At 38.7% G+C, this 72,089-nt stretch overlaps 1 protein-coding gene across 1 annotated transcript; it reads right to left on the reverse strand.

The window, feature by feature from the left end:
* Positions 1-23,831: 23,831 nt before the first annotated feature.
* Positions 23,832-31,451, reverse strand: LOC111883950 (methyl-CpG-binding domain-containing protein 9). The gene is made up of 9 exons (XM_023880269.3): positions 31,083-31,451; positions 27,683-29,066; positions 27,090-27,608; positions 26,689-26,991; positions 26,302-26,601; positions 26,114-26,212; positions 25,613-26,041; positions 24,755-25,528; positions 23,832-24,658 (listed from the first exon to the last, which is right to left on the reverse strand). The coding sequence occupies exons 1-9, from the start codon at positions 31,244-31,246 to the stop codon at positions 24,014-24,016; spliced, it is 4,617 nt and encodes a 1,538-aa protein (XP_023736037.1). The 5' UTR covers positions 31,247-31,451; the 3' UTR covers positions 23,832-24,013.
* Positions 31,452-72,089: the final 40,638 nt, after the last annotated feature.

The raw sequence follows: 72,089 nt of genomic DNA on the forward strand, positions 1-72,089 counted from the left end.
AATGACCTCTTTTGGGAGCAGTGACAGCCACAACCATTCCAATGCTTCAAACCAAATGAACTACAAGCACCTTTGGTTATTTTTGGGATACGTATAGTATTTATTATTTTAAAACTATATATATAATATTAATCCCTATTTGGGGCCCCAAGATTTGGCGAGGCCCGGGGCGGTCGTCCAGCTTGCCCACCCTCTAGGGCCGGCCCTGAATAAAACACACAGAGCACCTTACACAAAGGTTGTGTATTACTTGATTAATGAAAAAAGACAAAAACTAGATGCCTAAGAAGGCTTACACGGAAAAGAAAATGACAGGAAAACAAAAAAGAAACTGCTCCACTTGCATGTCCTCCCACTACCGAAAATGACCATGTAAAAAGACTTTTCTATGAAAGTAAATAAAGTAAACTTAACATATATTAAAAGATAGACACATGCACAACATAGTCATCAGTCATGCACACTTTGGTATTGGATTTTAATACTCTCTCTTAACACCTACTTCAATCATCCCCATCTGAGTGCATAACTCTACAATTTTCTTGCTTGGTAGTCCTTTAGTGAAAGAGTCTACAACTTGTTATGAGGTATGTACATATTGAAGGTCAATCTCTCATTCCAAGACCTTTTCATGAATAAAATGGTAATGGACTTCCACATGTTTGGTCAAGGCATGAAAAGTTGGGTTTTTTGCCAACTGGATAGACAAAAGATTGCCAAAGAAGAGTGGGATGCTGTAATCTACGTTTTAATTAAGACTTTTCAAGAGCTGAACTAGCCATACATATTCTTGAGCTGTCATGACAGCTGCTCAATATCCTACCTCGGTTGTGGATATGGAGACAATTAGCTGTCTTTTACTACACTACAATATTGCACTTGAACCTAACATAAACACATATATGGTTGTTGATCGACGAGTGTTTATATCCCCTGCGTAATCAACATCGCAATACACAATCAATTTGTACTTTGACTCCCTCTTAAATTCAAGTACATAGTTAACAATAGTCTCCACATACCTTAGTACTCTACGTATAGCAACCAAATGAGATCTTCTTGGACTTTGCATGAATCGGCTCAGCACACCCATAACAAACGCCAAATCAGGTCGGGTTAATGTTAGATAAATGAGGCTGCTAACTATTTTCTTGTACATAGTTGGGTCTTCTAGTTCTTTACTACCATTAACCAATAACTTCACATTCATGTCAACCGGCGTCACTGATGGCTTACAGTTGAGCATTCCAAATATGTTCAACAGATCAATAGAGTATTTGTGTTGGTATAGAATGCTATCTCCATTCTCATACTTCACTTCCTGAAGATTTCTGAATTTAATTTTCTTATTTGTTTCCTTATTTAGGCTGAAGGGATATTATCGCTTTATTAGTTCTGTTATAGGGTTGAGCCGGCCCTAGCCTTTTTAGTATAAATATTTCTTTCCTGTTCTTTGAGAATTAGATCAATGATGAATAAAAATAATGCAACATTTTTTTTCAATCTTTCTGGTCCGCTACTAGATCTACAGTAAGGTTGCATGAATCAATATGGTATCAGAGCTGAGCTCAATCCAGGCCTAATCGAGTGTCGTTCTTCAAAAATAGGTTGGTTAGATTAACCTTAAACCAACGATCTCTCTTATCATCTGATTCTTGGGTTGGTTATTCCAAACCAATTTCTTCTTTCTTCTTTTTTTTTCTTTGCAACCTACTGGTCTGAGGATTCTTTCATGCCTCTGTCACCATGAATAATACTTCAATCAAATTCGGAAATATACCCACTGCCCTCGTCAGTGAAGATGTCAATTCCGGCTCATCATTAGCAAACTCGTCCCAAATTCCACCAACTTTGAATCCTGATTACATGTAACACCCCAAAAACACGAGCCAACAATTTCATTTTAAAAACAAGTACACGGCAAAACATTAGGAATAAAAGGTTCAACAATGATATCATTTCACAAAAGATACTGCATGTCTAGAAACATTTTTATGAAACATTAACATGTCAGAGTACAATTTCCCAGGAGGATCTCATGATGCGGAAAGCAAAGCATGTGTGTGACGTACCACTACCGCGCCGGCTCCTTCCCCTTCGAAGAAGAGGTACCTGAAACCAAAACTGAAAACTGTAAGCACGAAGCTTAGTGAGTTCCCCCACTGTACCACATACCATGTAACCACATAACATACATATATTGTCAGGCATATCTGGGTGCCCAACCTACCCCTTCGGTCCTCTCGACCGGATGTTGCCTAACATACCTGGGTGCTGGCCTCCCTTTCGGTCCTCACGACCGGGTACTGCCTAGCATATCTGGGTGCTGGCCTCCCCTTCGGTCCTCTCGACCGGATACTGGGAACTATTTCTCCCCTCTACTACTACTACCACATAACAGGTATCACAATATCAGAATCTATCTAGCAGGGCTCGGTATGACTACCCCTTCGGCCCTATCGACCGGATATCTCGGGGACTATCTCCCCCTAGTGTCACTAGCACATAGCATCATATCATACTAGCACATAAACATAACACAGGTAGTAGTAATCCCTAGATGAATATCACGGAGACAATCATCTACATACAACTCCTACTGGTGGGCTGACATTGTGGCCGTAGACCCACCGCTACTGGAAGGTAACTCACCTCGAAAGTAACTGCGGAAGTCTGCTTGCTAAGCACCTGACTGCTGAATCAGAAATCCTCCGACTATAAATCATAAACATAGGTTAGCCTCTCATTCACACCCTTAGGTCAGATGACTGACCCTCCCTTCGACCCAGGTCAACTCCTTAGTCGAGGTCAACTTCCAGTTGACTAAACTCGCCGAGTCATGGCACCGACTCGTCGAGCCCTTCTCCGCTAACCCGGTTCCACTCTACAAGCCCCCTTCTTCCCAATCACTGAATCGTCCTTAACTTACTACTCGGGACGATGGGACCGGCTCGCGATCCGACTCGCCGAGTCCATGAACAACTCGCCGAGTCTATGCGAGCAAACTTCCCACTCGCTTCCAGATCCTTATCCGAACATCCTTCATGAGGATCTGGGGTTTCTGGGACTATCGGAACACGTTAGATTGCTAATCCTACGTGCAAACACGAAGGGTTGGACTTCTGACACTTAAACCCTTCGTACACAATAACAGTTCATACAACTCGCCGAGTTTGAAGAACAACTCGTCGAGTACCAGGCAATCTTCATAGGACTCGCCGAGTTGTTCATCCAACTCGCCGAGTCTAAGGCCAAATTCATAGAACTCGCCGAGTTCCACCTTGGGACTCGCCGAGTCCCTTGACCCATTTCCCATATGAGCCAAATCTGAGACATGCAACTCTTCAAAACCACAGATCTATGATCCTAGGGCATGCTTAACACGTAAAGTTGCAAAGTTTACGTGCATGCATGGCCCTATAAGTTCAAAATGCAATTCCAAGCTCTTTAAGAGGTCATGCACTCCATGAGGGTCCTCAATCACTTCAACCACAACAACTTTATGCTTCTAACACGTCCATAAAGTCTAGATCTGAAGTCCTTTCGGATTATTAAGCACAAACACATGGAGTTTGGTGTTTTAGGGCTTGAAAACCACCAAGGTCTTCGTCTTTCGATCTAAGATCGCAACTGGTCTTTCGATATAATTCAGGTTGCTATCAACCTGAATATCCCCCATGGGTACAACTGCCGACTCATCCACCAAACACTTTCTCAACTGAGAAACATGAAAAGTGTTGTGGATCTGGCTAAGCTCTGCTGGAAGATCCAACCTATAGGCAGCCCGACCCACCCGGGCCAAAACCCTAAAAGGACCAATGAACCTGGGGCCCAACTTGCCCCTCTTCCAGAACCTAATGACACCCTTCCAGGGTGATACCTTCAGGAGCACCATGTCACCCACCTGAAACTCCAAGTCTGAACGCCTTCTGTCGGCATAACTCTTCTGCCGACTCTGCGCAGTCTGTAGCCTGCTACGAACCTGCTGGATCAACTCTGTCGTCTTGAGCACCACTTCGGTGCTCCTAATAACGCGCTGACCGACCTCGCCCCAACAAATCGGGGTCCTGCACTTTCTCCCGTAGAGAATCTCGAAAGGAGGCGGTCAATACTCGCATGGTAGTTGTTGTTATACGAAAACTCAGCCAAGGGAAGATAGGTATCCCAACTGCCACCGAAGTCTAGCACGCACGCTCGCAACATATCCTCCAGAGTCTGGATGGTCCGCTCGCTCTGACCATCTGTCTGCGGGTGAAAGGCGGTGCTAAAATGCAAACGAGTGCCCAACTCGTCATGAAATCTCTTCCAAAATCTGGAAGTAAAACGCACATCCCTGTCCAAGATAACCGATACTGGCACCCCGTGCCGCGCCACGATTTCCCTGATATAAATGTCGGCCAGTTTCTCGGCCGATATGCTTTCCTGAATCGGAATAAAATGGGCGCTCTTGGTCAATCGCTCCACGATGACCCAAATCGAATCTACTCCACATGCAGTCCTGGGAAGCTTTGTGATAAAATCCATCGTGATATCTTCCCATTTCCACAACGGGATGTCCAACGACTGCATCTTGCCATGCGGTCTCTGATGTTCGGCCTTGACCTTCCTGCAGGTCAAGCATCGCTCAACGTACCAAGCCACATATCGCTTCATGCAGGGCCACCAATAATCTAGACGAAGATCCCTATACATCTTCGTCGCCCCTGGACGAATAGAGAATCGGGATTTGTGCGCCTCCTCCATCAAGATCTGGCGCACGCCCCCGTGATACGGCACCCACACCCTACGGTGTAATGTCAATAGTCCTCGACTATCATAATCGAAGGAGGAAACCTGACCCACTACACGATCGCTCTTCCGATGTTCCTCCTTAATAGCCTCCCGAATCTGCACTAACAGTGGAGTTACCACTGTCATCCTCAGACAGATATCCCTGAGTGGCGCTGCCTTGCGGCTAAGCGCGTCGGCCACCACATTGGCCTTCCCCGGATGGTAAAGGATCTCGCAATCATAATCCTTCACCACGTCTAACCATCGACGCTGCCTCATGTTCAGATTCGGCTTATCCATAAGGTACCTCAAACTCTTATGGTCCGTGTATATTGTACACCAGACTCCATAGAGGTAATGTCGCCAAATCTTGAGGGCGAAAACAACTGCCCCTAACTCCAAATCATGTGTCGGGTAGTTCGCCTCATGAGGCTTGAGCTGCCTCGAAGCGTAGGCAATGACATGCCCCCTCTGCATCAGTACCGCGCCCAACCCTGAAATGGACGCGTCGCAGTAAACCACAAAATCCTCTACGCCCTCTGGCAGGGCTAAGATTGGCGCCTCGCACAATCTCTGTCTCAGCGTCTCAAATGCAGCCTGCTGCTCGGGTCCCCACCGAAAGACTATGGCCTTCTTCGTCAGCCGTGTCAGGGGTACGACTATCTTGGAGAAATCCTGAATGAATCTCCGATAATAGCCTGCTAATCCCAGGAAGCTCCGAATCTCGGATGGAGACTTTGGAACCTCCCATCTCATCACGGCCTCGACCTTGGCCGGGTCGACCAGAATCCCGTTCTGGTTGACAAGGTGTCCGAGAAATCGCACCTCGCGCAACCAAAACTCACACTTGGAGAACTTGGCGTACAAGCTCTCTCTCCTCAGAGTCTCCAAAACCTCTCTCAGATGCTCCTCATGCTCTTCCTATGTCTTGGAATAAACCAAGATGTCATCGATGAAGACTATCACAGAACGATCCAACATTGGTCTGCATACGCGGTTCATGAGGTCCATGAACGCGGCAGGAGCATTGGTGAGCCCAAACGACATCACCACGAACTCATAATGGCCATAGCGCGTCCGAAACGCGGTCTTCTGCGCATCCTCCTCTCTGACCCTCATCTGATGATAACCTGAGCGCAAGTCAATCTTGGAGAACTAAGATGCTCCCTGAAGCTGGTCAAAGAGGTCATCAATTCTCGGGAGTGGGTAACGGTTCTTCACCGTTACCTTGTTCAGCTCCCGATAATCTATACACATCCGATGCGACCCGTCCTTCTTCTTCACAAACAGAATCGGGGCTCCCCAGGGTGAACTGCTCGGTCTAATGAATCCCTTGTCTAGCAGCTCCTGCAGCTACGTAGACAACTCCTGCATCTCAGGAGGAGCCAACCGATACGGTGCCTTGGCTATCGGAGCCGCACCGGGAACGAGGTCAATCCTGAACTCCACCTGTCACTCCGGAGGTATCCCAGGAAGCTCCTCTGGGAAAACATCTACGAAATCTCGCACCACCGGAACCTCGCTCACTGTCGCCTTACCCGCTTCCCAGGTATCCATCACGTACGCGACATATCCTGCGCATCCCTGCTGAAGGTAGCATCTAGCCCTCGTTGCTGAACATACTGCGGGTCCACACTGCGGCCTCTCGCCATGAATCACTAACTCTCCCCCACTTGGGGCCCTGACTCGCACTAGCTGCTGTGCACAATCTATCACTGCCCCATTAGGGCTCAACCAATCCATGCCTATAATCACTTTGTTCCCACGCAACGGAATGGGAACCAGATCCACCAAATAGCGCTCCTCGAATAACCTCAGAACACAATCTCTGAACACTGATGACGCTCACACTGATCGATCGTCGGCAATCTCCACCTCCAAAGGGCAATCAAACATGCCCGAAGACTCAGTGAACTTCTTGCTAAGCGCAAGGGAAACAAACGATCGGGTAGCACCCGAGTCGAACAACACCTAGACTGGGATACCGTTCACATGGAATGATCCTAGCACATAAATATACATATACCGAGCACATATCAATATCATAACATCATATAAATAAATGAGAGGGAAAGAATCATACCCGTCACCACATCGGGTGCTGCGCGTGCCTCCTCGGCGGTCAGCTGAAATGCCCGACTCCTCAGCACTGGAGCCTCTGCCTTGCCTTTCCGGCCATCTGTGATCCGCAGGGTCGCTGGAGTTGGCACCTTCACTGGCGCTGCAAATGTCAACTGGGGGCAATTGGCCTTCTTGTGGCCCCTCTGGTTGCAGTGGAAACACAGCAACTCAGACGTCTGAATAACTGCTGCCGGAGCAGTGCAATCCCTGATATAGTGCCCAAACTTGCCGCACTTATAGCAGCCTGATGATCCCAACCTACACGCCCCCTCGTGCTTCTTGCCGCATTTCCTACAGCGGCCCCATCCCTGTTGGCCTTTCGGCCCCAAATCTGATCCCTTGGGCTTCTTCCCCGAAGCCCCTCCCGACTGTCCCTCTTCTGCCTTCCGTTTCTGGATGTGCTCCAAATCTATCTCCCTCTCCCTCGCCCTGGCAATCATGGAGTCCAAAGTGGGGCAAGCTGAAAAACTAACGTGCTCCCGTATATCAGCTCGGAGCATGTCATGATAGCGGGTCCTCCTCTTGTCCTCATCACCCACATATTGGGGCACCAACAATGCTCTCTCCCGGAACTTGGCGGTGATCTCCGCCACAGTCTCTGTCGTCTGCCTCATGTCCAAAAATTCCCTGGCCAGCTGCTGAAGCTCGACAGCCGGCGCAAACTTTACCATGAATCTGGTCACAAAGTCCGACCAGGTCATAGCCTCGATCGCTGAGGCTCCTAACGAGTCACCCACTGACTCCCACCAGTCTCGAGCCCGGTCTCGTAAACACCCTGCTGCATACCTCACCTTCGACCCCTCGGGGTAGAAGCTAATCAACTGTGCAGACTCGATGTCTGCAATCCATCGTCTGGCGGCAATGGGGTCTTTCGCCCCATGAAAATCCGGTGCATCACTGCCCTGAAAGTCCTTAAAGGACAGTGTGCGAGATCCCGACTGGCCAGATACCATGTCGCTCCTGAATGCCCTGAGGCGATCCTCCATCAGCTCAACTATCCCTTCCTTGATTGACCCGAAGATGATGGGGGTCGACTCAAGGATACCCCTGGTGATCTCTGACGCGATGAACTCGCATAGTCCCTCATCTACCGGCTCGGAACCTGATCTCGAACCTGACCCCTCTCCTAAACCGCCATCTATCGGCCTCGATCGAAGTACCACCATTCTACAATACATAAATAACAATTATTAGTGATACTGCTACTTCTTGAGGGATCACAACTACTACAAGTTCCCCGGTCTTATCTCAGCCTTCCTTAGTTCGGGTACGGATCCTCTGCTTTCAGTAGTACGGGCCCATACTACCTTCCACATCTATCCGTACCTTCTTCAAGGACTGCCTTGACTCCACCGGACCCCTTTCACTATTGCTGATCACCACTATACTCATCCTAGGCTTGCCCTAGGGAAATCTCTGACTGTACTCTACCCAGTCCTCAGCTGCTACAGGCCTCCTTGTAATGCCAATTAGCCATTACCTGAATACCATCACATGTGATGAGGCTCAGATAATCCTTCGATTAACAGACTCGTCCCTACCACGGTTGGACTCAAACAAGAGCTGCGCAATAGGATCAAATCCAGCACTCTAAGATTATTCAACTCTGATCACATGTGACATGACGTATTCACCTAATGGCTAACTCCCATTATTCAGAGTCCCACAAAGCACGAAGCAAGCAGCATTCAGACAAGGGTAACAATCTCAATCAACTCTATCTGCTTACATGAACTGTACTAGCATACAATGCTAAGTTCATACTATCAGGCATAACCTAATCAGGCTATCCTACTTGCTGTCTACTCAATACTAGCATGCAATTCTCATACAACTGAAACATATAAAGCAAGCACATAAGGCATCACTCCTAGATCCTTAGTCCTATTCTAGCATGCTGTTCTACAAAAGCCGATAAACATAACATAAACTTGTATGGGTACTTTGGGGAATACTTACTTGAGCTCGGCCGGTCGCGCACATCACACACTTCGTTCTTTCTCAAAACTCTTTTCTCAATTTTTAGAAAACATTTTCTTTTTGGAAAACATTTTAATCCCTCGATTTGAGTTCAGACACCCCCGAAGGTGTGTCCGAATCCCTCAAACCAGGGCTCTGATACCAACTTGTAACATCCCAAAAATACGAGCCAAAAATTTCATTTTAAAAACAAGTACACGGCAAAACATTAGGAATAAAAGGTTCAACGATGATATCATTTCACAAAAGATACTGCATGTCTAGAAACATTTTTATGAAACATTAACATGTCAGAGTACAATTTCCCAGGAGGATCTCATGATGCGGAAAGCAAAGCATGTGTGTGACGTACCGCTACCGCGCCGGCTCCTTCCCCTTCGAAGAAGAGGTACCTGAAACCAAAACTGAAAACTGTTAGCACGAATCTTAGTGAGTTCCCCCCCTGTACCACATACCATATAACCACATAACATACATATATTGTCAGGCATATCTGGGTGCCCAACCTACCCCTTCGGTCCTCTCGACCGGATGTTGCCTAACATACCTGGGTGCTGGCCTCCCCTTCGGTCCTCTCGACCGGGTACTGCCTAGCATATCTGGGTGCTGGCCTCCCCTTCGGTCCTCTCGACCGGATACTGGGAACTATTTCTCCCCTCTACTACTACCACATAACAGGTATCACAATATCAGAATCTATCTAGCAGGGCTGGGTATGACTACCCCTTCGGCCCTATCGACCGGATATCTTGGGGACTATCTCCCCCTACTGTCACTAGCACATAGCATCATATCATACTAGCACATAAACATAACACAGGTAGTAGTAATCCCTAGATGAATATCACAGAGACAATCATCTACATACAACTCCTACTGGTGGGTCGGCATTGTGGCCGTAGACCCACCGCTACTGGAAGGTAACTCACCTCGAAAGTAACTGCGGAAGTCTGCTTGCTAAGCGCCTGACTGCTGAATCAGAAATCCTCCGACTATAAATCATAAACATAGGTTAGCCTCTCATTCACACCCTTATGTCAGATGACTGACCCTCCCTTCGACCCAGGTCAACTCCTTAGTCGAGGTCAACTTCCAGTTGACTAAACTCGCCGAGTCATGGCACCGACTCGTCGAGCCCTTCTCCGCTAACCCGGTTCCACTCTACAAGCCCCCTTCTTCCCACTCACTGAATCGTCCTTAACTCACTACTCGGGACGATGGGACCGGCTCGCGATCCGACTCGCCGAGTCCATGAACAACTCGCCGAGTCCATGCGAGCAGACTTCCCACTCGCTTCCAGATCCTTATCCGAACATCCTTCATGAGGATCTGGGGTTTCTGGGACTATCGGAACACGTTAGATTGCTAATCCTACGTGCAAACACGAAGGGTTGGACTTCTGACACTTAAACTCTTCGTACACAATAACAGTTCATACAACTCGCCGAGTTTGAAGAACAACTCGTCGAGTACCAGGAAATCTTCGTAGGACTCGCCGAGTTGTTCATCCAACTCGCCGAGTCTAAGGCCAAATTCATAGAACTCGCCAAGTTCCACCTTGGGACTCGCCGAGTCCCATGACCCATTTCCCATATGAGCCAAATCTGAGACATGCAACTCTTCAAAACCACAGATCTATGATCCTAGGGCATGCTTAACACATAAAGTTGCAAAGTTTATGTGCATGCATGGCCCTATAAGCTCAAAATGCAATTCCCGAGTAGCTCTTCCAAAAAGAACCTTTAATCAAAACAAATACGCACCAGGAACTGGGCGTTACATTACATTTCCTTGCCCACGGCATATAAACTGAATGGTCATAACTACAATATTTGGTCTCACTCGGTTTCAATTTTCATTGGAGGAAAAGGCAAAGAAGACTACTTGTCCATAGATCTAGTCCAACCTGATGATAAAAGTCCAGAACATAAAAAATGGAAGGCAGAGAACAATATGGTTATGTCATGGATCTTGAACTCTATGACTCCTGAAATAGGAGAACAGTTTATGTTTTACAAGACAGCATCAGAAATTTGGGAAGCGGCTCGTGACACATTCTCAAATCAAGATAACACTTCAGCTCTATTTGAAATCAAGGGCATTCTCCATGATCTCCGTCAAGGAGAGTCAACTGTGACGGGTTATTTCACTGCATTGAACCGGTATTGGCAGCAACTCAATGTCCTTGATGCTGTTACTTGGAGCTTCCCGGAAGATGGGAAACAATACAAGCGGTTGGTTGAGACCGAAAGGATTTTTAAGTTCCTTCTTGGGCTCAACCAGGAACTTGATGAATTCCGAGGAAGGATTCTTGGTACTAAACCTATGCCCAACTTCAGGGAAGTGTTCTCAGAAGTCCGACGTGAAGAAAGTCGATGAAGAGTAATGCTTGGAAATATTGGCAACATCGCAAATGAGGGATCTGCTCTTGCAACTCGTGCCCCATCTAGTATGAAATTTCAAGTGAGCCCTAGAACATCTCAGATGAAGAATAATCGGCCTTGGTCTGATCATTGCAAAAAACCTGGTCACAGCAAAGAAACCTGCTGGAAAATTCATGGAAAACCATCTGACTAGAAATCTAGTGCTCGTGTAAATGTAGTAGCTAATGACAACTAAGAAGTGTTTAGCAAAGAACAAATTGAAGCCCTTTGGAAGATGTTGCAAATCACATCCCGTGAAGACAAAGGGATTGCTGCTGTGGCTCAACAAGGTGGAGTCTCATCTGCATTTGTAACAAATGCATTTGCAGAAAAACCAGTGGTTGTTGATTGTGGAGCTACTGATCACATGACTGGGGATCGGAATGTATTCACTAACTTCCAACCAGTACCTAATGGAAGAACAATACGAGTTGCTACAGGAGAAGACTCAAAAGTAGAGGGCATTAGTACAATTGTCATATCCAAGAATATAACATTGAAATATGTGTTATATGTCCCTAATCTAGACTTCAATTTATTATCCCCCATTAAACTAATGAGGGATCTTAATTGCATTACTATCTTAACCCCATATGTATGTATGTTTCAGGCCATGAGTTCGGGGAAGATGATTGGCAGTGCTAAAGTATGCGATGAGCTCTACCACCTTGAAGCCGAGAAGTTAAAAAAAACATTTTGTCTCGTCAGTCTTTCATGTTTCTAGTCAAAATAATGTGATATTATGGCATCATAGATTAGGTCATCCAAATTTTCATTACTTAAAGAAGTTGTTTCCCCATTTAATGATTAAAAATCTGAATGATTACAATTGCGAAGTGTGTCAAATTTCCAAACATGTTAGACATTCTTATTCTCCACTTCCGTACAAACCTTCTCATCCTTTCTACTTAATCCATAGTGATGTTTGGGGACCCTCCAGAGTGAAAAATATCTCTGGTGCGAGATGGTTTGTTACCTTTATCGATGACCACACCCGTGTTACATGGGTATTTTTGATGAAAGACAAATCTGAGGTTGGGCCGATCTTCCAACGTTTTCATCAAATGATACAAAACCAATTCGCAAAAAAAATTCAAGTGCTTAAATCGGATAATGCAAAAGAATACTTTCATTCTGAGTTGGGAAACTACCTTACTCAATAGGGAATTGTTCACCTCACATCATGCGTTGACACCCCCCAACAGAATGGAGTAGCAGAAAGAAAAAATAGACACCTACTTGAGGTAACTCGGTGATTACTATTATCCAGTTATGTTCCGAATCATTTTTGGGGTGAAGCCGTTTTAACTGCAGCATACCTTATTAATAGGATGCCTTCTCGAGTCATTGACTTCAAAACGCCACACCAATCTCTTCAATCCAGTTTCCCTCACATTCGGATTTTGTCCCAGGTACAACCTAAAATATTTGGTTGTAATTCATTTGTTCATAATCATCAGCCAAACCGTAGCAAGTTAGATCCTAGGTCATTCAAATGTGTCTTTCTAGAATACTCCCCGAACCAGCAAGGTTATAAGTGCTACTCCCCGTCCACCAGAAAATTCTATCACTCCATGGATGTCACATTCTTTGAAGACAACCCCTACTACTCCAAAACTGATATTCAGGGGGAGAACTTTGAGGAATATCAATTTTTGGACTATCCTACCTTATACCATTCCGACCCAATAGTGATACCAGTTCAAGTAGACTCTAACAGTGAAAATCCAGGTATTCAAACTCCACCAACTGATGGAACTTCAAATCAAGATGCTCAAAAAGACTACATAGTCTACACCAGAAGCCCGAGACAACATACTAAGGTGGTAGAGCAAGTTACTACTGAAACACACAGCCAAGAATCACCTTCGAATTCACCAGGTAATACTCAATCTAATGATTCCACTTCTTACATTTCCCTAAATGAGTCGGATGATGTAAATATTTCAGTTGCTTTACGGAAAGGGAAGAGAAGTTGTACTATGCATCTAATAAGTAACTTTGTGTCATATGAAAAACTCTCACCAAAGTACAAAGCTTTTGCTCTTTCAGTTTCAGAAATTCAAGTTCCTAGGAACTTTCAAGAAGCAATCTCAAAAAAGGAATGGGCAAATGCAGTCCGTGAAGAAGTGAATGCTCTTCAGAAAAGCAAAACATGGGAATACACTAATCTTCCACCGGGAAAGAAAACAGTGGGGTGCAAATGGGTATTTGATGTCAAATACAACTCCGATGGTAGTGTAAACAGATTTAAAGCAAGGTTGGTCGCTAAAGGTTTTACACAGTCTTACGGGATCGACTACGCAAAAACTTTTGCTCCCGTGGCAAAACTAAATTCCATTCGTGTATTGCTCTCTCTTGTTGTAAATCTTGACTGTCCATTGCATCAACTCGATGTAAGGAACGCATTCTTAAATGGGGAACTAGAGGAAGAAGTTTACATGGATGTTCCACCTAGCCTCGAATCTCCGGAAAACAAAGGAATGGTGTGCAAAATTAAAAAATCTCTTTATGGCCTAAAGCAATCGCCACGATCATGGTTTGAAAAAACTAACTCAAGTGGTTAAGCGATACAGATTCATTCAGGGGCAAACCGACCACACGATGTTCACTAAACACTCTCATGATGGGAGAGTTGCAATCATGATTGTTTATGTGGACGATATCATTATAACCGGAGACTACTCAGAGCAAGTTAAAGAACTGAAACTTGTTTTAGGACAAGAATTTGAAATAAAAGATTTGGGCCAGCTTAAATACTTTCTTGGTATAGAAATTTCCAGATCAAGAAGAGGCATTTCTGTATCACAAAGAAAGTACACTCTTGATCTCTTGAAAGAAACCGGATTGTTGGGTTGCAAACCAAAAAGTGTGCCAATGGAACCAGGAATAAAACTTCAAACAAAAGCCGAAGATGAGCCTGTTGATAAAGGAAGATATCAAAGATTGGTGGGCAAGTTGATTTATCTTGCACACACAAGACCTAACATTGGGTTTGTTGTGGGTATGGTGAGTAGATTCATGAATGCTCCCACAACTAGGATTCATGAATGCTCCCACAACTAGGCATATGGAAGCTGTTTTTCAAATTCTGCACTACTTAAAAAAAAATCCAGGATATGGTCTATACTTTAAAAAATCCATTGACAGAGGAGTAAATGTCTACACTGATGCAGATTGGGGAGGATCTTGTGTCGATGGACGGTCAACCACAAGTTATTGCACTTTTGTGTGGGGTAATTTGGTCACTAGGCGTAGCAAGAAGCAATCTCTGGTGGCTAGAAGTAGTGCTGAGGCTGAATTCCGAGCAATGTGTCAAGGTATATGTGAGGGGATAAGGTTAGGAAGGATGCTGAAGGAACTAAAAATGCAGAATAACCAAAAGATGACTCTATTCTGTGATAATAAAGCGTCAATTGAAATTGCTAGAAACCCTGTCCATCATGATCGTACCAAACATGTGGAGATTGATCGTCATTTCATTAAATAAAAGTTAGAATCTGGAATTTTGGAGCTGTTGCATGTCCCGTCAGACCTTCAAGTTGCTGACATTCTCACCAAGGCCCTTCCAAAGAACAAATTTGAAAATATGAAGAGCAAGCTGGATATGATTGATATCCATATCCAACTTGAGGGGGAGTGAAGATTTCTAAATTTAATTTTCTTATTTGTTTCCTTATTTAGGCTGAAGGGATATTATCGCTTTATTAGTTCTGTTATAGGGTTGAGCCGGCCCTAGCCTTTTTAGTATAAATATTTCTTTCCTGTTCTTTGAGAATTAGATCAATGATGAATAAAAATAATGCAACGTTTTTTTTCAATCTTTCTGGTCCGCTACTAGATCTACAGTAGGGTTGCAGGAATCAATACTTCCAAACCTAAAAGGTGTTTGAGCTTACCAAGATCTTTCATGTGAAAACGTGTATATAGGTTTTCTTTCACTTGAGAAACTACTTCAATGGAGTCACCTGTGATGATCAGGTTATCGACATACACCAAGACAATTGCAACTTCTTTTCCCGTTTCTCTTGCGAAAAGACCTGCATTAGCAGTCGTCATTGTGAAGCCGTGTTCGAGAAATTATGCAATCTTCCCATACCATGCTCTGGGTGATTGTTTAAGCCCATAAAGAGCTTTCTTGAGCTTACATACATAGCTGGGGCGAGTTTCACTTCTGAATCCCAAGGGTTGTTCCATATGTATAACATGATCTATATTGCCATAGAGGAAGGCATTGCATACATCCATCTTGCATAGATTCCACCCTTTCCTGCTGCTAGGGATAAAAGAACTCGTACCTGGTTAACTTGGCCACTGGACTAAACGTGTCTTCATAGTCCAGTCCAAACTGTTGTGAGAACCCATGGGCTACCAGCCGGGCCTTGTACCTTTCCATAGATCCATCAACTTTACTCTTTATCTTGTATACTTACTTACATGAGATGGGATTCACGTCATCTGGCTTAGGCACTAACTCCCAGGTTTGGTTCCTTATCAGGACTGACATCTCATCGTTCATTGATGTCATCCATTCATCTTTGACATATGCTTGGTTGAAAGATTATGGTTCACACATGGAGCTCTCAACAATGGCAACATTAGCATATCTAGGGTTCGGTTTTCTGCGTCTAGATGATCACCTTATCCCTTCTTGTTCTCCACCACTTTCATCTGATTTGGCGACATTAAATTCCCCGATTTGCCATGGTTGTTGCTTTTGTACACACATAGATTCTTCTTCAATAACTATTGCATCCCCCATCAACATTAAGGTTGACTCTTGATGACTCTAAACCTTCCTTGAGTGCATCTGAGTCAAGTAGGGTTTCTCAGTTGGTAGACCACTACGAAGATGTTTCATCAAAAACCATATTCCTGGAAACGTAACATTTTTTGTTGATTAGATCACAACACCACAACCTTTCCTTTCTTAATCATACCCCACAAATATGCATCAAACTGTCTTCTTATCCATCTTATGACACACGTGAATAGGTATGAAAACGTAACAAACACACCCAAATACTCGAATGTCACTGACATTTGGCTTTAGGTTCAAGAGTTTCTCATAAGGTGATACATATTGAAGACCTTGCTGAGGAATGCGGTTGATAACATAGGTTGTTGTCTTCATTCCTTCTGTCCAGAACTTACCAGGGATATTCTTTTCATGAATCATACTTCCACAAACTTTCACTAGATGCCCATTCTTCCTTTTTGAGAGACCATTTTGTTGTGGCGTATTAGGACATGTTAGTTGTTTTTTTTATTTTATGCTCCTTCAAGTACTTTGTGAATTCTTTTACAAGATATTCACCCCATTGTCTGATTTGAGCCTGCGTATATTGTACTTGGTTTCCCTTTCTGTCTCGAGTTTGAATTCCTTAAACTTATCAAAGGCTTTCGAGTTCTCCTCCATTAAGTATACCAAAACGAACCTAGAAAATTCATGTAACGCCCGGTTCTTGGTATGTATTTTAAATCAAAATTTATTCACTTTTGTATGGAAACTCAACGATTTGGAGGCCCCAAACTCGTCGAGTAGGAATGGAATTTGGACGCGGGATGTAAAGTCTAATCGACGAATTGAGAGCCTCAACTCGACGAGTAGGACTGGTAGAGTGAAACCCTAATTTTTAGGGTTTAACTCCATATTTAAACACCTTAACCTCCAAAGGCTGGCCTCATTTACAGCCTCCAAGTCCCAAACCCTAAATCTCAAAACCCTAATGCCTTGTGTGAGCTTTTGAGTCATTTTTGAGAGAAAACTTGTGCATTTGAAGCTTGTGGAAGAAGAAGAAGAAGCTTGAGGATTCAAGAAGAAGATAGTTGATCCAGAAACTTCACTCCATTTGCAACATTTTCTGGTAAGCAATTCTCAAACTTGCTTAATGATTACTTAGATCTCTTCATCTCCATTTTTATTGAGTTTTTGGTCCAAGTAGCATGGTCCTTGGGAAATAGACGTCCCAAGTGAGTATACTTCCAAATCTAGGACCTTGGAGGGCCTTCATGGCATAAAGGTGAAAACTTTATGGCCATTGGAGCCCCATGCAAGATTTAGGATGTCACTTTGGCCTTATTTGCTCCAAAATGCCATGCATGGAGAGAAAGTCAGAGACTTTACGTGTTCATGTAGTGTCCAGGGTCTAGATCTCAGTTTGTATGCCTTAGCTTGAAGTATAAATGGCTTTTGGATCAAGATCTAGGTCTTAAAGAGTTAGGGTTTGAGCTAAACCCATTAAGGAAGGCTATTAATGGGTAAAGTTGGAAACTTTACCCTTAAAAGGACATTTTCAGTATGTAGATGGAGTATGGAGCTTAGATCTGAAGGATAGGAACTTAATCTATTAAGATGGCTTAACAGACTGAAGAACTTGTCGATTCCATAGAGGAACTCGACGAGTTGGGTTGAAGTGTCCCGATTCTGTAAAGGGAAAAACTCGACGAGTTCAAGGATGACTCGACGAGTTAACTGGAGAAGTCCCGATTCTATGGATAGGAGGAACTCGACGAGTTGTGAAAGAACTCGGCGAGTTGGATCGCGATTTCAGGGTTTAGGATTCATGGAACTCGACGAGTTGGTGGATCAACTCGACGAGTTGAGTCAACCCAGGATGTTGACTTTGACCAGAAGGATGACTTTGACTTTGACCAAAGTTGACCTGTAAGGGATTATAAGTATGAAAAAGTAATTAAAGGAAATCTTTTATGTGTAGGAGTTTGAGTGGGGTTGATTTCAGAGCCGAGGACAGTTCAACTACTTCACGACATTTGAGGTGAGTTTCCTTCCGGTAGAAGTGGGTTGAAGGCACCAATGTCGGCCCACTAGCATTTGATTATAGTTCAGAAGATTGTCTTTGTGATAATTGTCCGGTATGCCACTATTTGTTATGCTTTATATGCTAGTATGTTATGTTATTATGTGATAATGTGTAACGCTCGGGTTTTGGGCTAAGCATTTTTAGACGATGTAATAGTCTAGGTCAACTATTGTAACTCTTTTTGATGTAATAAAGATGAAATATTTTAATTCTATATGAAATATGTGTATTTGGGTGCTTATTACTTTATTATAAATATATATATATATATATATATATATATATATATATATATATATATATATATATATATATATAATAAAGAATAAAAATAAGCGTCAAAATTAAAGTATGAGATAAGTCCGATATCTATACATAAAGTTGTAGTGGTCGGAACAAGGATTCCAGGGATATAAGGAACGCCGAAATCCGAGTTATAACGAAGAAGTTATGACCCGTTGAAGTTTCGCGACGGAACAGACAAGATACCGGGAAGCGTAAATAGTGAACTTACGATAGAGCGAGATTTAGCCTTAGCGCTCTAAACGAAAGACGTAGAGTATGTTAAACTAAGAACATCGATAAAAAGAACGCCCAAATCTGACTTCGTATGAAGAAGTTATGATTTTTCGAAGATTCGGATTAGAAGTGTACAGCCCAAAATTCGAATATTAGATCGAGCAATTTTTAGCCAACATGACCTAAACGAGAATCGAAGATCTCGTTAAGATTAGCATAACGAGAAAAAGTTGGGCGAAAACGGACGTCGGATGAAGAAGTTATGAGGATTTAACGGACCAATCCTGTCCCGGCCTGTTAATAATATAAATTTTAAAATTGATTCAAAATTAGCCGACGGAGTCTAAACAAAAGTTGTAGAGTACGTTCCCACCTTCGCGTGGATATAAAGAACGTCGAAAACAGAGCTCGTATGCGAAAGTTATAATTTTTAGAAGTCGAGAATGTGATTTGCGAAATCTGTTGCTCGATCGATGACGTGGCTCAATCCTGACCGTCGCTTGCTGATCACGGCTCGCTTCGGATGAAGGACACGTCGCCTCGCATTACGCCCAGCGTCTGAAGTCAGTACGCCCCGCGTACCCTCGCCTTATCTTCTTCCGAAGTGCAAGACAGCTGGTCCGAGGTGGCAGCCTTATCCGAATTACGCCCCGTGTAGCCGAGGACTACGCCCAACGTACGTCCGAGGCCTCGCTGCTATAAAAGGGGGTCGAGGGCAATCTCATTTTTCACTCCAAATTCCACTCTCTCTCTAAGAACTTTCTCTCTCTATCCCCTTTTGAGTCCCCTAAATCCTAGATAAACCCCCTAGCTCCCGAAGGAAGCCCCGAGGCTCCCGGAGTCCCGAAGAAAAGTGTCTTTCGGTTTCGAAACGCTGCTCCAAATAAAGCCCGGTTTTCTTTAAAATCCGCTGTAAGTGAGCTACGCTTACGCAATTTTTAATATAGCTTTCAAATAATTATAGGAATGTTATTAGGTCCTTAAAATAATTATTTAGGCTATTATTATGAGTTATATTGAGTGTTATTTAATGCTTATATAATAATTATAATAGGCAGACTATTAATTTGTCGCAGTCGACATTAGACTAAACCCTAGTGGTATTGATACTAGGTTTTATCAAAGGAAAATTGTTTTGAGAGTATCGAAGCGTTGTCCGAGTACTGAGTCACCACCTTTCAGGTGAGTGCATAGTTACTTTCAGCTTACACATAGATATGAAGTATTTTATATAAATTACGTGCTATGTGTGTATATTATCTGAATACTTGCTATCTATGCTGGATGAACATTGTTATACATGTTTTCAATGATTTAAACTGTATATGTATTTTATATCTACGAAAATGTTGGGGTAAAACATGGGTAGATGTAATAGGTGATGTGTGATAAAATGATGAGAGGCCTCGATGTTGATGTTGTTGATTCTGTCATCTAGCGGAGTATGGATGACGACCACGGACTCTTCTAGACAGTCCAGTGGAACACTAGCAGGCTCGCAGCCTGTAGGTGTTTGTGAACGATGTGTTCACCGGTGTACTCCATCCCCCACATGGTTGCCTTTAGGACATTTATTGCTGAGGAATCCCCTTAGCAGTAGTGTCCATCCCGATGATGATCCTTAGGCTATGTCCTTTATGATAGGTGGTTAGGGACGTAAAGTGAGGATAACGGGAACGGGTAATCGGGTTATTGTTGATTGATGAAATTAATAAACTTATTTATTGTGGGTTGAAAACCCTATGTGCTCACCAGGCTGCCCAGCCTGACCCACTCAGTTTCTTGTATTACAGGTAGTGACGCATGAGCATAGATGTGATGTTTTGGATGAGGGATTACGGATATAGGCCTGTAGATACGAAATAATGTAGTAAGACTTATATTGTACTGTTTATGCTTTTGATATGTATCGAACATGACATCCCAAGTCTTTTAATGAAATACATTTCCTTGGAAATGCTTTTGATAAATCTTTATCATATCTTGTTTTGAGACAAATTCCGCAACACTTTTATTTAAAATGTTACTCTGATTTTCAAACAAAGCATAAACAAAATCGGTCTTTTCTGACCGTGAAAATGGGGATGTCACATAGTGGTAGGAAGGGTATGATAGACCCTGTTACCGATTGAAATAGACCGAATGGGAGATCGGCACCCAGATATGCTAGGCAGTATGTGACTTATGTGTTTATGTACTAGGATGATTTGTAGTAGTAGTAGGGGTGAAATAGTCCCCGTTACCGGTTGAAAGAGACCGAAGAGGTAGGCCATCACCCATATATGTTAGGCAGTTATCGGTTGAAAGAGACCGAAGGGGTAGGCCAACACCCAAATATGTTAGACAATTACCGGTTGAAAGAGACCGAAGGGAAGGCCAGCACCCAGATATGCTAGGCATTATGTTATTGTATGGTATGTGGTATGATGGGGGAACTCACTAAACTTTGTGTTTACGATTTTTAGTTTTGGTTTCAGGTACTTCCCATTCGAAGGGAAAGGAGCCGGCATGATCGCAGCACATCACACTGCATTTTCCGCACCGGAGGTCTTTGGGATTTATACTCTGATGATGTTTTGCTGTGACATGTTTGACTATCGACACATTGGTTTTTCATATGAGTGATATTATGATTGTTATCAGACAAATGGTTTTATAATTGTTTAATTTAAAATGAAATTTTTGGCCTTAAATTTTAGGATGTTACAATTCATCTATGAACCTAATCATAATCTATGAACCTAATCATATACTTAATTCTCTTCATAAAAGATTGCTTTACTGGTCCAAAAACGTATGAATGTACCAGCTCCAAAGGGACGTTAGCTTGATAATTTGATTTTTCGTAAGGTAGTTGGCGAGCCTTACCAAATTGACAACCTGCACACACTATTCCCTTATTCACCACGAGATGTGGAAGACCATTTACAAGCTTGTTTTTAATCATCATGTCTATCTTATCATAGCTAACATGGTTTAACCGCATATGCCAGAGATCAACATTCTGGTTCTTCTTTGTTTTGTCAATGCAGTTTCAGCTGACATGACATATATTGACTCTAATCTACGACCTTGTGCTACCGGTTTGGAATGAGTCTGAAACTGTGTAAATACTTTAACATCATCAGGCCCAAATAACACATAATGACCAGTTGATGTTAATTGTGATACAGACAACAAATTCTTTTTCATTCCAGGCGCGTGATAAACATTTTTTAGCTTCAACTCTTTTCTATTATCTTCTGGACAAAGAATGACACTCCTAACGTGTGTTATTAGGAGTTTGGAATTATCTACAGTTACAACAACCCTGCTACCTTCATAGTTGACTAGTTCTTGGATGATTTCTTTTTCTCCTGTCATGTGATTCGAGCAGCCTAAGTCAATGATCCATTCCTCCAACTTGTTCTTTTGTTTTGTTGTGGTAGCAGTGAGTGCTAAGGCATTAGTGACCTGAGCAAAGTTTGCCTCTGCATCCCAAACTTCTTCTTCCTATGATGTCGTTGCATTCCCTTCTTCTTTAGGCTCGGATTTGCAATCCTTTGCCATATGCCCTCTATAACCACAATTGTAGCATTTTAAAGGAAAACAAATCTTGTCCTTGCAAGTACAAACCGATGCAGGTAGACCATGATTTGAAGTTTTAGTTGTTAAGCTTTTTAACGCCACCTACAGCTTGAAGATCTCCCATGGGTTAGGCTCTTATACCAGTTTTGTTAACTTTAATGAGTATTTGCAGAAAATAAAACACACAAAGCAACTTACATTAAGGTTGTGTATTATTTGATTAATGAAAAAGAACAAAAACTAAATGCCTAATAAGGCTTACACGAAAAAGGAAATAACAGGAAAACCAAAAAGAAAATGTTCTAGTAACATGCCTAAAGTTAGGGAACAACACACTACCTTCTTTCTTCTGCTTCTTCTTCTTCTTCTTCTTCTTCTTCTTCTTCTTCTTCTTCTTCTTCTTCTTTTTTTCAACTGTAAAATGACCACGTCAAAAGACTTTTTTGGGAAAGTAAATAAAGTAAACTTAACATATATTCAAAGTTAATACATACACAACATAGTCATGCATGCTTTGGTGTTGGATTTTATACTTGATAAAAACTTCTCTTGCGTCCATGACAATTTTCAACAACCGGTAAGCCGAGTTCCACCTTGTAGGACATTCAAACACACAATTTTTTTCAATTCTACTTTATACTTTTTCATGCACTTTTTAATTTAATGATTCTTTGTATGAATTGTATTACATATCTTGCTCCAGTTTGTACATATTCTTCAAGGTTATTGTTCTTTTTTTAATCAATATTTAACAATAAGATTTAAAATATAATGCACCTTATTTGAAAATATTTGCCACCGTCGTACATATTTGGCAACTTGTTGATCAAAAACTCAATCGTGTCATCATTTAATCGTCATATTCATAACATTTTTAACCCCCCACCTGTCTATGCAATCTAATAACTCACTCCTTGCATCCACCTATGACTATCACAAGTCTAAAATTAATAATTCTTTTGTACATAACACAATCATCATCTATAAATTGTGTTGTAACTACCATGTAATTGATCCTTTGACACGAAGACGTTCCAAGTATTTGTAGTCAAACGAACCGTGTTTGATGGACTACTTAAATAATCAAATCAACCTTACATTCAATACACTAGTATGTCCAATAAAAGCTCCATTTTAATAAATATAAATGATAGTTCACCTACAACAAACAAATTTAATAAAGTTTTTTTCTCCCTTTTTGAGCATTGGACTGTTCATGATTTATTAAGTTTCCAAACAGACTTTGGAGATTCATGCTTTTGATTTTTCACTATTCTTTAAAACACTAACATGATTATCCCAGTTTTCATTCAACGAATCAACCTATTCAAGGTAATGTGTAAGTGATTTAGATTTGTAAGCGATTTAACCGCATTTGGATACCTAAAACTTGTAAAAAAGCATCATATATGACAATGTCACTCTATAACTTCAATTACAAACTTGTTTTAAGCCCATTTGGATACCTGAAACTTGAATAGTTTCCCAAAGTTGGACTACATTCAAATAGTTCCCAAATATGAAAACTTGTATGGATTAAAAATCACATTCCATACTTGTACCTCTAAAAACCCATATAACAAATTAAAGTAAATAGAAAGATTATGCAAAACTAAAGCCCACAACATTGAAAGTTGAAACTTGTTTTGGTTTCTCTAATTAACCTCTTGATAACAATTAATTAACACCCCTCAGACATAATCAATACGAAAGTAGATTAACACACAACAACAATCAAGGATTAAAGGGTCTTTTGTGCTTCTAGCAGGGGCTTGATAAATGTACAACACTAAAATAACCATTAAATTCTTAATCACTAAAGTTAAAAACATCAAGCTCCTCCTTCCTTGATCTGCTTTTGGGTATAAAATTCTTGATGGGTTCTGACTCATCTAATATTGTCACCATTGTTGAGCTGCTTGACTTCCAGTTGCTCTTCATCTTTGACTTTTTGGGAGTTTCTTCCTTTGACTCAGAATTCCCTGGCATTACTAATTCCATTGTTGGGCTGCTTGACTTCCGGTTGTCCTTCATCTTTGACTTTTTGGGAGTTTCTTCCTTTGACTCAGAATTCATCGGCATTACTAATTCCATTGTTGGGCTTCTTTTCAACTTTGACTTTTTGGGGGTTTCTTCCTTTGACTCGGAATTCCCTGGCATTACTAATTCTATTGTTAAGCTGCCTGACTTTCGGATGCTCTTCAAGTTTGACTTTGTAGGAATTTCCTCCTTTGACTCCAAATTCCCCGGCGTTAGGGATTCCGGCAGGTCCACTGGCGGCAGAGGTGGTGGCTTCTCATAAAATATGGCGGCATCAAGGGCGTAAATTTGTAGGGCAAGAGCCGAAATGGTGGAGATTTTAGCAGCAGCTGAAGGTGATGACCAATACCTCCATTCCTTTCTTAAGTACTCTGTTTTAATCATGTCCTCTAAGATAATAGCTGCTTCAACCATCTGAAAAAAAAGCCAATCATGTTTCAAAGCAACTGTTATAGATAATTTAACGAAAATACTAAAATAAGGGCAAAATGGTAATTTTAACAAACTCGCCTCAGAAATTGATTTAGCTGATTTCAAAAACGCCCGCCAAATTCGTAGCCTGTTGGGGTCTTTTCTTGAAGGTCTAAAAGCTTCATCCGGAAGAGCAGCTTCAATATCCAGTAAAATTATTTTAAGAAATTGAAGAATTTCATAAACTTTCCCAGCTACTGTTGCGATAGACAAGCGGTTATTTCCGATTATACCCCCATCAACTTCAGACGGGTTTTTTCCAATTATACCCTTGGCCTCACACTGATGAGCCGGCTCGTTAGTTGAAAATGTAGAGTGGCATGAAAAACAATGGTGTCGAGTAGGTCCCACTAATTCCAAGCAATCACACCGGAATATTTTCCCAAATTTCTTTTCCAATTCTGCCCTCGCATGAACCGACGACCTCAACTGAAGTGCAACTTGACCAACACTGTGATCATCATCATTTAAATCACTTGATTTGTTCCTTTGCCATTTCTTAATGTTTTCTTTCAGTTGTTTCTCTTTTGCATCATCATCTTCCAGCCATTCAAGCAGAGCCTCAATTTCACCATCTGATTCATAGCAAACCCATGCACAAGAAGAAGAAGAACTTTCACACACTTCACCTACACTGTGTGGGCCGGACATAAATACCCTTTCGGGCCTACCCAAAACCCAATAAAGTCTTCCATCTGAATCCCGGCCCAAAAAGTTTTTTTGAAAATTGCAACAACCATCTGCACTCATGTGATTTTGAATCACAGTTGAACTCAAAGACTCATCACACAAGAACTGTAGAAGGAAAACCCTCTGCAAAAAAATAGCAACAAACTTTTATTTATTTATTTATTTATAAGAAAAAGATTGAAAGTAGAATGTCTAAAATAGACAAACCTCTTTAACACCAAGTTCCCAATACTCCATTGACTCCATGGCATCTGCTAAATCCGCAAGTTCCTCTAAACCAATTCGAGTAAACTCTCTTTGACTTTTCTTCTTTGTGGGCCCATCATGATCATCTTCACGTGACATGGTTTGACTTGTAATGAAAGAAATGCATGGAGGGCAATACCAACTTGCTTTTGGAACCCTTTGAAGAGGGGGATCTAAGCAGTAAGTATGATACTCTGCATCACATCGATCACATAAAAGCAAAATATGGTCATTTTCGTCTTTTCCACATACTCTGCAAATCCCATCTTCCCATGGTGCAATGAATAGTGTGCTTGAAATTGTGTCTATGATCATCATGTTTAGCTCTTTTTTTGTTTCTTCAAACGGATTGTTCCCATAATCCATGGTTTTGCTCACCAATGTAAGTACCTGGATCATGAAAAGGATAAAATATTATCCTATTTTTCTGCATTTAACCCTAAAAAATTCAACTAAACTAACCTCTTGTTTGTATAGTTCTTCAAGCTTTCTTGAAATTGCTTCTATGGAGTCGATGTATTTGGGTTTGTTCCTGTATGTTATTCGTAAGTTTTCCCAAACCTGTCAAAATGTCAGATTTAGCCCACATTTTTCTCCATATGCAAAAAGTTTATGATCAAAATAGCAAAGTAAGGGTAGTTTGGGAATACCTCGCGAACATCCTCGATGAAAGATTGATGGGAATGATCATAGAAGCCTGCATCCAATCTGAGGTCAATTGTTCTAAAATCCAAACGACGTGCAACTGTCACAACATCATCAAATTCATTTGGTTTCATGAAACCAAAAAAAGCTTTGTTTTCATCTTCAGCAGCAACAGCACGTAGCACCATGCGACACCTTTTTATGATCACATCAGATACTGTCCTCACAACTCGGCTTTCTTTGACTTTCTTCTTGGTCAATGGAGTTTCATCTCTCACTTTATCAAGAACCGATACAACAATTTTCTGTTTCAACTCCATTTTTGAAAAACTCACTCAGTTTACAGAAAATAAACAAAAGGGATGAAATTTGTCAGTTTAAAAAGCACGAACCTTTGTGGGTCCCGATGCATTACCCTTGTAGACATCTTTACTTATGGATCTTAACAGCATCTCTTTCGCCCATTCTGGTGGATCTTTTTCTAATGATTTGAAAACACGGTTTCTTATTCTTGCTCCCACGTTTGTAGGTTGTCTTCTTATAGGTTCTAGAACCTTTATCCACTCTGGACATTTGTTGTCAATTCTTTTTGTCTCCCTCACACAGTCATTGACATCAAGATCATTGTCAATGACGAAATCTCCAATTTTACTCTTCACAGAAGAAAATATTTTCTTCGAGGCCTCTGCTAGAATCTGAAAACAACATAAACTCAATCTCAATGGGTAAGAGTTAAAGAAATAATTTACGAAAACACAAACAAACAAGGGGTATATAAGTAATTTCACTCTACCATTGCATCGGCCTCGATTACAGCCATTCCTGTAAGAGAACCACAAAGTGGGCCACCATCACCATTCAAGCAATGGAAAACTTGATCAAACTCACGGTTTGTGAGATCGGGAGCTTCATAATTATCATCCATGGATAACAGAACCAAAATGTATCTCCGGGCTACCTCTGGCCAAGTAATTTCATTAATAGGAAATATACCAGGATTGCCCTTTTTGCTAGAAACTGTCATGTCCATGTTTTTCTTCCTGCCTTTTCTTGACTTGGATTCCATGGCACCAAATGGATCGTATATTGTAACTTTTGATAGTATATCTTCCACTAGCACCTTCAGCATTGTCATATGAAAGTTTGAGAGCATCATGCCTGTATCAGGGGCAATTCTGGAACATGAGGTAACACTATTCTGCATCATGCCTGTATCAACCCATGGATCCAGTAGCTCCTTTTCAAGATTTTGTCTAGAGAGAGGTGCATCTTGTCCAAGAACTTTATGAAACTGCAGGCAGAACTCATAGACCTGAAAAAGAAAAATAACCGGATGAAACTTTCAAGAAATTGAAAATAATAAACCGAAAGCAAATATTCAGTTACCTGTAGAACATCCCCAATTAAATAGGGAGGAAGGTTAGAAGCAATTGTATTGCCAGGTGGGCTGAGTCTTTTACAGGTTTCTGTGAGACTATCTGATATCATTCTCTGTGTATGTAAAACCGAAAAAAATCCACTTCCAACAGTTCGTGCAATCGAATTTTGACATCTGGCATCCAAATATTTATATTCAGAACAAGCACCAACTCCAGGAAGCTGTTGTATGAGTTCTTGTACAAACTCTGCATCCAAACCAAATCTATCCATTTCCAACCATCTCCGTATCACCATACAAGAAACTTCAAGTTGCTCTGTGGTCAAAATCAATTCCGGGATGCGGTCAACAGAACCACTAGTCAAAGTCAAACAACTGAATTTGTCTAACGAATCAATACCATATGAACCATAAAACTGTTGCCTGTTATCGTTATGGTTACAATGAAAGTTCACAACACTCAAATCTTGAAAGGCATGATGGCATGCACAAATTAGGGTTTCCAAAACCATCTTCCATGCAGATGATGTGGATCTCCCTTCAACCATGAATTCACCAATAACATCACCATTGATGAAGCTATTATCAGAAGGTGTATCATCATGAGCTTCTGAACTTGCTATCTCATTCTCATTCTCATTCTCATCTGATTTAGGCTTTTTGTAGATTACTGTTGAAGCATTGGGTAGTGATTGCTTTGAGCATGGATGACGATTTACTCTAAAGATTGGGCCATAATCATCACCTTCTAGAACATTACATACAAAAATGGAGCCTGTAAGCTTATCATGCCACATGGATTTGTAACCAATTGGCCAGATTTGATGAGTGTTGTGGAATGGACGCCTTGGGTTGACTTTTCCAACTGATATAACAAACAAGTCTTCAAATTGAAGTGGAAACGATACTGAATAATCTGATTCATGGTAACCACCATTCTCCATTGGGACAAGTTCAACTGCATTTCCACCATTACTGAGTGACCTTGATCCACCCTCCACTCTGTTATCATTTTTTGTGTCAATGGAATTGGAAGTTGAAAGCAAACCAAGATGATGAGCAACTTGTGGCATGGAATCGTATCTAATTCCATCTGGGGAACAGTAAAAAGGAGAGGTTTTGCAAGTAGTCTCTGAGTATTCAAATTTAACACACCAACCATCTTCCAATACACCTCTGTGTTCAGATATGTAGTCTTTAAGTGCTTTCAAATAAGCTAAATTGTCATTCTGTGTTGCAATATCAAGATTCATGCGCGCAGTCTGTATTGTACTTGTACTGTAGGAAGTGGTTGCACATGGAAATCCATTTGCAACATCTCTAAGACTATGAGTGTTGTTGCAAGAAGTTAAAGTAAAGTTAGTGAAGGGATTGCAATACGTATCCTGCATTCTGGAAACAAAAAGATATGGAAAGTTAATTTTACTAAATGTATAATAATATTATCATCCAAGTTTCTTACCTTGAAGAGTACTAATTAATAAATGTTCAATTTTGATTTTTTTAACATAAACGCTTTCAGATTCACTGCATTCTTTCTATTAGTATTATGCTTGACGAATGTAAGAACAAGTAGCATCCGACTACAAAATTTCACATATGGCATTTATGTCTTATCCAAACATTTGTTTACCCTGCCATGACTTTTTACCTATATGGGTCATGATATGCATGTTTAACTTGCTTCCTCAACTTTATAAGAAGTCCCAAAATAGTCGACTGTGATTGAATGTGCATTCAAAAACAATTTATATATATTGTATTAAATGTTCAAGGTACAAGACAATGATGTCAGCGTTATTAGGATTGTAATAGGAATAAGATAGAACTTTGAAGAATCAAATAGGGAAAGAGTAGATATGTTGTGCATTAAATGTTTGTAGGAGAATATGGTATCTTATCATTGCATGCATATAATATACATGTACACGTAACCAATATATTGAGTTTACTACTTAGAAAACGACCAAGTTCCATACAAGAAAACCTTATAACACACAAAACCCCAATCGACATTTACTAAGTTGTTTCCAATAGATCACCACTATTGCCACATTGCAAACAAGGTATTCCATAATAGTTGTATCATTATCACAATTTTTGAACAAGAAAAGTCACACTTCTTTAATATATATATATATATATATATATATATATATATATATATATATATATATATATATATATATAATATACACACACACACATAACGTGCTTTGTAGCTTGAGATTTGAACACAAAGCTCTAACAAAAAGAATTTTGGTCCGTGGAAACATAATAGTGATTCTTATGGATGAGGGGGTTGATTAGTGAACATTATTACTGTTATCGAATCAAAGACATAAGTAGATTCTTTTGGTTTTGCCTATAGAGGTTAACTAAACCTATGGTTAACCAAAAACTAAGGTTAGCTTCATGGATTCAAAAAATCTACATTTCATCAAACCATGAACAATCCTAATGAGTACACATGATATTACCTATGATTCTATAAGTCGATCATCTGGACAACACAAGGCATCACCACTTTTCCTCAAATTTACTTATAAATCTAAAGACAACAATGGGATTAACATTTAACATAACCCTTTGATAATGTAATTTATATGAATCTTGATGCTCCCTTAGAAGTGTGAGAGGTACAAAACTACAAATCCACTAGCAAGTTGGAGCCTCATTACTTAGATCAGAAATGGACAATCTACCAATCATAGTTAACCCCACATAGTTTATTTACCAGCTTCCTCACAATGCCCAAAGTTATGTACTTCTCAACTTGATGCTTTTAATACATGCAAAGAACGTATAACCCTATTGGACGTGTGTTAGTACACCCTAATATCTGTCATTTCTAGAATAAGAAAATCCATTAGTTTTCACTTCCTATATGAGTAGGGGGATTCAAAAGTTGTTTGTTTCCTAAGATATTTAAAGGTAGATCACAAAACAATAAACATTTATGACCAAATATATATGTTTAGATAGGCAATTGCTAAAGCTTAAATCCAGATTTAGGGAAATGGCACAAAGTTTTTAACCTTACTTATCCTTCAAATTTTGGATCAACTATTTTATCATAAACCTGTTTTTCTTACCACCGTTAACAGATTATAGATCATTCAGACACACATAGAAACCCAGACATTGTTAAAAAAAAAAACTTGAATCGTAGTAACTAGACCGATTAAATTTCCTGAATCACAATTTCACTAGAAAATATTTTTTCATTGTTGGAAAAGCAAGCACACATTGTAGATCATTCTAGAACACAAAGAAAACCATGAAAACCTCAGTAAAAGCAAGCAGCCAAGCAGACATTGTTAAAAATAAATTTGAGTCGTATCACTAAAAAACTACGCATATGCATCCTCCAATTGAAAATTTTAAAAGATGAATGGATGATCATACTTGGGGGCACTGTTTGTGAAGGCTAACTCCGAATTTACCCAAAACCCTGCGTCATCACCTTCAACCTCACGCGGTGGAGAGACATTCATGTCCACAAGCCCTAAATCGCCACCACTAGTAGCGGATACAGTTCGTCGCAACCTCTTCTCTCTGTTGCATTCCATCAAACACTCGGAGCACGTCCACTCCCTTCCCCCTAGTCTCCCCCTAAAACACTCTATTTGAAAATGTTTTGCACACTCACAGCATACCACCACCTACCCTTTCTCCTCACAACATAAGCCACACCGGTGATCCGCCGTAAACCCGTCGCCATTACCACCCTCAGCTTCTTCTCGGGGAGAAGGGAGTGGGGTTTCGTTCAAATCGAGCTCCAACGCCACTGTATGGGCACTGTTTCCGGGTACGGGTGAACTACCCGGATCCGATTCCATTTAAAAAGTAAGATTACTTTACTATATAATTTTTTATTTTTTATTTTTTATTTTTTATTTTTTATTTTTTATTTTAAAAACACTCAAATTAATTCAACTCGACCTTAAATCAATTTTGAATCAAAAGAAAAAATCTTTGATTTTATGAGAGATTTTATTGAAAAATCAAGTGAGGTTTTTTTTAGGAAAAAAAAAATAACTTAGGAACATAAAAAATTTGAAAAATGATTGAATAAATTTAATCATAGAAAAATGATTGAAGTTTTATGATTATCATAGACCAAAAAAACAAGTTTTATCATAACTAAAAATATAACTAAACTCCTGGTTTAGCAAAAAAGCCTAGTAGAAGAAAGTTTTAGAATTTCTGAAAAAAAAAAAATAAATAAATAAGTTTTATGAATTTTAAGTAGAACTAGTATTTGTTTTGAAACATTAAGAAGATACTTATAAATTAAAGCTTATCTTTTCTGTTGCAAGCGTCAGTTTTGTTCTGTTAACGAAAATGTTTCTAATAAGGTAGTGTTTGTTTTTTGTTTACAGATCTGTGTGACCTCTTCTGTCTGTGTCGCGCAGACCACGCGCAGACATTAGCCTTCGCAGACTGTTTGTTTTTCTGAAGACTGCATACCTAAAAATGTTTGCGCGCCCTCTTCTTGACGCACACGTGGACGAGAGTCTTCTAACATCTTCAAACATCTTCTAGCCTAAAAAAAACATATATATCTTTATTTTTTTAAGTTTTTTTTTTTAATTTATATTTTTCCAGCTTTATTAATGATAAACAATTTGAAAAAAAAATACAAAACTTAAAAAAAAAAAAAAAAAAAAAAAAAAAAAAACGTTCGACAATACAAACATGATATTTTTGACAAATTTATAAATAAAAATTTATTACAATAATAGCCGTTGAATTTATTTATATAAATATGAAAAAAAAATCATAATATATTCTTATATTTTTTTGCCAAATTTTGTAAAACATTATTTAATACAGTATCGTCAATTTCTCGAGAAAATATTTATGGTACGTTTTTAATGGATTTAATTGAAAAAATCGAAGTTTATTTCTATCCATTTATGTATCAAATTCTTTGATCACTAATTATAATGTTTAGTTATAACTTTGTAACCAAAGTTGTTGGTTTTTATCAAATATATACGTTATTTCATATCATTTTTATTTTTATTTTGTATACAATAATACATAAAAGTTGATCTATATTCGTTAATTATTTATAACAAAGTCATAAAAATATTAAAAAATCACTTTGAAGTTTTAAATAATCAGTTTATTTAGATTTCAGTTTATTTTAGTAGCCCGTAGATATTAAAAAAACAAACAGTTTTTTTTTCAGACTGCAGACGTTTGGTCCACCTCTTCTACTGCAGAGGTCTACAGAAATGGTCCGCAGACTGCAGATATTTTGCCTCAAAAAAAACAAACAGCACCTAAGCCTCTGTTTGCTTTCTCCATCCTTAACTAATTGCTAATGGTTGGTTGGTTTTAATATATTATTAAGTTGAGTTAATAGACGACTAAATGTTGGGTTGAATTGTATAAAAAATCATACAAAAATATTTTTTTTTTATTTATATTTATTAAATGACTAAATTGGTATTGTACAAACTTGCATTTAATTTTCATTAATAATATCTTTTTGTTTTGATATATCATATAGTTTAATGTTATATGATAAACAATTAAATATTTTTCTCAAAGCTATAAGATTATCCTTACTCACAACTCATCCAAATGATTCACTAAAAAAATTATTTTTCTTCCATTTATAAAACCAACTAAATCCGAACTTTCACTCTCATTAAGAACCCCATTGAAATCATTTTTTAATAAATGAATATAATTTAGTTTTTGTATTCAAATAAACTTATTAAAATTATTTTTCTTTTCAAAACAAATAATTAATTTACTTAAGATATAAAAATATAAAAAATAGACATAAAAATATATAACATTCGTTGAACATATTTACTAAATAGGATAAATCAAGTTACAAATGTCAACTTATTTACCAATGGGTATAGTCTAACGCCAACTTATATATGCCTAATTGCAAACAAATAGCTCAAAAGTGGGTGATCTTTTGTTAGTATTTCCATAAGAACAGGAGGGCGGTGATTTTTTGTTTGTTTTTCAAATCGGACTAGATATGATTGTTCAAGAAAAGGTGTTTTGCAATGTTAACATGCTCATTTATTGTTCATATTTCATAACGACCTCATTATTCGATTTTCGCTTCTTGCCATTGTTGGAAAACAAGAATCAAAACATGTTGCTTTTTTCTTTTTTGGTAAACATTTTTATGGATGAATTAGGTTATTACCCACGTTAAACGCGGGGAACACATAAATAAAATATAAGTGTATATAGATATTGTATAGTAATTAAAAAAAAATCAAGGTTGTTAGTATTATTGAAATAGATAGAAAATACACCGAAATTGACAAATATATATATATATATATATATATATATAGTCGTTGAAGAACCTCTTCTTAAACAATATTTTTTTTATTAGTTGAACGACCTTCTTCGTCACAAAGTTACTTCAAACATTTTTTACTTGTGACACGGGAAACAACTACATATAGTTTACCATGCGCGAAAGCGGGTCTACGCAAATATAATTCAACATTTGACAATGTACTTGCAAAATACATTGTTATTTTATGGTTATATTGCGAAATATAATTGTTTATTTCAAAAAATAGAAACTTATTTATGTTCATTCGAAATGAACCACATAAACACCCCACAATATTAAATATAAGGAAACTCTTACCAATAAATATAAAAACAGTTATGTTTGCTCGATTTAGTTATTGTCTGTGACTCATTGAAAATGTCAAAATACATAACCGACAGATAACTTACTAGTTATTATGATACGAATTAAACAATTTAAACACAAGAGGATTTTTAATTTTTTTTTAATTTTATGATAATGATAAAATAATGGAAAAAATAATGCTTACTTCAAGACATTTGCGGACATTTGAGTAAGGTCTGATATTAACTGTTGAGTATTCATATCTTTTACATATAGTTATTAAATGACTATTCAAGATGAATTAAAATTTCATTGTTATTTCTTGTCGGTTTAAAAATATGTTTCGAGCATTTTTGAATAAGATAAAAAAAACATATAGGTTCTTTTAATATTACTGCAATCCTACTTTTAAATAAACTTATTTTTTTCGCATCAAACCAAACTTGGTGTTTTTTAGCATTATTATCATCCTATGTTATACATTCTTGATAGTTTTGAAAAGTTTGTTGCAATTTCTTATTTCTTTTTGAAAGTTTGTTGTTATTTCTTGTTGCTTTTAGAAATAAGTTTTAGACAATTTTTTTTGTATCAAACCAAATTTGAAGGTTATTTTTGCATTATTACCATCATATATGTTTCATTTCATTTTTATTATTTGAATATAGATTTTGTAGTTCAAAACCGATACCAATACAAAAATACTAACTATATATTAACCAACTCTCTATAATATATAATTAAAAATCAAGAGAGTGTAATCATAATTTATTGATGTTAGTTAAAATGTAATTTATTTGTAGAAGAGGTTAGTTTTTGGTTATTTATTTGGGAAACATAATATGTATTATGTATTACAAGTGCTTACCTTTTGAATTTAGCATTTGTTATTTTAGAATTTTATTTTGGCTTGACATAGTCATGATCATCCCATATTTAATATTTTGCTCTTCTTGCATCTTTACTAACTCTTGGCTTACATTCATTAAATAAAGATTAACATTTTTTTAAAAACAAATATAGACAATAAACTTTTAAACTCAATGGATATGTTAAAAGAGACATGAGACTTGCCTTTTGTGAGATCAATAATACCAAATTAGACCACTTTCTGCAAAATAATTTAAGAACCGAAGAAAACCTGATTGTCCAAATATCTTATATCATTATTTAACTCATAACCTGTAATATGCCGAAAAATTGAAAATTCAGCCAAAACTCTTATACATGCCATCAAAGTTGAAAAAAAATCTTTTATAGTTAGATGAGGGTATTAATTTAAAAAGTTGTCTTTCACTTTTTGTTGGATGTATTTTTTGATGATAGGAACAATTATCAAGCCAAACATAATCTGTAAAAACCATCCTAGCCAAATCACAGATCACTTTATCAACAAAATAGAATACCACGGTCGTAGATGATAATACAGTTAGAACATCTTTTTCTAAAAGATCAAGAAATGGACAATATATTAGAATATTATCACGTTGATAAAAGTCATAACAAACTGCAATAGATTGAATCAATAGTTTACAATAAATATAAAAAATGAAGCCCAATCAGAGATAGAAAAACCTGAGGATAAGACAAAAAAAACATGTAACACTACAAAGTTGCAAATAATAAAAACACATGATTCTAAAAATCTAGAAAAAAAAAATAAAATCAAATTTTATACCAGGTTGTGAGGTGAGCGTAGAGAACTTGTGTCAGATTCTTTGAGACATTTCATCAAACACCTAAGGTGTCTATTCTAATAACTCATCTTTTGAATGTAACATGACAAAAAAAAATCCAATGTTACAGGAAAGTATAGGAAATGAACTAAATTAATATGTATTCAGATTATGCAAATTATTTTGAACAACATTCCTTAAAAAATATACTTATTATTGTTTCATACCTACATACAAAGTTTAATAAAAAAAATGTTAATTGTAATTATACAATTTGATTATACCATATAAATATGACCACATATAAAATTTAAGAATCAAATAAAAAATTTGTCTATAATACCGTAAATCTTATATTTAAGGAAATAGGATCATTCCTAATTTAGTTTCCAACTTTTTAGCCTACTTTTGATATGGTTCATGTATTAATATTTAGAGAAACTGGTAGGCAAGGATGTTGATATTAAATGTTGTATATATTATTACCGGTAAAAAACTAAGTTTTATTTTAAAATTAAAAGTTTTTTTTTCATGGTAAGTATGCTGCTATAATTTGTAAAAAAATAACATAGCTATTGCAGTTTGTAAAGGTTGTTGAGGATCGAGTCCAAGTTAATAGGTTAATCATTTAATATGAAAAATTATACATTGTTGTTTTGTTTGACTTAATCTAGACTGAATGGTGTAATATGTTAAGCCAAAATAACCTTATGTAATGTTTTATGATATTTCAAATATAGAAACATAATTTTGTTAGTCATAGAAAACAATCTTTGAATGGTTGTATTTACTCTACAAAAATATATACAAATTAGAATAATTATTGTTTAACCCCTTCTAGATTAAATTGTTTATAAAATTTATCCCCTTAATATTGAATAAAAGATAAATTAAAAGAGACATTTAAAACATGAAAAAATTACAACAGGTTACTGTTAAAAATGGTATAACAATGTACTTTAAAAGTACATTCCTAAAAATGGTATAATATGAAGTTATTATATTTGACAATAATGTCAGAAATAGTAACCAACTTAAGATAATTAAACAAACAGAAATAGTAGCAACAACCGATTTGACCCATTTTTAAATTAAATTATTGATTTACCCTTCTGATGAACATTTTCCATACTAAATTAATGATTTAGCATTCGGATAAAAAATGGAAGTATCGTGCAAAAAGAATCATTTTAGTACACATGTCATCTCAATATTTATTGTTGAATTGCTTTTCTAGCCCAATGCTTTTCTACTTTCCTAAGTCGAATTACCCTTTTTCCCTTATATTTCCTTACTTAAAGGTTTCCTACATCTAATTTGCAATTAGATTAAAATAAATCACATAAATTTAGGAGTTTATTGATACCTTCAAAAGGTAATTTCGAACCTTCCTTCTTTATTCTATCCCAAATAAATTTACCTTTCTGTCCCTAAACCTTAAAATCATACTTAGCATTTAAAAAAATCACTCCAACAATATCAATAACCTTTAGTTATGATTTCAATTAAAAGTTAGAATGTTCTAATTCAACCAACATATTAGGATATTAATTTACATTCAAACACTAAAAAATATCTCTTTATTCATGTTATACCCTTATCCTTCATTTTCCATTCGGTATTACCATATATTTATCTTAACAGATTATTTGAATTCTATATCAAGATTGCAATCCATGTAATTCAGTCAACAAATTTAATATATTATATATAATAAAAAACATTAACCAAGTTAAGATAATCAAACAAACAGAAATAGTAGCAGCTCATCATTTGATCAATGTTTAAATTAAATTACTGATTTACCATTCTGATGAACATTGTACATACTAAAATAATGATTTACCCTTAGGATAAAAAAATGGAAGTATCATGCTAATTGAATACACAAAAAAGTTGATTACAATGTACAGGAAAAGGGTTGGGTGCATTTGTCATTCCATCAAAGTAGTTTGCTATATTGTGTTTTAACTAGTTTCCATCAGAGTACATTATTATTTTTTCTGGAGTAAATGTATGTAATATCTTTTCCTATTTATTTGAAAAGTTTTAGAAAAGTAGTTAACCGATTTCATGTAATTTGTGACAAAGAAAATTAAAATATATGAATACATATATTTGATACAAGAACAAAAAAACAATCGAAAAAATATAAAAAAGCGAAAGAAGGTATTGACCTTCTAGGGCACAACAACAAAGGTTTGAAGCAAAGAATGATGATGAAAGTTATAAGCAATAAAAATGATGTTGTAAGAGAAGATTTGAAAAAAAGCAACGATTGAAAATAAGTGTCAACCGGAAATTCAGAGATGAATCGTATATGTATGTGATAATTTGAATATGATTTCTTGGTATTAATGGTTTCCTAAGAAAAATGTATTTTTTATTAATGATTTACTAATATAAATTGATTTATATTAATTATTGATATTTAATGCCTTAATTGAAATGGTTTTAGTAATATGTTTTTAAAGTTAACCATTTTAAAACCTTGATAACCGAAATTCAAGATTTAAAATTTGGGAATCTTTTATTAGAATTCAATACAACCCATTTCAATGGATGTAAGTTAATTTTGTGGAAATCTCTTAATAGAATTAAATACATTCCATCTTAGGAGGATGATGTCAGCAATTTAATCTAAGAGTGGAAAACATAGGATTGAAATACAATCAAGAGCCCAAATTGTTTAAGATGATGTCATAAGATTTTAGTTTTAATATATACTAAAGATAACATAATTATTAATATGCTTATTTACTGACTTAAAAAAAAAAAAAAAAAAAAAAAAAAAAAAAAAAAAAAAAAAAAAAAACTAAACGGGTTTGAATTTTGAAGCGAAAAACTATAAATAAGGGAGTTAAATTATGAACAATATTAATTAGGATTAATGATGGCATAGATCGTCAAAAGATGTCTTGAAGGAGATGCATGCTTCAGTTTGTAGAGATTTGTGTGAAGTCAAAACATAGGTGTTATTATTGGAGATGCAAGGAAGAGGCAATACGCAAATTCTAAGAATACATGAGTAAAAAGGAACCACCTTATGGTGCTACATTCTGTTATGAACACACATAGCATCAATTGAAGCACAACCATTGACATTCGGACGAAGAGTATTAGAGAATTATGGTTTAAGAGAGAAAAATAGAGGAGAAAGATGGGGCGGGGCGGCTATTCATGTTTTTTGGCCAGATTTATGGAGAAACTGATATCTTATATGTAAATAGAATGATATGCTTTAATCGATAACATAATTGTTGATTTTAAAGATTCTATAATTAAATGTAATTGTGTTCGAATTGTGAAATATATTTTAGAAAGTATTGATAGATTCTATAATTAAAGATTCTACAATTAAATGTAATTGTATTTGAAATGTAATTGCTAAATTTAAAGATTCTATAATTAAATGTTTGGATTATATTTTGGGAAGATGATGTCAGCAACTTGATCTAAGGGTGGAAATCATAGAATTGAAATACAATCAAAGGTCCTGATTGCTTCAATAATGAATTAAGAGTTCTCTTTTAATAATATTTAGAGATATGTGTAACTCATTAAAATATGTTTTCATTTTAACAATTAGAATTGTAAGTCCCCAAATTCGCTTGACGTATCAATCCGATCCACTTGATGGTGCGGAATCTCAATCAAGTGGATGATACAAGATAGAATGGTGAAGAAGAAGAAGAACTTGATGAATCTCAATGAATTAATGATATGATTGAAACTCCATATATAAGATTCACACACTTCTCTCTACTTTGTATCTCTAGAACTCCCTCCCCTCCACAACAATGGCTTCCCTTTTTGATATGGACCACTTTTTCTCTCATGCTACCAAACACTCCTAATATCCCACTATATATACATATGGGTAAAACCCAAAGCCTAAACCCAATACCCATACCGAAAATCCATGAGTTTTCGGTCCAAGCTACAGTAAAACCCAAGACGGTTTTCGGTCCTAGACCAAAAACTACAAATGCTTAGAAAAGCAAAGTATAAGCCATATTTTTGACACAACAATCTCCCCTTTGGTTTATAGCTTTCTTTTCTTTTGATCCAACAAACTCCCCCTAGGTTTGTAGCTTACTTTTCTTTTCAATTTACAATATGAGCTTGGCTTCAGCGTTTCTCTTTGATTTCTTCACAGCTTCAAAATGAACATATGAATCTTCTATGTAAGTCACATCATCTTGAACTATTGGGTATTTCTTCAAAATTTGACATTGAACGCACGTTGGGTGTGGAGGCTTCTTGTAAGGATTCTCGAAAATTTGTACATTTAGCTTGAGAATCTTCAGAGAGAATAACAGAGAAATTGAATCTTCTAGATCACTTCACCAGGTACATAGATAGCAGCAAATTGATTGAGGAGGCTTCAATGCAATCTGTCACATAATCTTCAAGTACAACTTCACCTTGCTTATGGGTTTGAAAGATTGTATGTTGAAAGAATAATCTTCATTTATTGTTCCTTAGAATAAATACTCTTCGACAATCACTGATGAAGCCTTGGCTCAGAAAATCTCGATACAGTCTCCATGAGTCCCATCTACATCTGAATTCACTTTTCAAGACGAAGAAAATTTTGAGATAAAATCAAAACTAAAAACAAAGTCAACACATAATATTTTTGTATTTTTCATATTTTCTGAAAAAAAATGAAATAGAAACAAAAACAAAATTATTTTTGGATTTTTTGTTTTTTGATTTTTTTTTAAATTTTAATTATCCCCCTTAAATTTGTGTATATAAGAAAATATGAACAAATTTAACAAAAACAAAAATAATGACTAAATTTAAAACTTTTGAGATCAAAGTTGTCAAGCAATTCAATATCGTTTATCAGCACACACCTGCATGTTTAGATCTGATCAATTGTCGGTATTGTGGTCCACTTAAACACAAAGGATGTTGCAATGGGGTCCTTCACCCCATGAAAATTCAGCGCACCAATCCCTCAAAAGTGCTTAAAGGACAATGTGCGTGTACCCATGTGGCTAGATGCCAAATCACTCCTGAATGCCCGGAGGCGATCCTCTATCAACTCAATAATCCCCACCTTGATATCCCCGAAAATGATGGGGGTTGACTCAAGGATACCTCTAGTGATCTCGGACGCGATGAACTTGCGTAAACCGTCATCTACCCGCTCGGATCCCGCACCCGAGCCCAATCCAGAACCGGATCCAGACGCTGAACCTCCTGCTCCATGACGTGTAACCACCATTTTGAAATAAAACATGCAATTGTCAGAGTCATACATACTCATAAGAGGTCTCACACACTTCCCAAGTTTCCTAGTACCATCTCGGCCCTCCTTGACTCGTGTACGGATCCTCTTCTTTCAGTAGTACGGGCTCATACTACCTTCCACATCTATCCGTACTTTCCTCAAGGATTGCTTCGACTTCACCAAGTCCCTTTGCCGATACCCTTTTTCCATTAATCTTGCCCTAGGCTTTCCTAGGGCACCCTCTGACCTACTCTCCGCCATCAGCTACACTAGGAGTCCCTACTTACTTTTCCCTAACTAGCTTGCGAATACTGTTACATATCCGCTCACTAGTTAGTTAAAGTTAGCCAAGACTCCTATAGTACAAAGCAAGCAGCATTCGTGCATCGATTAACCACATCAAGCATAACCTAATCAGGCTATCCTACTGCTGACTAAACAGTCCTAGCATGTAGCTCATACAATCAGGCATATAAGGCATCCTCCTAGATCCTCGTCCCTAATCTAGCATGCAGTTCTCAGAATCATATATCAGGCATACAAGGCATCCTCCTAGATCCTTAGCCCCAATCTAGCATGCAGTTCTCAGAATCACATATATCATATCACATAACATCACGATTATGGGTATCTTGGGGAAAACTTACTTGAGCTCGGCCAGTCGCACGCATCACACACCTTGTCCTTTTCAAAGTTCTTTTATCCTTCCAATTTCTTTTCAAACCCTTTTCATAAAAATGATTTTCTTTTGAAAATTTTCATACCAAGTCCTCAGTTTGAGTCCAGACACACCCGAGAGTATGCTCGAATCCCTCAAACGAAGGCTTTGATACCAACTTGTGACATCCTAAAATTTGATGCCAAAATTTTTTATTTTTAATTAAGTAAATCTCAACATAGTTTACCAAACCACTTCCATCAACATATAAATAAATAAAACATAATCTTCATGTCTGAAAACTGTATCAACAAAAGTGATGTAAATCATAGTAGAATCCCAGAAACATCTATGCGGAAATCATGTGTGTGTGATGCGCTGCTACACCGCCGACTCCTTCCCCTTAGATGAAGAGGTACCTGAAACCAAAACTGAAACCGTAGGCACAAAGCTTAGTGAGTTCCCACATCATACCACATACCATATAATATCGTCGGTATCTTTCAACCGGTAACTATCATCGGTATCCTTCAACCAGTAATCACCATCGGTATCTTTCAACCGGTAACTGCGATCGGTATCTTTCAATTGGTATCTGCCATTGGTATCTTTCAACCGGTAACTGGGGACTATTTCACCCCTACCACTAGCATATAATAGCAAGATATAAACATACAGTCAGGCATAACGGGGTATTGACCTACCCATCGATCCTAACGACCTATCCTAGGGAAAGACTATTCCCTGTCACTACCATTGACACAGATATCACATTAAGGATGCATATCTCATAACTGAATCACATAATCAACCAAGATAATTATCACAAAGACAATCATCTACTAAATACCCCTATTGGTGGGCCGACATTGTAGCATTAGACCCACCCCTACTGGAAGGTAACTCACCTCAATATCGTGTAGTGCCTGAAATGTCCGCTACGCGAAGATCGACGTTCCTCCACTCCTCAATCCCTACATGACCATCCTCTAGTTATCAAATATAACATATGACCCTAACCAAGTTCAATACCACAACTAATCAAAGTCATCATTGGTCAAAGTCAACACCTAGTTGACCTGACTCGCCGAGTTGGCCTTCCAACTCGTCGAGTCCATGCTCCACTAACCTGATCCAACTCCGACACCACTCGTCGAGTCTAGCGATAACTCGTCGGGTTCTTCTTCATTCAAGCCATCGGGACCATCTTCATCTGACTCACCGAGTTGTATGAACAACTCGTCAAGTTCATCTTTAAAGATTGGGAGATTGCCTTGGACTCGCCGAGTCCCAAGAACAACTAGTCGAGTCCCATGAGTCTCGGGTCCTTTTTCGCATATAAAAATCCATGGGACTTCCCTCCCTAACAACTGGTCCGTTCACAGAATGGATTTGGTGGTCAATACACACCGACTCGCCGAGTTCCACGAACAACTCGTCAAGTCCCTTCTTGACCCTTACCATACAACCGATTTAAATGGGTCTTAATACATCAAAACCATAGATATGGCCTCCTAATGTCCATTTTATATGTAAAGTTTCAAACTTAGTGCACATGCATGGGGTCTTTGGCTCAAAAATCCATAAAAGGTGCTCTACAATGTGCATGGGGCTCTTATGGCCATAAAGTTGGCACCTTTATGCCATGAGACCCCTCCAGTGACTCAGATCTGGAGTCTTAACCCCCAACCATGCTTGTACTCATGATTGGTTACCAAAAATGGCTCCTAAAAGCCCTAATTCACTCCAAAAAGGGATCTATAACATGAATGAACAAGGTATAAGCTTTATACCTCCTAAGAACTGTAGATGCTGCATAAACTCGAAATCTTCTGGTCTCTTTTTGGCTCCTCAAGCTTTTCCTTCTTGCTTGTGATCACAAACCACCAAAAATCATCAAAAATGGGCCTTAGATCCTCACAAACGATTAGGGTTACAGTATGAGGTGTTCTGGGAGCATAAGGGACAATGGAGGCTGCAACAAGACGTTTAAATAGGGTGCAAACCCTCGGATTTAGGGTTTCACTCACACAACACCTACTCGCTGAGTCAGATTACCGACTCATCGAGTAGGTTACTTAAAATGTCCGCGGGTCCCGACTCTACTCGACGAGTTGGGCCTCCAACTCGTCAAGTCCCAAACAAAAGTTCAGAAATGCTTAAATTAAATGCGTACCGGGAATCAGATGTTACAACAACAATGGCTTCCCTTTTTTATATGGACCACTTTTTCTCTCATGCTACCAAACACTCCTAATATCCCACTATATATACATATGGGTAAAACCCAAAGCCCAAACCCAATACCCATACCGAAAACCCATGAGTTTTCGGTCCAAGCTACAACAAAGCTCAAGATTGTTTTCGATCCTAGATCGAAAACTACGAAGGCTTAGAAAAGCAAAGTATAAACCATATTTTTGACCCAACAACTTTAGTGTTGTGTCAAGATGGTGGTGACATTAAAAAAAATGTTTATGTTCCTGCAACAACTGAAGGTCTTGGCCGAAGCGTTGAATTGTTGCAAAATGTTACTATAAAGACTACTATATTTCAAATTTTATTACACATTTGCAATTCAATGAAAGAATTAGCAATGTACTTTGTAATTTATTTGTTAGTTACAACATCATACTTTGATTTATTCCTATTACAACATTCCACTTTCAACTATTTTAAAAAATAATTGCATAATCTACTAGATTGTGGCGATGTATTTTCATTTTTTTTCTTATTTAGACAATGTACTTCGAAAAATATACCCAACTGGTAGATTTTTCAAAGTTCAATGATTTTATAAGAAGATATAAAAGTAAGATGCTATAATAACAAATAAATGAAGTGCGTTGATTTCCTCGCATGAAACTCGTTTAGGGCTAAATGCAAGAAATCATTTGTTTGTTAGTTCTCTTGCAATTTTGGTCCTTATTTCAGGTTTTTGTAACGTTTACAACCGTCGTTAGCACTTAACAAAAAAACAAGGAAACATAAAAAGGACGGTCCTGTAACCCCCCAATATACTCAAAATCTAAATCTCATCAACATTTAGACTAAAAAATTGTGCACGAAAAAAATTATGTCCACTTGAAAGCTGGTTTACTTTTTTAGAATATATGTTTGTTACCGCGATCCTAAAAATATAAGCCTCATAAAAATCTGACTCGGTATGAAAGGGATATGACTTTATTTGTAAATGAAAGCCTACCACGCATGAGATATTACAACGTCAAAAACTACGAGGAGAATAGTTGATCTTTTCAAAAGACACAAAAAAACAAAACGTAGTACTACTAAAAGTAGGATTTAAGAGACAAAGAACGTCTAAATCAGAAAACGTGTGAAAGACTTTTGATTTTTATGAAATCATAAAAGATTATAAAATACACGCTAAAAATGAAAGTCAAAATTTGCCAAAATAACCGAAAGGATAGTCGTAGTAAACATCAAGACCTACACAGATATATAAGAATGGTTGAAAATGGAGTTTGTGTGTGAGAGTTACGAATTTTTGAAGTTTATAAAAAGATCTTGTGTGCACCCACCGGGGTGCTTCACTGACTCCCAAAGCGTTGGGATACGGATGATGTGACATCATGATAAGAGGACACATGTCAGCACCAGGGTGCTTCACGCGCACTGCACGACGTGCATCAGAAAAATTCTCTATAAATAGCAAGCTTAGACTTATCCTTTCTCACACAATACTCTTTCTCTTGATTTTCATTCCACTGACTCCCAACTCGTCTCTTGAGTTCCAGACTCCTGAATTCTACCCTACATCAATGAGTTCACGACCCCATTTTTCAAACCTTTTCGGGGGGAATACATGTTAAAATGCAAATACTACATAGTTATTACTAATTATAGTTAGAAAATTATGCTCATAACATTAGGATGATATTATACCTGGTAGATACTTTGGTCAAACTTTTTAGCTAATATTATGCATAGTTGTTATACTGATTCACATTGATAGATAAGATCATACCTAGTTATTACGCTGGGTAGTTGCTAGGACACGCTGATACTCTAGTCGCTATTATAGTCACCCTTTGGATAAGCTTAGTACCTAGTGGTTATTCTGCCCAAATACTTGGCTACGCAAAACACACTATTTATATATATATATATATATATATATATATATATATATATATATACATACATACATACATATATATAAGTAAACACATATGAATACAACGAGAATAACAACACAACCGACCATAGGAGGCCCCCATAACAAGAGTTAGATGAGACACGACTCATCAACACACTAGAAGATTTCCAGGTAGCTCCCGACCTATAATCTTTAAATCTTAAGTGAGCGGGAGAGATATGTATAGATCTATATGGGATTGACACTCTCAAACTTAAAACGAGTTCAGATTACCCTTATCAAACTTAGAACACCTTGAATAAGGAAGTAATACATACAATACGATGAAAGAATATTAGGGGAATATTACATTGGTACCAACAATGAGTTTTTTGTTGGAATAGTGTCTAAGGCTGCAACTATATTAGGCAAGTATTTGACCCGGTTGTGCATGGTCCTTTTGGGTTGCCTTCACCATAGCAACTTGATAGGATGATTTATTAAGAGAGAGTAAATATTATTGATATATTATGAGAATAATATAAAGAATAATATATTGATTTGATTAATATAAGTCATAGAATTAATTGGAATTAATTTGGTGACTTAAAGAGATTAATTAAATAAGAGGGTATAAATTGTCAATTGTTTGATAGTTAAGCTTTAGACTGTAAATCCATATAGATATACAAGGGACGGATTCTAGAAGCTAGGATAGCTTCAAAATCGTCCAAGGGGTTATCTATGGAAAGAATTTGAATAGCCTTAAGAGAAGATTATCCAATTAGGGTTTAGGTTGTAACCCTTAAGGAGTCTACAAGTATAAATAGACCCCATGGCTAAGGGAAATCGGCACTTCACCTAAAGTAAGAGAGCCCTGGCCGATTTCCTCCCCTCTCCTCTCTCCTAAATCATCTTCCTAGCTATTGGTGTTTGTAAGCCATTAGAGGAGTGACAATTGTGACTCTAGAAGCTCCAAGACAACAAGATCATCAAGGAATTCAAAGTTATGGTTCTAGATATGTTTCAATGTTGTTATTTAACCTAAATAATCATTAGAAGTCTTGGATTCAAAGCATGTTTAATTAGAAAGCCTAGATCCAAGCATTAGGGTTTTGCATGCGCACATAGGAAAGTTCTTATGGCTAAAACCCATCAGTGGTATCAAAGCCTAGCTTGGTTTTCATTAAATTGTTGCTTGATTAACTGAAACTAAACTGCAAAATTCGTTTTTTGTGTTTCTGAGTCATTGACTCGGCGAGTTCCAAAGTGGACTCGGCGAGTTGGCCTGACTCGGCGAGTCCCTTTGTGCACTCGGCGAGTCCAAGCGTCAGGAATGGCCAGATTCGGGATTTTTTCATAATTATCTTATGGAAACTTACCTTAATCATATTAGATCAACCCTAATCCGATTTTTTGATATATATGACTATTATCTTGATCTAATTAAAGGTATTTATCAACTAATAAAATATTTAAATTCCTTATATGATAATTAATTAATTATTTTAATTATTTTGGTAATTATCTTAAAAAGAAATCTTGAATAAAATCAAATATAGATAATTAGGATATTAATTGTTAATTGGAATTATTTGTTATTTGATCCTCCATGTTTAAAATGTTTAAAACTTGCCCTCAAGTTTTGAAATATATATTCTGTAATTAAAAGTTTTAATTTAGACAACTTAAATTTCAAACCCTAGATTTTAAAAGGTTTAAAATACAACCCTATACTAATATGATATTACTAGAATAATATATATATATATATATATATATATATATATATATATATGTATGTATAACTAAATGCTAGTCTTACCGTTAGTAGGCCTCATTCACGAAGCCGATCTATAAGGTGGGTATAAGGTTGCGGCCTATAAAATGGCGCTTAATGGGTATACACTCACACCCACCGCTTGCTTGATTGGTGGAGGGTCGTTAGCCGAACGGGTAGGATAGGGCAACCTCATCCTCTCATTAAAAGTATAATAAGTGATACAAAGTAACTACACATTTTTTAAAATTCCCCAATCTTAGTTACTTTAGGAAAAGTGAATTGATGCAATCCCATGAAATTACACTTTGCACCCTTGCTAAGAAGTTAGGGGAGCGTGTGTGGTTTACCGGCACACTAATTGGTTCTAAGCAAAGGTGGCAAAGGGTGATTCATTGTTTATCATAGTTCGATGGAGCGTGTGTGGTTTACCGGCACATCGAATAGGTGATCGTTACAATGAAGGCATCATGTGAATTTGCATGGTTATTCACACCCGCTTTGTGATCCTCGGTATCCCAGTCACAAACAAGAGGGGCATATCAAGATTTAAACATGCCATTGAATAGTTTCAATGAATCTCATTCGAACCTAGGAATTCTCAATACATTTAGGACTAATAGTTAAGTTTTTGAAATGGAGAATTAGTGAATCGTCATTCACTTACCTTCAATTATTTGCATGTTAGATTACGACATCCCTTTTCTAATATGTAAATGTTATTGTTGGATCCTAGCCCTAATTTTTCTTATTGGGTGATAATTAGGGATTCTTATTCTAATCTATCTTTGTCCTTTCTTCTTTTGTAGATGTCGAACGCAAATAATGCTGCTGCTAGTTCTTTCACGTTGATGAGCCTTTGCCAAAAGGTCACCTTCGATGGAACGAACTTTAGCGAATGGATAAGATACATTCGCACCATTGCTCGCTATGAGGATAAGGAGTATGTCCTCGATGAGAAGCTCTAGAAGATAAACCCTAAAATCGCTACTCCAGCTGAAATCACCGCTTTTGAAACTCATGAGCGAGATGCAACGAAGGTACATTGCATCATGATTGCCACCATGAACTCCGAATTCCAAAAGTCCTACGAGGACATGTACCCGTACGAGATGCACCAAGACTTATTGGAGAGATGCCACCAGAACGCGAGACAAGAGCGTTATGAGATTTTCACTAACATGATTTCCGCTAAGATTGGTCATGGAGAATCTCTTACCGTGCACCTGCAAAAGATGCAAAGGTATGTCGACCGCCTTCGCAAGTTAAATGTTGACTTTGGGGAAGACTTGGCGATCGACATGGTGCTTCACTCTTTGCCTCCGATGTACAATCAATTTAGGATGACCTACCACATGAACAAAGAGGAGGTCACCCTAAGCAAACTCCAAGGTCTCTTGAGGGTTGCTGAGAGCAACTTCAAAGACAAGTCTGTTGCACCAACTCCCAATCCGCCTGCTGCTCCTGTCTTGGCTATTGGTCAAGGAAAGGGAAAGAAGAGGAAGGCTTCATCGAAGAACTATCGCAAGGTTAAAGCCCGAGATGGTGCCTCTTCTAGTGGGACCAAAGTTGATCCCGCTAAGCCCTGCCCTAACCCGAAGGAGGCAGAGTGCCACCACTGCCACAAGATAGGACATTGGAAGAGAAGCTGCCCAGAGTACCTGCAAGCAATCAAAGAAGGAAAGATCAAGCCATCTTTTGCAGGTATATACACAATTAAATCTAACGATTCTAATCATACTATTTCTTGGGTTCTTGATACCGGTTGTGGTTACCACATTTGTTCTAATGTGCAGGGACTAAGAAGAAGTAGGGATGTGGAGCAAGGAAGGATCAATCTAATCATGGGGAACATAAGATCGTCGCCTGTGACCAATATTGGAGTGTATTCTTTAGTTCTTAGGAATAATTTATGATTAGATTTGAACAATTGTTGCTATTTACCACAAATGGCTAGAAACATCATTTCATTTCATGGTTTATATAGACAAGGTTTTAGATTTTCTTTCAATAATGAGAATGGTTCTATTTTGGCTTATCTAAATGGTGTCTTTTACTTTGAAGCTATACCATGTAATGGAATATATGAAACTATTATGATTGTTGATAACTTAGGAAATGATGTTTTGAATACAGATTCTTCCACTAGTATGGATAAAGCATCCTTGTGGCATTGTCGTCTTGGACATGTCAACAAGAAACGCATAGCCCAACTCCAAAAGGATGGAGTGTTGGAGTCATTCGACCTTAGGGAAGATGACCACATTCGAGTCTTGTTTACTTGGAAAGATGACTAAGTCACCCTTCACGAGTACGTGTGAAAGGGGTGAGGGTCTATTGGACTTAATACATACCGATGTATGTGGACCGTTTAGATCAACCACGAAGGATGGGAACCGCTTCTACGTGACCTTTACCGATGATTATAGTAGATATGGGTATATCTATTTAATCAAGCAAAAGTCAGAAACCTTTGAAAAGTTCAAAGAGTTCAAGAATGAAGTGGAGAATCAATTGGGTAGGAAAATCAAGATGCTTCGATCCGATCGAAGAGGAGAGTACCTAAGTCTTGAATTCCACGATTATCTCAAGGAGTGTGGAATAGTTTTGCAATTGACGCCTCCTAGGACACCGCAGTGGAATGCTGTGGCAGAAAGGTGTAATCGAACCTTATTGGATATGGTTCTCTCTATGATGAGTCGTGCTTCACTACCTATCTCTTTTTGGGGGTATGCCTTAGAGACTGCCGTCCATATCCTTAACCGAGTCCCTACTAAGAAGCTTTCCAAAACACCTCACGAGATGTGGACAGGGAAAGTTCCCTCGTTGGCACATATCAAGGTTTGGGATTGCGAGGCTTTCGTAAGACGAGATACTCACGACAAGCTCGAACCTCGAAGTGAGCAATGTATTTTCATCGGCTACCCGCAGACATCCTTTGGATATCTCTTCTATAGACCGAAGGACAACGTTGTCTTCGTTGCGAGGAGAGGAGTTTTCCGAGAGCGAGAACTCATAAGCCAAGGAGACAGTGGGAGGCAAATCGAACTTGAAGAGATTCAAGAGTCGATAGATGAAGGAACCTCTACCGCTGGCACTCAACCCGAGGAGGAAACTCCGGTTGAACCGATTGACGAGTCCTTACCTCTTAGACGTTCCGATAGAGTTAGAGTTCATCCCCAGTTTTATGGTTTTCATATTACTACCGAAGGGGACACGTATATTAGTGATGGTACACTAGTAAATCTTGATGAACCTAATAGCTATAAGGAAGCCATGGCAGGCCCGGAGTCTGCAAAATGGAAAGAGGCAATGGATAGCGAGATCCAATCCATGTATGATAACCAAGTTTGGAATTTGGTTGATTATGTGCCCGAACGTAAGACCGTTGGGTGCAAATGGATCTTCAAGAAGAAGACCGACGTGGATGGAAACGTACACACATATAAAGCGCGATTGGTTGCGAAGGGCTTTACTCAAACTCCCGGAGTTGACTATGATGAGACCTTCTCACCAGTTGCAAAGATAAAATCTATTAGAGTGATGCTAGCTATTGCCGCATTTCATGATTATGAGATTTGGCAAATGGATGTCAAGACCGCTTTCCTTAACGGGAAGTTGGCTGAGGATGTTTACATGGCTCAGCCAGAGGGGTTTGTGGATCCGAAGCATCCGAATAGAGTGTGTAAGCTTGACAAGTCCATTTATGGACTTAAGCAAGCGTCTCGCAGATGGAATCTTTGCTTCGATGAGAAAGTCAAAGAGTTTGGATTTGTACGAAGCGAAGACGAATCATGTGTATATGTCAAAGCTAGTGGGAGTATAGTAAGCTTCCTCGTTCTATATGTCGATGACATATTACTCATAGGAAACGGCATCCCGACTCTGCAGGAGGTTAAGTCCTAGCTCGGGAAGTGCTTCGCTATGAAGGACCTCGGAGAGGCTTCTTACATTTTGGGAATAAGGATAGTAAGAGAAAGAAGTAAGAGACTAATTGGACTTAGTCAGAATACTTACTTAGAGAAGGTACTAAAACGTTTTAGTATGGAAAACTCAAAGAAGGGAGAATTACCGATACAAAGTAATGCCAAGTTGAGTAAGACTCAAAGTTCGAGTACCGAAGCTGAGATAGCAGAAATGAGCCGAGTACCATACGCTTCCGCAGTTGGCTCAATCATGTACGCTATGACTTGTACTCGCCCTGATGTAGCCTTCGCTTTGAGCATGGTTAGCAGATATCAAGGGAATCCTGGCAGAGCACATTGGATTGCGGTGAAGAATATCCTTAAGTACCTTCGGAGGACGAAGGAATGGTTCTTAGTCCTCGGAGGGCGTGATGACTTGAAGGTGCGAGGGTATAGTGACGCCAGTTTTCAGACCGATAGGGACAACTACCGTTCGCAGTCGGGCTGGGTCTTTACCCTGAATGGAGGAGCAGTGACATGGAAGAGTTCCAAGCAGGAAACCGTAGCTGATTCAACGTGCGAATCAGAGTACATTGCAGCGAGCGAAGCGTCGAAGGAGGCAATATGGCTGAAGAACTTCATCGGTGATCTTTGAGTTGTACCCACCATAAAGGAGCCCATGGAGATTTTCTGTGATAACGAAGGAGCAGTTGCCTTGACCAAGGAACCCAGGGATCATGGTAGATCACGACATATCGACCGAAAATATCACTTCATCAGACATCGTAGAAGAAGGACAACTCGTAGTGAAGAGGATATCATCAGAAGATAACCCAGCAGATCCGCTTATGAAGGGACTAAGTAGGGTTAAGCACTTGCAGCATGCTAGGAGTATTGGGCTGAAGGATGATATTAGCATAGATTAGATAGTATTAGAAACGTGTAATAGATAAATGTAATTAACATTTGATGATTAAATAAAGGAGTTTTATTTATGAGTAATGTTACTATCTTATGTTAATTGTTTAACTATTGTTTCACTTTGCATGTTTTGACTTCCAGAATAATTGAGTTTATTAGGAATAATCGAATTGTTCAAATTGTTCACAATCGTTCATATGTTGGAAGTAGATATGAATGAAGATTGTCATGAATTGGTGTGTAGATTGTCTAAATGGTGTTAGACACAGCAAAGGGTTGTTGCAACGTTCATGAGTGCTTATGAACTAGTTTTGAGCATTGGAACAAACCCGTGCTTGCTGGAATCACCTTATGGAATATGATATAAAAGGGTGATCGCAAGACGATAATATCATATAGTCTTAAAACCTAGATATATGGTTTGTTATTTGTTAATTGATTATACATTGATAATGCAAAAACGCATCAGTAACTCGGTGTTATAAAACGCATTGTTGTGTATAGTTGGTTAATGGATAAGTAAATGCATATAAGTCGAAGTTTATCTGTAACTTTTATCTAAGAAGATAAAAGCGATATCTCGGCCGCTCGATGATTTGATTTGACTTATGTGCCGGGCCCGGTCAGAACTGAATTGATGTGTTCGATTAAGTTCTATGTCAAATAAATCAGAGATCGAGAAACCTAAATGCTTGACTAACCATTCCATATGATTGTGAGCATGATATCTAACAGAGGACTGTACGATTCCTTATCTAAAGGAAAAGATTGATTAGATCAGAGTTTGACAGCATCTTTGAGAGCTACGAATGCGAACCAAATTGTACTTGTGCATATAGTTACTAGACTTATCCAAGTGGGAGACTGTTGGAATAGTGTCTAAGGCTGCAACTATATTAGGCAAGTATTTGACCCGGTTGTGCATGGTCCTTTTGGGTTGCCTTCACCATAGCAACTTGATAGGATGATTTATTAAGAGAGAGTAAATATTAATGATATATTATGAGAATAATATAAAGAATAATATATTTATTTGATTAATATAAGTCATAGAATTAATTGGAATTAATTTGGTGACTTAAAGAGATTAATTAAATAAGAGGGTATAAAGTGTCAATTGTTTGATAGTTAAGCTTTAGACTGTAAATCCATATAGATATACAAGGGACGGATTCTAGAAGCTAGGATAGCTTCAAAATCATACAAGGGGTTATCTATGGAAAGGATTTGGATAGCCTTAAGAGAAGATTATCCAATTAGGGTTTAGGTTGTAACCCTTAAGGAGTCTACAAGTATAAATAGACCCCATGGCTAAGGGAAATCGGCACTTCACCTAAAGTAAGAGAACCCTGGCCGATTTCCTCCCCTCTCCTCTCTCCTAAATCATCTTCCTTGCTATTGGTGTTTGTAAGCCATTAGAGGAGTGACAATTGTGACTCTAGAAGCTCCAAGACAACAAGATCATCAAGGAATTCAAAGGTATGGTTCTAGATCTGTTTCAATGTTGTTATTTAACCTAAATAGTCATTAGAAGTCTTGGATTCAAAGCATGTTTAATTAGAAAGCCTAGATCCAAGCATTAGGGTTTTGCATGCGCACATAGGAAAGTTCTTATGGCTAAAACCCATCATTTTTAAATCAACAAAAGTAATATAATATGCCGATCTATCCATATAGGTTTAGATTTAGTCATTAAACTATCCGATCCCACTGCCAGAAACATTAACGGAACAGTTAATACGTAACATAAGGATACAACAAGAATTGACTTAACAAAACCTGACAAAGTATTTTCAAGTATACAAAACATGTGGACCCACCCACGTTATCTTGACCTTTCAAAAAGTCACATGTATTCCTAGGTCAATAATGGAGACCAAAGACCTTACAAAAAAGAATTGTCAAGCGAATCACAATCTACTAAAGGGTATGGTTATCAAGATGAAACTTAATTTAATCAAACTAAAGTCTTCATGTAAATTATCGATTGTTGAATGGAAGTGATATTTATGTCATGAATGACATGTGAACTCCTTATATGTGATCCAACATCCTAACGTCGACGTTTTCACCGCCAGGCCGGGGGTGTGACAGATTGGTATCATAGCTAAAGGTTATAGCGAATCAGTAATTCCTTAGGAAATACAACTATAACATATGGACATATACTCTATAAATATTTGTCCTCAAATCTATGTCATTTACCACTCAATCAATGTGTCAGTTAACCACACACACACCATTGATCTCAGATAATTTACGAGCTACCCATTGCCACCCTTTGTTAGTCCAAGTTAGTGTTCCGGTTAACCACACACGCTCCACTAACGACATAACAAAAGTGCAATGTGCAATTTCATGGATTAGCATCAAATTCACATTTTCCTAAAGTAACTAATATTAAGAATTTTATAAAAACAATTAGTTATTTATCATTATACTTATTAATGAGAGTTTAATGTCCTATCCTACATGTTCAACCAATGACCCTCCACTAGTCAAGAGTGCGGGTAAGAGTTGATACCCTATGACGGTCATTTTACAGGCCGCTTTCTTAAACACCCCTTATAGACCAGCTTTGTGAATGAGGCCTACTAACGGTAAAATTGAATTTTTACTTATACATATATAGTATATTAGACTTTTAATTTTATATAGTATAAGGTTGTATTTTATTTAAAAATACCAAGGTTCAACCTTTTAATAAATTTGACTTTTAATTTAATTAAACTTAAACCTATATATGGACTTATTAATTGTCTTTTAACTAAAAAACTTAATTAATTAATTAATAAAATCCACGATGGTGTATTTTTAAAATTTTAAAAACACTAGGGTTTTAGAATTTAATATTTCAAAATTAAAACTTTTAATCAAATTTTAAATTCCAAAACTTGAGGGCAAATTTTTAAACTTTTGAAAACTTTCTAGATCAAATTTAAATTAATTAAATTAATCATATAATTTTATCTTTATAAAAAATGTGAGATAATCTATTTTACACTACAAGAAAACAGGCCTTTAATGACGCGCAAACAATGACATTCGCTGATAGAGGATGTGCATTTGTGTGTGCCCTAAAAAATAATGTCAGTTTTGTAAAATCTGAAGGATAGAGGGCACGCATTTGTGCGCGCCCTAAAATTAGAGTCAGAAAAGAAAAAAAAAGAAATGCGGAGGGCGCCTTTAATAAAATGTGCGTCATCTAAATGTGTCGCTTTTATAATTTATAAATGAAACATGCGTTTTAGGCGGGAAATGAAATCGACGAAAATTACCCCCGCCTATTGGATCCTAAAAATTAATCCCCCCGCCTCTTCTGCTTAGCAAGAAAAAGCCCTAGGCCTTTATCTTCATCTTTAGCCGTGGGAATACCTAGGTCGATTCTTCAGGGTTCAACAACAAATTTGTAAACAAAAAACGTATACGATTCTGGATCTCGGCATGATTAAGGCGCTTTGGAGCCAGCGACGTGAACATCATTCGTGAGAAAAGTTCATACAAAACTCAAGAATTTCTATGGTTTCGATTATTGAGTGAGGTACAGGGAGGTGTAATCATTTTGGACTCTTTACTAATTGAGTTGAAATTGAACACTAAAAACTCAATCCACACTTAGAACATCTCTAATTCTCTCTTCTTCCGCTCCCCAATCTCCTTGGTGGCGCTCTTTCCATTTCCATTTCCAACCTCAAACCACTGCTAAATGGAACCCATCAATTCAATCAATCAAATCGATAATCACATCGATGATGATGGTGATCATAACTCATTTCCAAACCACCATCATCAGATCATCACCTATTCAAGAAAGAGAAAACACTCTCAATCTCCGGTAATCACACCAATCGATTCAACACAAGTAAACCCTCTTTCCGAATCATCAGTTCTAGGGCTTGTTCTCCTTGCTCATACGTTCTCATAGGATATTCAAAACCTCACTGAGTCTCTCCTTCTCGAAATCCTCGCAAGATTTCCCCTGAAATAATTTTTTAGGTTCAAATGTGTTTGCAAACACTGGCTAGACCTAATTTCTCAGCCTTGATTTGCCCGTTTTTATTGCTCGCGTATGCTCATAGCCAGTGCATTGTCATCATCCTTACCTTTTAGAATTTTGTATAGGTACATTTATGTGTCGAAATTCACAGACGTTCATGATGGATTCCGTCCTGAGACAAACAATTCCTCAAAATTCTCGGTCCTTTGCTCTTTCAAAAAAAAAAAAAGCAGGTATTTTTCTATGTTCTTGTGGTCTATTTACTTTCTACTTGTATTGATAATATTGAACATACGTTTTGAGAATAGAATATTAAACCCTAGATTCTGGGAACTCGCAGAAAATGAATGAGATGAGCTATGCACTCCAAGTGTTCGAAGAAATGCTTAAAAGAAGAATCTTACCTAATTCATACCTTATAACATTACCTGATGTACACAAGACCAAGTGATATGGTACCTAATCACACCTTGCACTCGAATCCATATAGGGCAAGCCTGTATGGATTCTTTTTCCTAATTTGTTGGACTAAAATGGGTAATGATCACACTAGGTAGGTACTGATTTGTATAGCTGATTTGTTGGACTAAAATGGGTCATGGCAACCTAACTTGTTATAGCTGGTTAAACAGTTTTCCATGCCAACATCGCATCCAACTTAATTATACATTTTGCTTAATTGTTTTGTACTAGTAATTTTAATAGTTTTTTCGGATGATGGTTTATAAAGAAGATATAGTAAACTACACTTCTGGCCCTGAGTGCAGCTAGTTTTTTTAGTTTGGTCCCAAAATGTCCTCTTTCACTTGCTAAAGATTTAGGCTTCTAGCTACTCTCTGATGATATTGATATCACAATGCCAATAACAAATGTTCAACCTGATGATGATAAGCTGGAAGAACTTGTGGTTCGTGAGGTATATCAGACATTCAAGGAATGGTAAGACGTAGATGGAATTTGTATTTTCATTTGGTATAACTTTCTGTTTAGCTCCTTTTACCTTTTTACATCCACTCATTGGTTTTTATTCTTCTTTTACCCAGTTCCAATGATCTATATGATGGATTGCACAGAAAATGACTGTATTTCACTACTCAAGTCATCAACTAAGGTAATTGATACCCCTTGATTTTGGCTAGTGTATGTATTTGTAAATTCAATTAAAAGTTTTGATATGTGTATATCATGTTCCATGTTAGAGGCATGGGATATCATGTTTACATCTATGAAATGTTGATTACATGTTCATCTCATTGGTTTACTTAGATTTCATGTCTTGTATTTGTATCAGTTCTTAGTAGAACTTTTTTTTTAACAATGGAGAAGGATGGATAAGCCAAAAAGGAATCACGGGTGGCTATGATTTTGGTTTCCATCAGATCTATAGTCATTTTGTAAAAATCATACCTTGAGCTATAGAACTCAAACGGACCCCAAACCAGTGCCCAAAGTTCACAAATTGAGTTGGCTAACTTTCTTAAGCAGGCCAACCTCACTGATAAGGACTTTATTTATGGGCAAGAATGGCATCTTTGCTGTTAGGTCTGATCCGGGTCTGTTCTGATATGTCATTTTGTTTTCATCATTTCTAAGGCTTGGAAAAGGATCCAGAGTGATTCCAAGTTTCTATATGTTCCTGATATTATGAATTTAAGATCTGGAGCAGATGAGGTGTTATTTCCAATTATAAATTGGTTAGAATGGATCCACACTCCAGATCAGTGGGTAGTCACCAGCTTTTACTAGTGCTGTGATTGTCCACAATGTGAATTTTATATCCGGAGCTTGGGAAATGCTTTTCATTCAATTCTAACTCTGAGACTTTCATTTGTATGTCCTTTACTTCTCTGGATTTTGGTTTGGATGAATTCTACTCACAAGTGTGGTAGACTTGGTCAACCTCACTTGACTGTCTTGTTGGAGACAGAAGTTATATACCTTTTTGTAAAATTCATATTTAATTCATCCTTTGGAGTTAGAAGGAGTTCTTTATAGTTATGGAATCCTGAACAATCATAGTTTCCTATAAAATTTAGTTAAAGCTATGTTTCTGTTTTAGATTTTGGAGTAAATCCGTTTTGAACAACAGGTCTGTTTTAGAGACCTTCCTGTGATTACTCTTTTCTCAACTCATAGCTTCATTACTTCTCCTTTCTAACCTTTAGTCCTTTTAAGATGGGTTTTAAAAGTTTAAAATTTTTGCAAGTGTGCTGCTGAAAATGAAGAGCTTGTTCAGGTATCTCAATTTCCAGACATACACTTTTGGTTTTTTCACTTTCCTGAAATAACCTTTTTGATCTTTTACAATTTCCAAAAATACCCTTCTTGGTGCCTGGGAGTTACGGTGTTGCAAAATAAGCTTTGGCTGAGATTGCATCAAGATTTAGGGCAAGATATGTTAGAGATACAAAACCTGGAACAGAGGTGGTCCCACGAGGTGGTCGTTATGAATCTTTTAAGGTAAAATTTAAAATCGGGAAATGGGAATTTATTAATTTAATAACTAAATATTTATTTATGTTTTTATGAAGCACGAATATAATCCACATCAACATCAAAATCAACATCCTCCTCCTAGTTATCCTGCTCCTCCTCCTCCTCCTCCAAGAGAGTATCAACCTCATACTTGTCATGCCCCTCCAGTGGAATATGCAACCCATGCTTATCCAGTTCCTTCACTTGCATCAGGGTATTTTAGTCATTTCTCATATTTTTGTACTTTGTTTTACATTAGTATCTATATTTAATTTTAAATCGGATATCCAAGTGGTGTTGATATGAATGTGGCAAACAGTGGACAAGCTTCGGTTCCGGGTCCCCCTGGAGTTTACAACCCTAGTGAGGTCGGTTACTTAGTTTTTTCTTAATCAGGGGTAACTTAGTAATTTTCCCACTTGAAGATCATCATTTGATGACATCATATTTCGGTTACTTAGTTCACAACCCTTGTCAATTTTTACAGAGATTCCTGACAATACATTTCTAGTGTAAGTTATCATCATTAGTTAAAGATCATCATTTGATGACATCATCTGATTTTTTTTTCAGATCTATGAGTGGAGTTGTAAGTGTTGTAATAGGAGAAGTTAGTAGGTATTTAGACATGCATACCAAAGATAACAAGTATTGGCTTTATCTCATAAACCATGTCTCAAAACCCAAGTTCCCCTTCGTATTTCACTTACAGGTATGTAATTATTTATTTGTTTTACTTTTTTAATTTCAAAACAAACATTTACAATTTTTTTACTAGGCCCTTTTAGTTGGTTTAGCATCTGTGTTTGTGTACCTGTCAACATCTCATAGAACAGAAAACTGTGAACTTCAACATCTCTCAGTTTAACAGCCTAAACAAATGACCAAAACTGATAGAACAGTATACCACAGGGACCAGATTTGTAATTCTCATATGTTTGTAAATTAAGGTTTATAACATTTTACACATGCATAACACTCTTTTTAAATTTATAATATTTTTGGTGTATATTGTAAATTGAATCATTTCTTAATATATTAATATAAATTTATTTACTCTATAATTATTATAAATTTAAGAAAAGAAATCAAACGCACATAAAATGCTATACTTAGAAGATAAGAGAAAATTATATATTTGGTCCCTATGGTATACTTATATGACACTGAGACCATACTCGTTAGGAAACTTCAAAATTAAGGACCAAATTTGCAAAAGAAACCTTTTTGTGACCAAAATTACAAAAAACAGCTATACTTAGGGACCAAAAGTGTAATTTACTCATTTATTGTGTTTGTGTAGGTTTATCATAACTTCATAATCACAAAAGTCAAACAGATTGTTATATTTTTACATACCTATTCAGGGCACAAGAATTGGGTTCTCTTTGTTGCATGGTCACCAGATGGCAAACATCTAGTAAGTGGAAGCAAGTATGGAGAAATCCAAATCTAGGACCCATGGACGGGAAAAGCTTTTGGCAATTTGACTCCTTTGCAGTTAAGCCAAACAATACAGAAGCATAACAATAAGAAGTAGAAACAAGTTGATAAGACTACAGATTATCTTTTGGATCCCCTTCAAAGGTGTCTCAAGGTAACATAACATATCTATTTATTGTTGGACTCTTTATATATTAAGTACATGCAATAAGAATATTGAAACCTGTATGTGTAGTGTGTATTTAAATAGTGATTTGTATGATCTTGTAGAACCTAGATGCATTCTATGCAGCTATTGTTGTGAGTATTCCCTTCTCTTTCATTCCTGCTTCGTTAGTTGTTGCTATTATGAAGTTAGGCCACTCTCCGGTTGTATATTTCACATAATTGACAAGGAGCTATTGTATCTATTCAGACTAGGCTTAGAGCAATGGTTGCAAGTGATGAGCTCGGAAGAAGAAGAAACAAGGCTAGCTGCAACTATAGTTCAGGTACTATATATGGATGAATTATGTTTGTAAAGTATTTAAGAAAATGATTATAAACAAGGGTGAATTTAGTTAGCTACTTGAAGGTTGATCTTGAATAAGCAAAGGGGCAATGGATTGTATTTTTTGTATCTAATTCGTTTGTAAATTTTGGTTACAACTTCTATTGATTTGTTTTATCTTTCCATGGAACGATTATTTGTATGACATTAAATTTATGCAATGGATTCTATTTTTTGTATATTATATTTTAATTTCTATTATGAAACATTAAATACAAATTTAATTTGAAAATAAGTAAACCTATAAATAATGTTTTTTTAAAATATTTAAAATTATGATACGCAAAAATGTGTGTCATCTTCATTTATGACATGGCCTTTCTTGACAGGGGCTTTCTTGATACGCATTGCATGTCATTAACACGCGCGTCGTAAGGTTACGACACGCGAATGCGTGTCGTCTTCCTTTATGACAGGGCCTTCCTTGATACGCATTGCGTGTCGTAAACGCGCGTCGTAATTGCGCGTCGTAAATGAGCGTCGTAAATGCGCATCGTCTATGCACGACGCGCAAAAGCGCGTCGTCTCTCTTTATGACAGGGCCTTCCTTGACGCGCATTTGCGCGTCGTCTGAGCCTTTTACGACACGCAATGAGCGTCGTAAAAGCCTGTTTTTCTAGTAGTGTTATATGGTAAGATAATTCAAATCAAATCCTACAAATAATTAATTTATCACATAATCTTGTAATTATCTTAACATTTGACAATTATCTTTCAATTATATTAGGATATCAATTACCATATCAGAAAATTCGAATTTTGATTAGAAAAACAACTTATGGTAATTATCCAAATCTAATTTAGGCCAAAAATCCGGAAATTATCTCTCAGACCCGACACCACGTCGTGGTGACTTTGACCACGTCGTGGTCATCAGACAGGGTCCAAAAAAGGATTTCCTTTTGCTTTGAACGATTCATGATGGCATCAAATACAACAGAAAAAACAGCCTAGGCTCTGATACCACTTATGGTTTTTAAGCACTACAACATTCATATGGTGTACATGCAACCCTAATGCTTTGGATCTAGGTTTTTCTCAAGTTATACATGCAAATAATCATCCAAAGCATAAACCCTAAGACTAGCATACACAATTTCGAAATTCATATATAAATTAGGGTTTGAAACATTACCTCACTTGTTATATAGCAATATCAAGAACTCTTTGACCTTTGAAAGCTTAGTGCCCTAATTGTTACACATCTAATGGATTCACAAACACTCTTGCAAAGGATGACTAGGAGAGGGAAGGAATTTTGACCAATATCTCTTAGAAAACTCATAGGGGGTGAAATCCTTAGGCTTTAGAGAGTTTATATAGGACTAGGTTGCTTAACCTTTAAGCTAGACTTAATATAAGGAAACCCTAGTTCCTAACTTAAGCCCAAAGCAACCCATGGACCTCCATAAGATGCCTTGGACGAATTCTATAGGGCTTCCTACAGATCTCGTCCAGTCCTCCCTACAAAGTCCATTAGCCCAATTTTGCTACTATCAATGATTTGCAAAACCAGTCCCTTCGTTATTAATCATTTCCTTTAATCCCAAAATTAATACTAGATTAATTTCTAATTAATTACTAATTAATAATATGATTTCCAAATAATATATTAATTATATAATATATTAATAAAATCATTATGAGTACCAATTTATTATTCATATAATAAATCAAACTCTTTCTCCACTTGTCATCCTATCAAGTTGCATGAGTAAAGGCAACCCAAAATGACCATGCTACTATCAGTTCAAGTACATACCAATTATAGTTATGGGCTCAGACACATAATCCAACATAAACATCATGAGAATGATCAGCTAAACCCACACAACTCATCCGTTAAACTTCCACCAACCTTGCAACACTCGTGGAAGCTAATCATACATAACACTGGACCCTATAGAAATTCGAATATCTGATCCTACCCTAGGCTCTTCATCAAAAAACAACAAGAAATATGGCCAAACCAAACATTCTTGGGATATATAGAATCTTAGTTATGTATAACCAGGATGCATACTATGACATCCTTATTTTTCACGGCCAGAAAAGACCGATTTTTGTTTATGCTTTATAAAATTAGAGTACATCTTTCAATAAAAATGTTGCGGAATTTGTTCCCAGAAAAACATGATAAATGCTTTATCAAAGCATTTTCGAAGAAACGTATTTTTATTTATTTTAAAACATTTGGGATGTCATCGTCAATACAGAAACATAAGCATAAACAGAACTTACATTCATTTACACTAGTGATCTAAATCTCTTTTAAATCTCTCAGTGTAAAGTAGCTTCATATCGACATCTGTGATACAAATAAGCTTAAGTGGGTCAAGTTGGGAAAACTTGGTGAGTACATAGGGTTTTCAACCCACAATAATATAATTATTATATTTAAACATCAAGCAATTAACTAACCCAATTACCCATCCCCTTTATCTCCTTTACTCTTAGGGATATACCTTAAAAATAACCTATTCCTTGTTTATTCATTCCTAAGGCTTGTCCTAAGGAATAGGCACGAAGCCCATCGTCGCCAGGGCTTACACAACAAACACTAAGCCCATAGTCACCAAGGTTTAGGCACTAAGTTTGCATAGTCTGTAACACCCCATTCCTGGTACGTTGCTTCCGTGGCATTTATTTAGAGGTTTTTGAGAGGGACTCGACGAGTCTATGGCCCGACTCGTCGAGTAGGGACGAGATTTCGAGCACGTGTTAGTCGGCGACTCGGCAAGTCCATATTCGGGACTCAACGAGTCTGCCTGCCAGGTAGAAACCCAAAATCCCCGAGTTTGCACCCTATTTAAACCACCTTATGAGCCCCCAAACTCGTCCCCTTCACCCTCAGAGCATCATTTAGCAAACCCTAATCGTTTCCTTGGTTATTTGTGCATTTCTTGTGTGAATCTTGAAGTTTTGAAGAGAAGAAGGAGGCTAGATCCAAAGGAGAAGAAGAAGATCCAAGGTCTTGCTCCCATTTCAGAGTTCATTGAGGTATTAGCCGAATTCCTGCTGTTTCTATGAATGATTTCTCTTTAACAAGCATATTTAGCCTCTTTTAGCCATTTCTTAGCTTGTTCTTAGTAGAGATATCAGCCTTCGGATCTAGCCATGTTTCAATTCCAAAATCGTAGATCTATCACCTTTATGGAGCCATTTTGCATGATAACCCTAGATCTACTCTTCTAAGTGTCTTTTTAGCCTTTATCTCATTTTTCATGTGTTGTACACGTAAAGTTGGAAACTTTACGTGGTAAATCAGCCTTAGAAACTCAGATCTATAAATTGTATGCGATGGTTTTGATCAGAATCGAGTTTTTAGGATCTGCATGCATGTGACTCGGCGAGTCGTTCTTCGGACTCGGCGAGTCCGGTCGCGAGTCCCCGATCTTTACCCTTTGAGTGATTCCGAGTGGAGGCCAGTGAGCAGTAGGATGGACTCAGTGAGTCGAAGGGTAGACTCAGTAATGGTGGGACTCGATGAGTTGTTTATACAACTCGGCGAGTCCAAGACAATCTTCTTAGATCGAAGAACAACTCGTCGAGTTGTTCATATGACTCGGCGAGTCGGATGCAGATTGTCTGAGTTTTTGAATCGAGAGGGTACTCGTCGAGTCGATGCCATGCTCGACGAGTAGCCACGAGTAGGGTTGAGAAGTGAGACTAGGGACTCGGCGAGTTGGCGGCCCAACTCGGCGAGTCAGGTCAACTGTAGGTTGACTTGGACCGGGAGAGTTGACTTTGACCAGGGGTAAAAGAGTCATTTTACCCAATGCAGTGATTAGCATCTGATTGAGTGTGTTATGGAATTTTAGTCGGGGAGATACCGGAGCAGCAGCAGTTAGCTTCCAGAGCCATACACACAGCAGCCAGTTCACGAGGTGAGTTTCCTTCCAGTAGGAATGGGTCTAAGGCCACAATGCCGGCCCGTTCAGTTAGCAGTAGTTTCTGGACTTCGGTCCATTGCAGTAGTTAGTATGTTTGACACCTCCGTGGCTCAGACAGGATTTATGTGTTTATGCTAGATGATATGTTATGCTATGCCGTGTTCAGTTAGTCTGGACTTCGGTCCGATGTAGGGGACGGGGGTCCCAGTCAGTTTCGGACTTCGGTCCGATGTAGGGGACGGGGGTCCCAGTCAGTTTCGGACTTCGCTCCGATGTAGGGGACGGGGGTCCCAGTTAGTTTCGGACTCGGTCCGATGTAGGGGATGGGGGTCCCAGTCAGTTTCGGACTTCGGTCCGATGTAGGGGATGGGGGTCCCAGTCAGTGGGCAAGGCCCAGTATGTGCTTTTTATGTATTGTATGGTATGTGGTAGTTTGGGGGAGCTCACTAAGCTTCGTGCTTACAGTTTCAGTTTTGGTTTCAGGTACTTCCGCAAGCAAAGGGAAGAGCTCGGGATGATGGCATCGCACACACCACAGCTTCAGTTTTGTCCTGGGAGTTGATTCAGTTTCTTGATATGTTTGGATACAGTTGTGATACAGTTTTTCTCACAGTATTTTATTATGGTTTTTGAAACACACAACATATGGTTTTATTATGTGGTACTCAGTTTCGTGGGTTTTGTTATAATAAAAATCGAAATTTTTGGGTCGTTTCAAGTTGGTATCAGAGCCTTGGTTTGAGGGATTCGGATACACCTCCGGGTGTATCTGAACTCAAACTAAGGGAAAGATAAAAAGATTTTCAAAAAGGAAAAATGTTTTCAAATGGAATTTTGAAAAGCACTTAGAAAGAAAAGATTTTTTTAAAAAAAACAAGATAAGGGTGTGGTGCATGCGATCAGCCGAGCTCAAGTAAGTACTCCCAAATTACCCATACAAGTTTTATTATTATGATAAATTGTTCCAGTTTCAGTAGAACAGCATGCTAGTAAAGGACTAAGGATCTAGGAGGATGCCTTATGTGCCTGCTATATGTGTTTCAGCTTTATGAGAATTGGATGCTAGTATTGAGTAGACAGCTGTAGGATAGCCTGTTTAGGTTATGCCTGGTAGCGCGAGCTTAGCATTGTATGCTAGTATAGTTTCTCGTTATGAGAGTAGGTTTGCTTGAGTAGTTTCCAGTGTCTGAATGCTACTTGCTTCGTGCTTTGTAGAACTCTTGGTGATGAGAGTTAGCCGTTAGATGAATACGCCACGTCACATGTGATTAGGGATGTGATTTAGAACCGAAAAACCGGACCGGAACCGGAACCGTTAGAACTGGAATATATATAACCGGGTCCGGTTCCGGGTTTAAAAAATGGCTTTATCCGGGTTCCGGGTAATCCGGGTTTGGGTCCATTGGGTCCGGGTAAACCGGGTCTAAAATCCGGAACCGGTTTTTGGAACCGGAACCACTTTTAGGGCCGGAACCACTTTTTGTGAAACGTTTACAAGATGCATATCTTATTTGTTTCAACTCCAATTGACATACGGTTTTTTCTAACATGTAGTTTAGAGTTTGTACATGATTCTAGACTATAAATTTTTCATTTTTAGTTTTATATTCATTGACTTACAGTCCTCAAAAGTTGAGATACCAAAGCTGAAAGTTTTTAGTTTTTTAGTTTTTTTGTATTCAGTGAAAGTTTTAAAGCATGTATATCTAATTCGTTTGAAGTCGGATTGATATGTGGTTTTTTCCAACTTCTAGTTTACAGTTTGTACATGAGTTTAGACTATAATTTTGTCATTTTTGGTTTAACATTCAATGATTTACAGTCCTCCGAAGTCGGGATATCAAAACTGAAAATTTTCAACTTTTCAGCTATTTGTTTTTGTACTTTGTATTATGTGAAAATATTAACACAAGTATATCTCATTCGTTTAAATTCGGATTGACATGCAGATTTTTCCAGAGTGTATTTTAGAGTTTGTACATGATTTTAGACTCTAATTTTGTTAATTGTGGTTTCGTATTCAATAAGTTACAGCCCCCCAAAATGGGGATATCAATATGAAAATTTTCAAAGTTCAACCCACTAAGTTGTAAGTAATTACCAAAAAATTCCGGTTATTTCGGGTTTTCCGGGTCTAAACCCACTTTATCCGGTTCCAACCTACCAACTTTGATGTTTCCGGGTTTTCCGGTTCTAGACCCACTTTACCCGGAACCATACCCGGAACCGAACCGGAACCGGTTCCTATATACCGGTCCGGTTTCCGGTTCTATAAAATCCCGTTAACCGGTTCCGAGTTTTTCGGGTCCGGGTCCATCGGGTCCGGGTTTGGACCCACTTTCATCCTTACATGTGATCAGGGTTGAATAATCTCAGAGTATTGGATTTGGCCCTATTGCGCAACTCTCGTTTGAGTCTAACCGTTGTAGGGACGAGCCTTTTACTCGAAGGATTATCCGAGCCTCATCACATGTGATGGTATTCAGGTGATGGCTAATTAGCATTACAAGGAGGCCTTCAGCAGTTGAGGACTGGTTTGAGTGGAGTCAGAGATTTCCCTAGGGCAAGCCTAGGATGAGAGTAGCAGAGATCAGTAGTAGTAGAAGTGACTTGGTGGAGTCAAGGCAGTTCTTGAGGAAAGTACGGATAGATGTGGAAGGTAGTATGGGCCCGTACTACTGGAAGCAGAGGATCCGTACTCGAATCAAGGAAGGCCGAGACAAGACTAGGAAGCTAGTAGTAGTATCAATGATCCCTTGAGATATTTCAATTTTCTTATGTTGCTATGATGTGTTTCAGAATGGTGGTTTTGCGTTCGAGGCCAGCAGCCGGCAGTGGAGGTGCCGGGGAGGGATCAGGATCAGGCTCGGGGGACGAGCGCATGGATGAGCAGACCAGAGAGTTTCTTTCTTCAGAGATTACTCGTATCATTTTAGAGCAGACTCCTGTGATCTTCGATTCGATCAAGGAGGGTATCCTAGAGCTGATGGATGAGAGGTTGGGCACCTTCCGTGCCGAGGTGGCGGCCATGATGGGGTCGCGCACACTTACGTTCAGGGAGTTCAGGGCATGTGAAGCTCCAGACTATCATGGGGCACGGGACCCCATAGCGAGTACTAGATGGTTGGCAGATGTGGCCAACGCGTTCCGCACGAGCAGGTGTCCCGAGGGGGACAAGGTTAGATTGGCATCCTGTCTCCTGAAGGATAGGGCACGAGATTGGTGGGAGGAGGTCGGACATACCATTGGAGATGATGCAGCATTGGATGCCATGACCTGGGCTGATTTCTCTACCAGGTTCAGGGCGGAGTTTGCACCGGTTATTGAGGTGCAACAGTTAGCCAGAGAGTTTTAGGACCTCACCCAGACTACAGAGACCGTGGCGGATATCACCACCAAGTTCAGGGAGAGGGCTCTTCTTGTTCCTCAGTATGCGGCCGATGAGGAGATGAAGAAGGCCCGTTATCATGAGATGTTGCGGAGCGATATCCGCCAGTTTGTGAGCCGGTCCAGCTGTAAAATGCTGGATGACATGATTGCTAGGGCTCGAGAGAGGGAGATTGATCTCGAGATGGAGAAGAAGAAGAAACCAGAGGCGGTTTCGGGTTCAGGAGGTTCGGGCAAAAAGCCCAAGGTTTCAGATCACAGATCCAGGATTCAGCCGAGCCACGGTCGATGTGGCAAGTGAAGGAGAATGCACGTTGGGGTGTGCAAGGCACGGAATTCCGGCTGCTTCAGGTGCGGTCGGACTGGGCATTTGAGCAGGGATTGTACGACCCATACTGCCATTGCAGCATTAGATCTGATTTGCTTTCAGTGCAATCAGAAGAGACATAAAAAGTCCCAGTGCCCGAGTTTAGCCGCAGTAGGGAAGGTGGCTGCACCTGCCCCTGCTACTTTGAGGATTACAGATGGCCGGCAGGGCCGAGCCGAGGCGCCAGTGGCGAAGAGTAGGGTGTTTCAGATGACAACAGAGGAGGCGCGAGCGACTCCTGATGTGGTGACGGGTATGTATTTTCCCTTCATCTCTTTATTATTATTGGTTGATTATTGCTTATGATTATATGTTTTATATAGGGTCGTTCTCTGTGAACGGCATTTCTGCTATGGTATTATTCGATTCGGGGGCTACCCGATCATTTGTATCGCTTGCGCTTAGCAAGAGATTTAGTAGATCTCCAAAGGAGCTGGATTGTCCACTAGAGGTTGAGATAGCAGATGACAGGACCGTGAGGGTCGCCAGAGTGCATAGAGGGTGTTCTCTTTAGTTGTTCGACGAGCAGTTTTCGGTGGACCTGGTTCCTATTCCCCTGCGAGGGAATAAGGTTATAGTGGGCATGGATTGGATGAGCCCCAATGGGGCGGTGATTGATTGTGAGCTACAGCTAGTGAGGGTTCGCACTCCCAGTGGGGGAGAGTTAGTAATTCAGGGCGAGAGGCCACAGCGCGGACCAACCTTTTGTTCCGCCGCGAGAGCGAGACGTTATTTCCAGCAGGGTTTATGTAGCTTATGTCTTGGATGCCCGGGAGAAGGGCAAGACGGCAGTTGATGATGTTCCGATAGTGCAAGACTTCCCGGATGTATTTCCCGAGGATTTACCGGGAATACCTCCTGAGAGATAGGTTGAGTTTAGGATCGACCTGATTCCTGGTGCGGCTCCGATAGCCAAGGCACCGTATCGTCTAGCTCCCCCTGAGATGCAAGAGTTGTCTACGCAGCTGCAGGAGCTGCTAGACAAGGGTTTCATTCGGCCGAGCAATTCGCCTTGGGGAGCGTCGATCCTGTTTGTAAGGAAGAAGGATGGGTCGCATCGTATGTGTATAGATTACCGGGAGTTGAATAAGGTAACGGTGAAGAACCGTTACCCACTTCCGAGGATAGATGATTTGTTTGATCAGCTTCAAAAAGCGTCTTGGTTCTCCAAGATCGATCTACGCTCCGGGTATCATCAAATGCGGGTTAGAGATGAGGATGTGCAGAAGACTGCTTTCAGGACCAGGTATGGTCATTATGAGTTTGTGGTGATGCCATTTGGGCTCACCAATGCTCCAGCCGCGTTCATGGATCTCATGAATCGCGTGTGCAGGCCGATGCTGGATCGGTCAGTGATAGTATTCATAGATGATATCTTGGTGTATTCCAAGACGCAGGAGCAGCACGAGGAGCACCTGAGGGAGGTGCTGGAAGTTTTGAGGAGGGAGAGACTTTTTGCAAAGTTCTCCAAGTGTGAGTTCTGGTTGCGCGAGGTGCAGTTCCTTGGTCACCTCGTCAACCAGAAGGGTATTTTGGTGGATCCGGCCAAGATAGAGGCCGTGATGCACTGGGAGGTCCCAAAGTCTCCATCCGAGATTCGGAGCTTCCTAGGGTTGGCAGGGTATTATCGGAGGTTCATTCAGGATTTCTCCAAGATAGTAGTGCCGCTCACCCGACTGACCAAGAAGTCGGTGGTATTTCGTTGGGGGCCTGAGCAGCAGGCAGCGTTCGAGACCCTCAGACAGAGATTGTGCGAGGCTCCGATCCTTACCTTGCCAGAGGGAGTAGAGGACTTCGTAGTCTATTGTGATGCCTCAATCACAGGTATGGGAGCAGTGTTGATGCAGCGAGGCCATGTGATAGCTTACGCCTCGAGGCAGTTGAAGCCTCACGAGGTCGGTCAGCAAGTCGTTGGGAGCACGGAGGTGGTGCTCAAGACGACTGAGTTGATTCAGCAGGTCCGTAGTAGACTGCAGACTGCGCAGAGTCGGCAGAAGAGCTACGCCGACAGGAGGCGTTCAGACTTGGAGTTCCGGGTGGGCGATATGGTCTTTCTGAAGGTCTCACCCTGGAAGGGTGTCATCAGGTTTCGGAATAGGGGAAAGCTGGGCCCCAGGTTCATTGGTCCTTTCAGGGTTTTGGCCCGGGTGGATCGGGTTGCTTATCGGTTGGATCTTCCGGTAGAGCTTAGCCAGATCCACAACACTTTCCATGTGTCTCAGTTGAGGAAGTGTTTGGTGGATGAGTCAGCAGTTGTTCCCCTAGAGGATATTCAGGTTGATAGCAGCCTGAATTATATTGAGAGGCCGGTCGCGATTCTGAACCGGAAGACAAAGACCTTGAGGAACAAGGCAATTCAGTTAATGAAGGTGCAGTGGCAGCACCGGAAGGGGTCTGAGTGGATGTGGGAGGCTGAGGAGGAAATGAGAGAGCACTACCCGGAGTTATTTGCAGATTCAGCCGTAGCAGACCTCGAGGACGAAGTCTGAGACAAGTGGGGGAGAATTGTAACACCCCATTCCTGGTACGTTGCTTCCGTGGCATTTATTTAGAGGTTTTTGAGAGGGACTCGACGAGTCTATGGCCTGACTCGTCGAGTAGGGACGAGATTTCGAGCACGTGTTAGTCGGCGACTCGGCGAGTCCATATTCGGGACTCGACGAGTCTGCCTGCCAGGTAGAAACCCTAAATCCCCGGGTTTGCACCCTATTTAAACCACCTTATGAGCCCCCAAACTCGTCCCCTTCACCCTCAGAGCATCATTTAGCAAACCCTAATCGTTTCCTTGGTTATTTGTGCATTTCTTGTGTGAATCTTGAAGTTTTGAAGAGAAGAAGGAGGCTAGATCCAAAGGAGAAGAAGAAGATCCAAGGTCTTGCTCCCATTTCAAAGTTCATTGAGGTATTAGCCGAATTCCTTCTGTTTCTATGATTGATTTCTCTTTAGCAAGCATATTTAGCCTCTTTTAGCCATTTCTTAGCTTGTTCTTGGTAGAGAGATCACATTAGATTGATTAGCCTTCGGATCTAGCCATGTTTCAGTTCCAAAATCGTAGATCTATCACCTTTATGGAGCCATTTTGCATGATAACCCTAGATCTACTCTTCTAAGTGCCTTTTTAGCCTTTATCTCATTTTTCATGTGTTGTACACGTAAAGTTGGAAACTTTACGTGGTAAATCAGCCTTAGAAACTCAGATCTATAAATTGTATGCGATGGTTTTGATCAGAATCGAGTTTTTAGGATCTGCATGCATGTGACTCGGCGAGTCCGGTCGCGAGTCCCCGATCTTTACCCTTTGAGTGATTCCGAGTGGAGGCCAGTGAGCAGTAGGATGGACTCAGTGAGTCGAAGGGTAGACTCAGTAATGGTGGGACTCGACGAGTTG

The sequence above is a fragment of the Lactuca sativa genome, chromosome 4 (assembly GCF_002870075.4).
Source record: "Lactuca sativa cultivar Salinas chromosome 4, Lsat_Salinas_v11, whole genome shotgun sequence".
Lineage (NCBI taxonomy): Eukaryota > Viridiplantae > Streptophyta > Magnoliopsida > Asterales > Asteraceae > Lactuca > Lactuca sativa.

Excerpts from the sequence above, each read along its gene's own strand:
- LOC111883950 (XM_023880269.3), bottom strand. The coding sequence starts at position 31,246 with ATGGAATGCAACAGAGAGAAGAGGTTGCGACGAACTGTATCCGCTACT. Across the intron at positions 26,213-26,301 it reads TCATCGAGGATGTTCGCGAG|GTTTGGGAAAACTTACGAAT; the intron begins GTATTCCCAAAC and ends ACATTTTGACAG. Across the intron at positions 24,659-24,754 it reads CAGCTAAATCAATTTCTGAG|ATGGTTGAAGCAGCTATTAT; the intron begins GCGAGTTTGTTA and ends CTTTTTTTTCAG.